We start from the raw sequence: 72089 nt of genomic DNA on the forward strand, positions 1-72089 counted from the left end.
TCCATATCCAGTCAGCGGTCCGTCTCATTATCTCACAGCCGGATTGTTTTACGTACTCGCTTAGACTTCTGTTGTTCCGCGACACACTTGTGTGTTTCCAGACAATGTGCTTTGTGCCGTCTTTTAATAAACTAATTTCACGTTTCATGTGGTTAGTGTAACAACAACCAATATTTTCCTGAAAAATAAATGTTGGTTTTGCTCTCATCCATCACAGATTAAAAGCACATTTATTTTTACTTACAGTATCATCCATTTCATGAAAGCTTTAATATTTCCAAACAGCAGGGGTCGATCACATTGTGTTCCACATGTTTTGTAATTCTATGAGATCGCCGTTACACAGGGCGAGGAAAAGCATGTTACAACGCAAGATTTCAATTATTATCTGATACATTTTCAAGGTTCTCAAACAACACCAAAACAGCCAGTGCAGCAATAGCTATTTAAAGTACACGTCATGAATTCATCACACATGCACCCACATATCATCATCATCATCATCATCATCATCATCATCATCATCAGTGGTGATATCTCAGCCGTCAGTGAGAGAGACTGAGCAGGGAAAAAAAGAGTACTGCAATACTTAAGTGAAAGTATTGTTACTTAAAAGAAATTTTACTAAGTGAAAGTAAAATGGCTTGTGTAACAATGTTTTGACATGAAACTAAAATTAGTTAAAATGAAGTCATTTAAAAAAGTGCACCTTATTGTCTTTCGTTTTTTTAAAAGGTTAAGAGAATAGCCTATACTTTTTTTCTTTAGATGCCACTTTGCAGCCTTTGTACACAACTAATTATAAATTAGGCAACTGCCTTCCTAAGAATTCACCAGAAAAGATACAAAACTCGCAGAATTAGGGAATGAATGACCAACAATAAATAAAATATCCATGGACACCACGGCGGGTGCAGCAAACATTATTAAGCTACATAAAGTTAATAACAGGACACTTGTTATAGAATTTAACAGAAGAATTAAATCACCCAAGCAGACAACACAGAGCCAACACAATTAAGCCAAAGGAGAGATTGCACAGATTTTGCACAACTTGTAGTGAACACATGCACACAATGCTATGTTGTGTTCCAACCATCGCAGCGAGTTTGTTGTACTCACCTGTCTGAACAGGACACATAACACACACTGCAAAGGACTCCTCACTCTGCTCCAGGTTCAACTTCTCTGCTTGTTCATTCTCTGCTGCAGTCAGCCTCTCTGTCCCAGGATTTAGTCCCAGCCTCACTGTCACACTGCGCTCCTCAAAGTTTTCAAACACTTTGAGCTGAATGAGGCTCTGCAGTCGCCGTGACTGAGATGAACTGTCTCACTCACACACACACACACACACACAACGGTACCGTTTCCTCTGTGAACACAGAAGTCACCGCTGGAGGATCCACCATCAGCATTTAGCATGTTAGCCAAACCCAGCATGCACCTGTCAGGTGTGTTTGATTAGTCACTTCACTGTGCACTGCAGTGTGCTGGACACCTTGATAGTGGTATAAAATAGTGATTTATTTTTACTTCCTCCATGCCCTGGTTACTAGCGTTATAAGGTAATCAGCGGTTTGCGCCAGCTTGTTTCAACCTACAGACACATTCCATTTGCCTAAAAACATACCGCAGAGAACGGTCTACTCGCTACATGTGTTATTAACCCCTAGGTTCATTTTGCGCCGGAATCATCCCTTAAGGCTAGCTGATCTTAGCTCAGTGTGTTAGCATGCAGGCCTGCACTGACTTTTGCAAAAAAGCTTTTATTGTTGCAACCCCATGTGCATGAAATCAGCTTCAGAGTGAACTCCAGTTGAAGGAGTTGGTCTCACTTTATTCTTTTAAAGGCTTTTTAAAAGGACCTTGCAGAAAGTCAATCTGCATGTCACTGTTTTTAAATTGATTTTGGACCCAGGTTTTTTATGAGGACGTTGTTTGCATATGGCTGAACGTGTTTTTATGTATTTATATGTAAGTGTCTTTGTGTCTATTTGACACCGTGCTGCTGCCACTTGCCAGGACACTCTTGTAAAAGAGATTTTTAATCTCAAGGAGTTTTTTTTAATCTTGGTTAAATAAAGATTGAATGAATGAATGAATTAATGATTTGCCTCAGCAAATCAGAAGCTGATAAAATCTAATGACCTTTGCAGGCATTTGTATAAACCAACGTCTTGGACAACTTCCAAATCCAAGCCATGATAATGGCGCTAGATGAAAAGCTAAAGCATCTCCAAAGTTATTATGATTCATCCTTAGAGGCACACGGATGTCTGTACAGCATCGGTTGTTGAAACATTTTCCTCAAAGCAACAATTTCCAACCTCAATATGTAGAATATGCTCCCGTTAACGCCGTTAACCAACAACGTATGGCGGATTAGTTCCGAAATACTCCGCACAATGTGGTGTCGATTCCTAAGCCCTGTTGGGATTTGTAAGAAGGAGGAGAACTCGTACTAGAGGTTGGGAGTCTGGAGGAAAGCTCATCCTGCCATCACTCTTCTTCCTGTCCTCTCCTTCTATAACACCCTAACTCTCCTGAACAACATAAAACACAATATTACCATGGATAACAATGAGCAAGAGATGGCAAATATTCCTCAACATTCATGGTAAAACAGTAGCCCATAGTTCAGGCTTTGTGAAGGATAATCATAATCCAGACAGACAGATTTGCATGTGGTTAAAAGATATAAAAAGAAAAACCTCCATTGTCCAGAAAGAAGTAGAAGAATGTATTCAATCTCTGCACTTCCATTAGCACACTACTGTCACTGACAAGGTGTTTTTTACAGTGTGTGTGATGTCAAATAAATAGAAATTTTAAGTTCTTCATTTTTTTTTTTTGTGAAATATTCTGCCTCCTAGAGTTGCCGTTTGTTCGCAGCATCAGACAAGGCAAATAAATAAGCTCCTGTGCAATTATTCTCAGTAGGCTGAGTCTAAAATGCTCTGAGAGGAAACTCGATGTGCGTAGTACTTTACCTCCGAAAACACCCACTGTTTCCAGTCGCCTGTTATGCAATTGCAATGTTTGCGGCAGGTCAAACCACCTGGGGAGTCCGGAAATGTGTTGATTTTCTGATTGCGTTATGAGAAGCAGCTCGGCTCTGAGCAGCTGTTCTCCCAAACTAAAGCGGGCCTGATCACAGACCAAATGAGACGAATGACAACGACACAGTTTTATGTTTTTGCTTCAGGAGATATCACAAGCAGGTGGAATATATACTCAACCAGTACTGTGTACAGTCATATTATATACGTACATAATGCTACTATAGACAGCAGAGACACTGCACTGATTCTCCATCCCTGTAGGAATATCCTAGAATACTTATATGGATTTGTTTCCATTAGTGTGACGTGGTCTAATCTTGCTTTGGCTAAACTAAATTGGCACTCAGTAAGCTAAAGTAAGCCTCCCCAATCTGGTAGTGAGTCAGAACTCAGGGATTCTTTGATGCTTCCATTCTCCAGTCTGTGGAGAGCTCTGGATGCGAGTGTGACTCACATCAACATAACACACCATCTGAGGGTTATTAGATCTGTGCAAGTTGTGCAGTAACATCAAACCTGCAATAACTGATTCTTTGGCCACTTGGGGGCAGTGTAAACAAGCTGTGAACTAAACACTGACATATTATCACCTTTTAAGTTGATATGGCAAATGTGTTTGCAACAGTTTCCTATGTACACATCCAGCAGACACAGGACGTTGATTAGGTCCTCCTGATTGTGGACTCATGCTAAGTCATGCTATGTATGCAAATACAGTGGTACCTCATGTCTTATTCAGGTCAGTGTCCAACATAACCTCATAACTTGTCTTAAGGCTAGTCCAGACCAACAACGTTTATATATTATACTATAGTACACGCGATTGTGCAGGTACTTTTTTATGTTTATCACACACGCAAACACAACCTCCCTCCGCCCACATGTCAACAAAACAAGTTCCTTCTCGAGTGCAGATGCACCGGAGCTTAGCGCCGCCCACGACAATTGTGATTGGTTCAAAGAAATGCCAATAAACCAGAGAAAGATTTTCACCTATCCAGGAATGTTGTGTAGACCTTGCTTCGGAGGTACGGCTGGCTGAAGATACTATTCTCATGCAAAATAGAAGTTAAACTCTTTCTCCATAGAGGACAGGAAACATATCAGCTGTATGATGAGACAGACCTCAAGCGCTCCCATCATGCAAAGATCATGGAGCAGGTTACCACATAGCACCTACTCATATTAATGCACACACACATAAGGATTAGCTCTACTGCAGTATGGTCAGGCCAACAGTGATTTCTGTCTGTGCTGAGGTGTTTGGGTTCATGATTTAGGTAACCACACATGTTTACGGCATCTGCAATATCTTTGTTTGCATTGAAGGTTCAGCTTAATATCTTGATCATGACTTTAAATACACCTGCAGGAAGACAGAAAGTTCAGAAGTTGGGGAAGGTACGACATGATCAGGGTTAAACTGTACTGTCTGCCTACATTTCTCCTCAATTGAGATTCCATTAAATGCTTCTTTTGAGTCATCAGAGTGTCCCACACCTTCTTCATGCATGTGAATATAAGTTGTGTTTCGGTCCACGTGATTAATGAAAGTCCAGTATTACCTCTCCTTTTAGCATATAGAGAGAATCTGGCTATCTAGCTGACCAACACTAGTTGCTAATTTTAGCAAAAACAGCTACCTGCTGCATCTGGAAACGACGATGACGAGAGCTGTGGGGATGGAGCGAAACAGGAAAGCTGTGGGCCCCAAACCAAAAGAGTGAATTTAAAGATGCTACAAAGCTCAGTATGTGCACTCAGAAGAGCTGTGATAGTTATCAAAAGGACAAAAGCCTGAACAAAGGGTAACAATTCTGAAAAAAAACAACACAAAGTACAGACATCCAACAAGAATCTTGGGCAAATCTTTGCTTTTGTGATCCAAACAATATGCCTGTGAAACAAATGAGCACTTTTAAACAAAGAAGCCTTTTATAATAGCTAAAATGGATTGCTCTCATAGGAGACAAAAATGCCACACTAATTACTGTGAAAAATATGATCACTGAAGGGAGCTGCTATGCTTTGGGCCTTTTTACTAAATTAGTATGTTACACAGTGGAAAGTGTGCTTAATCACTTTTCACAGTGCCAGGCTGCTCGCGAAGGTGAGCCAGGCTAATGGAGCACGGTTCATCACTTGACACACACCCCGTGTAGGGGTAAAGCAAGGAAGGAGAAAGAGTAAGACAGTGATGAAGAGTGTAGAATAGACATGATAGATAGATAGATAGATAGATAGATAGATTTTAGGATACGTCTTGCTACTATACATTACTAAGTTGATGTTGAATATTGCATGTTAATTGAATACTTCCTCTTAAAGTAACTCCTGCAGCACAACCATAATTGACAGTCTAGTTCATAGTGTAGAAAAGTGCCTCCTTTTCTTTGTTACTTCCTTTTTATTATTAGGGGATAACTTTACCTCTTAATGACTCAAACAATTATTCAAAGGCAACCAAAAAAAACTTGTTCACATTAGACTCCAGAAAAGCTTTTTGGCGAGTCATTTGGTGTTTTGATGATGGTAGTGCACAGCGTTATTTAGCATGTCATTCTCGTTATCTGATGCCATAGATTTCCTTGGATTGTGGAGGCACCAGGATGGTGGCTGCAGCTGCTGCCATGGTGAATGCCCAACGCCCTGCAATGCCCTGCACTGCTACTACTATTATTTCTAGCCATAGTTGTGTTATCTTTGGTGTTACCATGATAACCACTGTTCATCATACCCACTGCTATAATTATTGTGAATCATTTTCCTGTATATCTGTGTCTCTCAGTCCCAACCAGCAGCTGCACATGGCTGCCCACCGAGTGCCAGAGTCGGCCTGTTTAAAGGAGGTTTCTCCTCGCCTTTGACACACCAAATGCTTGAACTTGGGCAGAAATGTTGGGTCTCTGTAGATCAGAGTCTGGTCTAGATATGCGTTATCTGGAAAGTGATTTGACTATAAATAAAATTGAATTGAAAAGCGTATGACTCACGTCATTGGTACTTATCAAACCTTCAGCGAGCTGTTGCGGACTGTATAGAAACATCAGCATTAATTATAGTTTTCTACACTTGAGGTTTTTCTTTTCATATGTGGCACTTTCCTGCTATACTCGTCTATCTGTATATAATAGTCTTTACGTAGAACTATTCAAAAACATAAAATGTCAATGCAAGAAAAAAAGATCACAGTTGGAGCAGGGCAGGGAGGAGCCTCCATCACATCACTAGAGATATCATATTTTTAGACAATTTATATTTATAGGAGGTAGAAGGAAACATGACAGAGAAGGTGATGACACGCAACAATCGTTTCCGGTTTGCATTATATATTTGCTCAATTTTTCATTGCCATACAATTTCAGCGTTGCTCTTACAGATGACAGCTTTTATTCTTCTGCTCTATGTGATACAAGATCCACACTTAATACTCTCCAGAGAGTGCTCTCGCCGCCTTCACATGACATTCAGTTTTTTTACGATTGCTATGACAATTTTTTCAATACTTAACACACCAACACAACTACAACACACAACTGGCAAAATGGTTCACTTCATGCTCAAAATCAAACATTGTAAACTAAACTCCAACACTAATAATACACAATAATACACTAATACAATACACTATGTCTACCAAAAGACTGCAAACATGTCCCAAAATCACATAATTCCCCCAATGGTAACATTTAGTCAGTCATTGCACAATGTCATAAAAACACTAATATCAGGGGGAATTACAGAAACCGCATGATTTTATATGTGTCAGGTCTGGCCTTATACAATAGATATTAGAATATTGTGTTGACCATAGATTGTGTTTTACACTGCAGTTTATCTTGACGCCTCTCTACATTTTTGTTTACTTGGGTTTAGTAAATGCTGCATTTTGTTTCTCTTGCTGCAGAAATCCAATACAAAAATGATTGAACATTTCAACGTAGCGTTATAGAATGTGTCACTGCCCGATGTGAGTCGAGTGCTGAATGCGTCGCTTTGCGACAAGTAGCATATAAGATGCTAACGAGAGACTTCTGTAATATCAATACAATAAAAAAGGACTTCCTTAACGTTGGTCCACTGCTGGCTGGAAATCATTCCTACCACAGCCAATAAAACTCTTTAACATGTCATCAGTGGGTGCTAGATAGGACCCTGATACTCACAAAGTGCAACCTGCACAACTGGTTTATTTACATTTTAGCTTACTATTTAAGCAGTTGCACATTTTGTTTTCCCATCCTGTATATATTCAAATATCTGTTCTAATATTTTTATTCCTATCATTATTATTTCATGCTTATTTTATGTATGTAATGTACACTCACCGGCCACTTTATTAGGAACACCTGTCCAACTGCTCGTTAACACTTAATTTCTAAGCAGCCAATCAAATGGCGGCAACTCAGTGCATTTAGGCATGTAGACATGGTCAAGAGAATCTCCTGCAGTTCAAACCGAGCATCAGTATGGGGAAGAAAGGTGATTTGAGTGACTTTGAACGTGGCATGATTGTTGGTGCCAGAAGGGCTGGTCTGAGTATTTCAGAAACTGCTAATCTACTGGGATTTTCACGCACAACCATCTCTAGGGTTTACAGAGAATGGTCCGAAAAAGAAAAAACATCCAGTGAGCGGCAGTTCTGTGGGCGGAAATGCCTTGTTGATGCCAGAGGTCAGAGGAGAATGGCCAGACTGGTTCGAGCTGATAGAAGGGCAACAGTGACTCAAATAACCACCCGTTACAACCAAGGTGGGCAGAAGAGCATCTCTGAACGCACAGTACGTCCAACTTTGAGGCAGATGGGCTACAGCAGCAGAAGACCACATCGGGTGCCACTCCTTTCAGCTAAGAACAGGAAACTGAGACTACAATTTGCACAAGCTCATCGAAATTGGACAATAGAAGATTGGAAAAACGTTGCCTGGTCTGATGAGTCTCGATTTCTGCTGCGACAGTCGGATGGTAGGGTCAGAATTTGGCGTCTACAACATGAAAGCATGGATCCATCCTGCCTTGTATCAACGGTTCAGGCTGGTGGTGGTGGTGTCATGGTGTGGGGAATATTTTCTTGGCACTCTTTGGGCCCCTTGGTACCAATTGAGCATTGTTGCAACGCCACAGCCTACCTGAGTATTGTTGCTGACCATGTCCATCCCTTTATGACCATAATGTACCCAACTTCTGATGGCTACTTTCAGCAGGATAATGCGCCATGTCATAAAGCTGGAATCATCACAGACTGGTTTCTTGAACATGACAATGAGTTCGCTGTACTCAAATGGCCTCCACAGTCACCAGATCTCAATCCAATAGAGCATCTTTGGGATGTGGTGGAACGGGAGATTCGCATCATGGATGTGCAGCCGACAAATCTGCGGCAACTGTGTGATGCCATCATGTCAATATGGACCAAACTCCCTGAGGAATGCTTCCAGCACCTTGTTGAATCTATGCCACGAAGAATTGAGGCAGTTCTGAAGGCAAAAGGGGGTCCAACCCCGTTACTAGCATGGGGTACCTCATAAAGTGGCCGGTGAGTGTATATTGTATCCCATTTATATTTATATTCTGTGCTGTGTGACTAATGTATGTTTCCTGCTGTAACACCATCATTTCCCATATTTTTTAGATCAATAAATATCTGTCTGTCTATTTACAAGCTAGCATCCAACACAACAAAGGCTGTCAGCTGAATGTTGTTTTGAGCTAACGTTAGCAACCAAACAGCCATAGATGGCTACAACGTTTTTGAAATGATTTCCATCTTCTGTTATTTTTTGTAATGAGAAAAGTTTATTATTTCGTGGATTTCACAAAATTTCAGTATGACAGTTATGTCGTAACCGGTTTAAATCTGAGCATGCCCAGACTCACATCTGCACTCGACTTACAACAGATAGAGACAGAATGTACGGTTTATGAAAATAGGGAAACAGAGACAGAATTGTCCTGGTACTTTGATTGATTTGATTTGATTGGTCACTTTGGTTACTGTAATCCTTACTGTCAAAGTACAACACTCACTGTAACATGTAAAGAATACTGTAATAACAGATGGTCATGTGATGGAAAGAACCTCAACCCCGGAGTGTGCTTTCTAGATGGGAATCAGCTGGGATTTATCTATCTGCATAACTTCAATCAGCGGTTTCCCTCATCTACTGTAACAATACAATACATGTAAAATGCAGGGGATATATTTGTGTTTCAATTTACAATGTGAACAGCTGTTCTCTTTGACTTTAGCCTAAGTTAGGTTTAGAACATGAGGTTATCTGTTCTGACTTAAAGTGTGAAAGCATTTGCAAATTTGTCAGTAAAAATCCCTTTTTATGGTCTTGGTTGAGCTTGTGTGTAAAAGATGTTACAAGCATTTTACATTTTGTGTTAACTGAAGGCATTTTGTGTCAAAGCAACAAGAAATGTGTTAACTGTATAGCCTACACAGACAGATGTTGTGCGAACTGTGTTAAGAGTCTAGGAAAGTTGTGAAAAGTATTGAAAAGATTGTCATAGCAATCGTACAAAAACTGTAAATAAGGGACATTATAATTCTGAATGTTATATCCATGCAGTGGTAAGGCACAATTTTATCAGCAAGCAGTTGTGGGAGTCTTGTGAAAGTGGTGCTGGGGGTGGGGGGGGGTTATGACTATGGAAAGGATACAGTACACCACAAGAAGTTTGAACTAACTGCTCGAATTTAATGTTTGCATCTCCGTCTCTCAGCCACTGTTTGATGGATTTTTATGTATGTCTATGCATACTATGTGACACAGAACTGTATTTACTGGTTAATAAAATCACAATGTCTTCATAAAAATTGGTTGAAGGAAATAGAAAGTAATCTACAAAGGCCGTGGTGTGTAAAATTGGATTTTCCATAGGAGCCACAGAGAGGAACAGTTGTCGATAGAGGTGGATGCACACTAGTGTGTTTATCATTTTGCCTTTTTAATGCAGCCAAAAACGTTCATGAAGAATAATAGTCCTATATACATTTTCCTTTGCATCCATTGTTTGAGGATCATAGTTATTGGGCAACATACCACCAATACCATATCCCATTTGTCTGACTCAGCATTTCGCTGTAATTTAAATAGGTGCATTGATTCTGAACAAATGTGGCAGAGTTGCGATCCCGAAGTAGACCTGTCGCAAACACTGTGCATTTCACAGTACATTACCAATACAATAACGCAACACCTTGTACACTTTCATCTGTAATCAAACACTGCAACGACGTTTCTTCAAATGAATCCAAGATTACACTAATTGGATTGTCAGAAAAATTGGAAAGACTGTTCAATTGTTCAACTCGTTCAATTGGTAGTTACATTTCGGGGAAAAATGCTTTGGTAGGGATCCAACCACGCTGCACCTCCCTCATAAAGACAGTTTGCTCTTAGAATATCCCGACCTGGCCCCTTCTCCCAGCGGGTCAGGGAACTCATAGAGCACTATGCATGTGGTTATGCTAAATCATCAACAGGACAATGTAAGTAAATTCCTGTAACCTGTAAGAATGTCTATTTTTTATTGGTAAACATTAAATTTAATAATAATAGTGAGATATATGTAAGGGATTGTGTTTGAGTGGGACGTTTAGGGACAGTTTTATTTCACAAACTTTGTGTTTAACTTCCTCCGAAATTATTACTGGAAAGGTACGCATTTTTTCAGTTTAGCTCAGTTTACTTTTGGTGATTTCATTAGCATTGGATGGCAATAGAACTGAAACGGGACCGCAATTTGTGTTTTGAATAAGATGACTTGAAATTTAGCACACACATTTACGTTTTTCTCTTTGGTTTATGACACTACAAAAACGCAAAGTAAATAACTTTCCCTTCAGCTTAATCTCAATAAATACATACACTACCTGTTAAAAGTTTGGGGTCACTTATACATTTCCATACCACTCCATTATAGACTGAATACCAGCTGATCTGAGTGTGGGGGGGGGGGGCTGATCTTTAATGCAATATATACTGTACATCAGCAACAGTTCATCCAATGTTCCAAAAGCTAATGCATTACTCATTTAATATCATTTTAAAAAATAACCGAGAAAACAGTGGAGAACCCTTTTGCAATTATGTAAGAACATAATGTAATCTGAAAACTGCCCTGGTTAAAAAAACAATGCAACTGGTCTCAGCTGGTATTCTGTCTACAATGGAGTGCAATGGGAGTGTCTAAGAAACTCCAAACTTTTGGCTGGTATGTTACAGTAGGTGCAGAAAAATGCAGAATATGTCGGCAACGGGACAAGATGTTGGTATTGGAAGTGTTCTGGTTTCCGTTTGTAGTCTGGGTAGTATTGACCAATCCCATTTGGGGGAGCTTTGGTTGCATGAAGGTACAGTCCCTGTGGAGCGCAGCAAAGGGCGGAACTCACAGGCCGAAAGGCAATCTCTGAACCCATTGGTTATTGGCTTCTTCATTCTTTTTTTAAATGTATCTGCATTCATGTTCATACATATGTTCAAACAGATTAACTGCAATATCATCTGGACCTAAAACACCTGCATGAAGTATTGGCTGTAAACAATTGCAGACGCCAGAAGAGGAAGTATCAGTCGGATATCCCCTGGCTACACCCTAACCCCAGAAATGAGTTCCTGTCCCCCGCATAACCACGTCACAGCCACCTGTTGACAACGTCTGCCCTCCATTAACAATGTGTTCATCCTGTTGCAATATCTTTTCCCAAGGTGTGCTGTCCCAGGATTACACTCGTGCATCTGGTAACCAAAAAATAGTTGGCTACACTCTTTTTAGAAAAAAAGCCACATATAGCTACAAGCAGAAAAAGAGGTAAAGGATAAATGCTTTGTCTCTGGTGTAACTCATCAATCGTTGTGAGAATTTGTTCTGTACTGACCCCCCCCATCACCCCAGTGGCCTCTGCTCTGCTATCACTGATTGCGTCGCTGTGCACCAACACAATTAAGGCAGCTTATGCAAGATGTTGAGGAGCATGTTCAAACAGATGCCCTTTGTAACTTGTACTTGTGACCAAATATCCCCACTGTTTTCCTTTTCCTTCAAACCATCATGTCTCTTTTTTGTTTTCAACAATGGATCCAAATGAGATCTCCGATACAAAGCATTATAATGCAGAGAGTTAATAGGGCACGTGTACCCAGGACCATCTGTCCAGGCGCTCTTTCTCATGCAAACTGAATCATTCTTCAGCCGCTGCCAGTAAAGATACATTTTGTCTATATTTAAATCCAGCCTCCTAATGACTGTATAGGTCTCCCTGCTGGCAGAATCTACAGACCAAAGTTATTTTAACTAAGGTTGATGGGGAGAGATTTGTCAAGCATCGACTCATATAATGTAACACTGCTATTTTAGACCGTTTCACTCACTAAAATGTGTATGTGCGATGGCATTGACTGACTGGGTTTTTTCATGATCACAAAGGCTTATTCCTTCAACTAGTGGCCTAATTCCTCTGTAATCTTGCTTCTTTGTGCCCGGGCAAGAAATCAAACATAAACCATCAAAGCAGACCTCAGTGAGCCACTTTGGACCCACAAACGAACATTCTTCTCGCGTTCAGTAATTACAGTAATATGTCAGCCTGAATCATTATGAAAATGACCACTTAGACCACATACAGTCAAAACTAAGATATTTAGAGGTTAGTGGATTTCTACTGCAAAGCCTTTGAGCCAACATTAGAAAACTGCCTCTTTGGATCTGGGGAACTAAATGCCGAGTTATCATCCAGACGTTGATTTAACGTTGAGATGTGTTAAGAAAGGATGCAGGACGGTTACATTTATTTTTTACTCTCAACAGTTTTACAGCAATCCCGGTTAATATGTTACAAAAAGCAATTGAATGGCATTTTACCACACACAGGGCACACTACCTGTCCATGTTGGTTGGAATAAAGTAAAGTGAATAAGTCAAGACAGATTTGTTATTGTTACGACACATTTATGTTCCCATAAGGCACGTCTTCGCTGTGATGGATGCAACCTGGTTGGCTTAAGATGACAAAGACAACCAAAGAGTTTATGAAGAAACATTGAAAATTTTTTATTTATTTATTTTATTCAGCTGCTCTAACTGCCAAACTTTCTCACCATTAAACATTTTCATTTCTATCAAAATGATGTTCTTCCCTTGACTTTGCTGAGATTACTGTACTAGTGTAATATCATTTTTCAAGTTAATATTTTTTTATGACTTCTGCGCCTATCTTAAATCTTTTTCTTTTTATGTTTGCCTTCTGTTAGCACTGCACAGAAAAAAAAAAACACACTAAAAGATATTGCGTCTGACCATTGGCGAGTCAGAGAAGATGTACGGGAGAGAGAAGCTGAGACAAAGAAGAAGGAACTTTTCATCATTTCTACATGTGCAATCGTATAAGCGGATTTTTTTAAACTAAAGTTTTAAAGTGAAGGTTAACTTATTTAAACCTAGCGAACAATAATATGTTGTAAAAATGAATAAATACACTGTTGTGAAAAGGCTTCACTGTCATAAGACCTTGCAACATGGTATCAACATCGGGCATCAATGTCGATTCCATACTTCCATGCCTTTTGAAAATCAAATTTCCGCTAAGGTCATTTTTATAACATAATGCTGAACCCCTTGGATGATTCGAAGCAGAAAGACAAACTAGCCTTGAGGGCCCTTTTTTCTTTAAGTGGGCTAGTAGTTTTGGAAAGTTTGTCCTTCACTGCTCTCTGTTCATCAGATAGATACCTAAGCTTTACAAACTGATTGTTGAAAGGAAAGGATGGTGGCGTGCTTTACTCCTAGCTTCTAATTTCTCAAGTAGGAATGTAGAGTGTATACAAAGTCCGGAATTAATCCACATAGTAAGCCTTTACAGTAAAACCATTGCTGTGGCAGCATTATACACAGCGTGGCATATCTGAAGATGACATGTTGACAGCCAAGATAGCAGCTATGCTACAGCTTATTGGCATTTTCATGGCAAAACTCCTGCTTCCATAGGTCATTCGTTCAAGCAGCAATTACGACTCATTTTAACATCCATAGCGGTGGTGCCCTCTAGTGGCATCCAGTAACTTTTAATGGGAGCAAAGCAGAAAGTAAGGTGACAATTTCCGTGTTCCGGTACGTATAAAAATAAGTGGCCAGTTATTTATGAAATGTTATGACTTTAAGAAACCAACGGAAAAGCATTTAATGCTTTAGAGCATAACTTTACGTAAATGAACGTCCATTACATTCAAGCCGTTGCCAAATGAGTTGCTACAAAGCCAATTAAGACTTTCAGCGCCGCACAACTCTCTCTGGATTTCTCAGTGTGACTATGTTCAGGAGATTGTGGCGTCAGGCGACATTCCCACGCAGAAACCCGAGTCCATCATGGTTTATTAAACCTGTGTGTCCTCCTTGGCTACTATTACAGTTTTTTACAATTGCTATGACAGATTTTTCAATACTTTTAACAATTTTCCAAATTTCTTAACACAGTTAGCACTACATCCTCATGTGTAAGCTATACTGTTAACACATTTCTTGTTGCTTTAACACATAATGCATACAATTAACACAAATTTAAAATGCTTAAACTCCTTTTGCACACAAGCTCAAACAAGACCAAAACAATAGATTTTTACAGCCATATTAACCAATGCTTTAACACTGTATGTCTGAACAGATAACACTATGTTCTAAACCTACCTTTACAGATTAAAGTCAAAGTGAACAACTATTCATATTGTGGATTGAAAAACAAATATATTCCCTGTCTTTTATTCCATTGCTAATGAGAAACGGCTTATTGAAGCTATGCAATTGTTGAAATCACAGCTGATTCCCATCTAGGAAGCACACTGTGTTGAGGTTCTTTCAATCACATGATCCTATGTTCTAAAAGAGGACTCTTTGGGCTGGTCCTGGCTGGAAAAGGAACAATTTAAAGCAACACAAAGAAAAAAGGAAAGAAATGCCTGCACGGGGGCGAGGAAGACGAATACCAGGACAAGGAAGAGGAGTTAGAATGCGTGCTGGCGCTCAAAGAAGGACAGAGCTAGGGTAACTGATCATAAAAGAGCTACAATCAGTGACCATGTCATAAACCACAGGCTATCATAGAGAGAGGCTGGTGAACGAGGAAAGTCAAAAATCAGCCAGGACACAGTGGCATCTACTGTCCGTATTTTCAGAGAAACCAACATGTAGGATATTGCTTCTCCTACAGCAAAGTGTACATACTGTAAAATTACCATTTACAGTATTAGAGCGACTTTCTGCCTGGACATACAGTCCAGAGTTGTAGAGGACAACCTTGTCTTTGGGAACATTGCAGCAATCAGCATAACATCCATTTCTCGGACTCTAGCTAAACACAGAGTCCGAATGAAACAACTGTACAAAGTTCATTTTGAAAGGAACACTGAACGCATCAAAGAATTCCGTCACCAATACGTCCAGGTATGCAATACAGTCATTACTGTAAACTACTCTATAAACCTGGAGTACATTAGGACATACAGTAGAAATACAGTACAGCACAGTTACATACAATGTCTAATTACTTTCAGAGAGTCATGGAGTTGGAGGCCAATCAAGTCCCACATGAAATTATCTATGTTGATGAGGCTGGCTTCAACTTGGTAAAAAAAAGACGTCACCGTGGGAGAAACATAATTGGAAAAAGGGCCGTGCCGGGCCAGAGAGGAGCCAACATCACCATGTGCAAATAAAGTCTTTACTGCAGCAATTCTGTCTCTGTTTTTTTTTTTCCATAAACTGTACATTCTATGAAGCTACTCTGAGATGGTCATTCATTTTTTGTATTGAATTTTTTCAACAAAAGAAATAAAATGCATGTGCGCAACACAATCTCTGATCAATGCAATACACTGTCTATTGTGTAAGGGCATACCTGACACATCTAAAATAATGAAGTTTTTGTAATGTCAGCTGATGATAGTGTTTTTTTTTGTCATTGTGTTATGATTGACTAAATGTTCCTGTTGGAGGAGAACATGTGTTAGTGTTTGGAATAATTATTTGATTTTGAAACATGTTTGCAGTGTTTTGTTAGACATAGTGTGTTGTGTTAGTGTATTATTGTATTTTGAAAATTAGTTTTGGAGTTTAGTTTACAATGTGTGATTTTGAGCATGAAATTAACTGTTTTGCCAATTGTGTGTTTAGGGTGTGTTGGGGTGTTAAGAGTTTAGGAAACTTGTTAAATGTATTGAAAAATCTGTCATAGCAATTGTAAAAAACTGTAACTGCGTGTAGGAGGGGTGAGGGCGCATCATGTGGACGCGCCGACAGTGTTGTTGATGTCATTACTTGCCCCTCCTGTTTGACCCCTTTAAAAAATGTCTATATCTGAAATATGAGTTTCTTTTTAACCTAATTACCACAAAAAATGGATTGGATTCCGTACAACACTCTCCGCACACACTTTGCAAATACAATTGATCACTTTCATTCATCTGATCTTAAATATCAGTCAAAATAATTCATAATTTCTGCCTTTTTTAACTCAAATATCAGGTGTGACTATATATAAATGTTATCGACCATGAATTCAAAAAAGTAGTGTTAAACTAGTGTTTAAAAAAGTCTGAAAAAGGACAAAAATTTAAAGATTTTGTCTGTTTTTGACCCGGGAGGACAACACAAGGGTTAGAATGGGGGGGGGGGGGGGGGGGGGGACAGAAACTACGCACTAAAACTATAATGTTGAGTTCAATGCCACATGATTTTAACCCAAACCACCATCTTTTTCTAAACTTAAGTAAGTAGTTTTGGTGCCTAAACATAACCATCTAAAGCATGTTTAAAAAGGTGATTGTTCAGAAAAATCATCCTCATCATCATCATCATCATCATCATCATCATCATCCGGTATGGAGGACTTGTTTCATTATTGTGTATGTGGTGCTGAAAGCTCACATTTGTTGAGTAAGTATCTGTTGAGTTTAACAGTGGCTTTACGTATGGCCAGGATAGCTCAGTGGGTGGAGCGGGGGGGGTTTTCCCCTCGACGCAGCGGCCGCAGGTTCGACTCCGACCTGCTGCCCTTTGCTGCTTGGCATTCCACCTCTCTCTCCCCTTTCATGTCTTCATCAGTCCTTTGAAAACAAAGGCCTAAAAATGCCCCAAAAAATAATTTCAACAGTTCTTTTCCTTGAGTATTCTAGCGCCATATTCATTTTTGGTCATCTCCTGGCTTGTTAACAACATTTCCTGATACATTCTTTCGAGATGTACTGTATCTTAATGTTAAACCATCTAATTTTCAACCCTTTCAGTCTGGTGCTAGTGGGATCACCGGAGGTGAGTAACGATTGGTGCATTTCCTCATGGGGAATCTCCACCGTATAGATGCCATACCTCTGCTGACGCCTACAGTGCATGAGCCATATACTTTGACATAGAGAGTTCAGTGGGCTGTGTTGACAGGGCGTTTATGGGCAGTTATAAAACACGAATGTCTTTATCAAGCATTTCTTCTGACAGCCAAATCGGGAGCAATGCTAAAACAACACTGTGCAGCAGCCCTTGTCATGCTTAGTTGTTAGCCAGGAAATAATTCCGCTAACATCGCAAGAAGGTTATTTATCTTGGCCAGCCACTGGCCCGGGGCTGGTAAAGGCAAAGCACTTAATAGCAAACAAGACATCTTTTTTTTCAAATGACTCAACAGTCATCTAAAAACAGAGCTGACCAGTGGCCTGTGGCTATTGTTAGTGTCTGGTGTGACTTATTGCATTATGTCACCGCACCACGCAGAGGGGCAAATACGGGCTTAGCATAAATTAAAGTCTCCCGAAATAACACTGTAGAAGTTCGGGAAAAACAAAGCAGGCGAAGCGAGGCGAGCTCCGTCCACCACGGAGCCGGGATGGAGGATGGAGGGATTCCTTCTCTTCCTCTGTGCTGGAACAGATCGATGTAAACCAACAAAATTAAAGCAGCGCAAATTAGGAAAAAATCATGAGTTGAAATGTACTTATATTCTAATGCCCAATAAGTAGTTCAAATGTTTAACCTAAACATGTTTTATTATGAATGAAAACTGCAGCTAAATTACCATAATTATGCATCAGTTAGATTTTAAATATATTAACATACATTATGAACTTCGTTATATTTTGGTGTATATTCTTTGGTGTATATATATTCTTGTGTGTGTGTGTATATGTGACTGTGCTATATTTTATTAATGACCTCCCTCTTTCCATGCATTTTAATACCGTTCAATATCGCAATATGGTGAAAAATTTAACAGGATCTTCCTGGCCAGTTGGTCCAGAGCCGGCACAATCTGCCATTGGGAAGGGGAGCAGCCCATGACCCACTTCATGTTTTTTTCTAACACACACACTCACACACACACGCACACCCACACACACACACAATCTTTGATCTCCAACTAAAGCAATAACACTGATCCATATTCAGAAAGACATAGGGGGCCACATAGTTATTTAAAGTGGTTCCAGCCCACAGTGCGTCAGATGTTCAGTAGGTTGCTGCTTGTCTCTTTTTGTCTTTCACTGGGTTCATTTTTTATTTCCCGCTCTGCCTTTTTGAGGACTAACTCCACCAATGAGCAGGAGCATTTTTACTACACAAAATTATGTTGATTTTTTTTAGACTCTTCTAAATTCTTCCATTCCGTTGAACAATTTCAACTCTTTAAAATTATTCAAAGAAAACAAGGCAAAGAAAACTTTGGTGGAACGTGTCAAATTGACTTTCGACTGCATGATGTATTATGCAGTCGAAACCCAACACACCTTTGCGTTATGGGGTCACCCGCCTAAAACACTGGGAAACGCTCATTTAAATGACGCCACTTAGTGTGACAACAGCCCCCAGGAGGAAATCATCTTCAAAGGAGCTTCAATTTGCTTGTCGGCCTCGCTAATATTACAATTATCCAATTCCAGCTGTTGCGGTTTCAGTTCTTCAATGTTACTCAATAAGCGGCATTTCATTTAATTGCAATTCTATTAACTAACCTACACAAATACAGATTTAAAATGTGTATTCCTCAATATTTAAAAACAACAATATATGAGCCGCATGCTTTGCACAGGTTTTACATTTGTTATGAGACAACAGCCAGTTGGATGACTCACAGATCCAGAGCTACGGTGGCTGACAGGGGCCAACGCTACAACTTAACTTAACCCGACCGTGGGTCAAAATGTAAAATTACAACTTTTTTTTCAACGTTTTGTTCTTTTTTTTATTGACACTTTTGTTTGCTTTTCAACGTTTGTTACTTTTTTTAAAATGTTTTTTAATTACTTTTTTCCACGTTATGTCACTGTGAGTTTTTCCCCCACATTTAAGCTCTTTTCAACGTTCATTTATGAAAATGAAGAAAAAAAATCAAATGATATGCTATTGAATAAAAACACCCAAATTCAAGGTAATTGCTGGGAACCTCCACGTTATTTCTTTAGACAAAAACAAAAAGAAACCCAAAATAATACATGGAAAACTTTTTGAAAACAGGTCAAAGTTGACGTGAGGACAACAGGAGGGTTAACGAAACACACGCAAATAGACAAAACACAAGCAAATTAAGAAAACGCCTTCAATTTTTGACAATACACGCACAGCATTTAGCAAACGCGCTGCAGATACAGAGACGATGCAGAAAGAACACAATGCGACAAAATCCAGATCACACAACGGAAGTTCTCCAGGCCTCTAGGGGGAGCCCTAAGTGGAACAGCTTTATTGACCCCCTCGGGAGAGAGAGAGAGAGAGAGAGAGAGAGAGAGAGAGAGAGAGAGAGAGAGAGAGAGAGCGCCTGCTCAATCTCAGAGCTGTGTGTACCGTTGAGGAGCGGTGGGCAACTGCTTTGAGATCATTTATACATATTAAGTCTGCTTTATATTTGTTTTCTCTCGTTTGGTGGGTGTGTCTCCAGTTCATTGGCTCAGGTCCCTGGTGACACTCAATCAGCAGAGACGTGTCTGTGTAAGCAAACGGCAGAGGGCTCTCTCTGGGGGGGGGGGGGGGGGTCAACATTCAACATGTCCACATGGAGCTCAACATCCGTTGTGTAATCTGGATGCGGCTTTGCTTTTGTTGCATTTGTTCGGGGATTGCTTTCTTTTGCATCGTTTCTGTATTTGCAGCACACGTGTGGATTTGGTTGCGTGTTGTCAAATTATGAAGATGTTTTCTTAATTTGCATGTGTCTATTTGTGTGTGTTTCATTGAGTTGCTGTGATTTTGGCCCCAGTCGGCCACCATACGCATCGTTCACAGATCATAGGTGCAAAAAGGGTTATAAACAGAAAGCAGAGGCAGGCCGTCACATGGACCCAGTGAAAATGTGCAATGAAGCCACTCTAGCATGCTAGTTCCTTTCATCCCGTGCCAACCCACCACACAGTTGCAGTAAAGGATGCACAGAATTGTTGGCAAAGATTAATAAAGGAAAGTTCTTGTTGAAGCCTGATGAAATCCAAAGGCCTCCACTGGAGATAAGAGACCTCCTGTCACAGCAAGGTGGGCTTTACACGGTCCTACTGAAAGAATAATGCATAGGTGCCTGGAGAGATTGTGTGGGGGGGGGGGGATCTATGCTATGTTTCTGACTTACATCGTAGCAATCTGCAATTCTGTTTCATCGGATTGTCTTGCATACATTTTGACCATGTTTTATTTGTATTCATCCATATTTGTCTCCCTATGGAGTGTATGGATCTTTGGGGGCATGTTCAGAAGGGTTTTAATATCAATTTGACTGTAGTGGTGAGCAGGGAAAGCAAGCGCTGCAGAATGCAGATGGGTGGATACGTTTGTTCTAATTTAGGAAACAAAGGGAGCAGGAGGAAGTGGGTTTTACTGAAACAAAGAGGTATGTCATGCAAATTAAAAGCATATCCATGGTCCCCAGAGAATGGTTTCTTTCCATTTTGGGCAATTTATAAGCTCCCTTAATAATCACCTTTAAGCCCACATATCGACTTTATATTCAAGATACAATGTGCCATAATCTAAAAAGGGCAGATTGCCATGGAACTCAAGCTCATTTACGTATCTTCTGGTGCTTCCCTGAAAATAAACGTTATATTTTTAGCCCACATGTTGGTAAGGCTATACCAATGTCAGAATTCTTAGTATTTCTTTTGATACTGGTGCTTTAGTCTTTACTTATTGCACTTTTACTCTCATAATCGCCCACATTCATTGATTTTTGGGGTCTTTTTTCCCTTTATTTCAGACTGACAGTGGAAAGGCAGGAAAGGTGGGAGAGAGATTGGGGGAGGCCACGCAGCAAGGGGTCGCAGGTCGGATTAAAACCCGGGCCGGTGCAAAGGACTCAGCCTGCATGGGGCGCACGCTCTGACTGGGTGAGATAGAGGTCGCCCCGTGGCCCACAGATTTCCATTTCAAAATGGCCAATAATTGAGAAAATAACTAAAATAAAAAGCGAGTTAGTGTGCGAAAATGAAATCTGAGATCAACATTGCCCTCTGTGACAATTTGATGGATGTTTCTTTCCCATCTCCACTTACCTGTCATTACCTTTTATGTGAAGGTAAGCACCAGAGCCACTGTTGACCTCTGGTGCTGAGGTCTAACGTTCACACACATGCTTTACAGCCCAGTGCTGCCCTGGTAATTTATGTTGGCAATTTACACCTTGATCATACACAGCTTTGTCCTCCCAGTCCCCATTAAACAAAGTATTGAACACCTTACTGCATCATATTAGAGGCTGAATGTTCAGGATTTGCTATAGGGCAACAGAAATATATTCCGTTAGCTCATCAACACTGTACACCAAAAGTAATGAAGAGAAATGAAATGGTTTCATATAAATTGCTTTGGCTCACTTTTCCGTGATCAGAATTAGCGCTGTCAATTGTTACCGTCCGGCTCAAGGCCAGCAACAAAAAGGAGGTCACAAACAGATAGATTAGTCTGAAAGTAGTTTACATAACTAAGTAGACTAATAACACAATTTAACATAAGTGAAATTGTGGGATGTGTACTTACACATAGAAGTGTTTGCAATGTGTAGATGGGTGAATGAATGGTGTGATGTGTGTTGTCTGGTGCAGAAAACCAAAGAAAGAACAAAATGTTAGATGGGTGCAGTAGGACCAGCTGAGAGAGAGTGCAACTCCCAGGGGGGGGGGCAGTCCTTCAGGGCTTCTGTAAGCCACGCCCGGATGGCCAGGTACAGCCGACCCTCCCTGCTCCACCTACCCGCCCACTCCCAGTACCTGAACACTAAGGAGCAGAACATGACAGACAGGCAGATTGGGAGGGGCCGTCACGCAATCGATTACATCTGTTCTAAATGTACTTTAAAAGGCATATTTTCCAAGTGTTTAACGCTCAAGTGGTATTTGAGACTTGTACATACTCCAGAATTACTCTATTCACATTACAGTACATGCAAATATCTTAAGTTGTGTGTAGAGAACCATCTGCAAGGGCTCAGAAACTCAACTTGCCATTCAAAAGAACTTTTTCTTCATCCTTTTCTGCTTGAAGAAGTTTGTTTCTTTTGGGTTTTGAGCTAGTTTATAATGATCTTAGATTTTTTTTTAATGGATTTAATAAAGCCTGTTACTCAGAACAGGAAGTCTCTCTTTAGATGAAGTGTGTGGCTCTTAAACGAGCCTTTTTTATGTGATTCAGGATCATGTTGAACCTCTGAGAGAGGCCAAATCGTCGCAGCTCTGCCATCCTTATGTTAAAGCCCGCCTACCGACTCTATACACGATGTGATTGGCCTGACTAGAATTTGTTGTCACCAGCTTGCAAGCCAAAAAAGAGTTACTAGACGACCCTGGCCGCTAGATATCTAGGCTACTAACGAGGCCCAAATACATAATCACATGTCGAATAATCGGTGGCATCAAAAGGAATTTGCGTTTACTCGTTATCTCTAATCCAAAAGATGTATTTTAGGTAATGAATGGAATGCATTTTGTAATATGTAATGTGACTGGTGTGGTGTTACAAGCCAACGTGTTTGGATCTTTTATCGGTTATTTTGTGCACTCAGTGTGTCACTCCCAGGTCTCAGCCCCCCCCCCCCCCCTTTCTGATGGTCAGGACTCATACTGACACCTAGGCTGATGTTGCCACTGATTCACACTCTTGTTGAGGGATGTGAACAAAGTGCCTTTTACCAACAGTTGTGAATCACAGGGGCTTTTCATGTGCTCCTTTCATCTTCACTGCAGAGCAAAATGTATTCCATTAGATTACCATGATTTCCATTAGATAAGACCATTAGATCCCTGTGCTGTCTACCACAAACACAGTCTATATGGTATGAATAGTGTTTTGTAAGCATTATATACTAGGATACAATGAATCTTTCCTGACGTTTTAACAATACAAAAAGTATTGCAAGACCCAGCACGACAGTCTCTTTATGTGACCTTATAATTTAGACATACATATTCAATATAGAAGAAGGTTAAAAAGTATTGCCAGTCAATATTATCTAAATCATGTACAAAGCTTTTTATTTATAAGGGACTGTATGGAAATTATTCAGCTGGGGAAAGGGGCTGAACATGCAGTACAAAAAAAAAAAATATTATTTGGACCATTCCCCTTTGACTAATATAAGCCTTTTAACACGCTACCCACAATATCTCAAAGAAATATGAACAATGAATGAATATGACATACAATATTAATTTGGTGAAATTAACTTATAGTTAGAATCTAAAATGTTATGACTCAAACAAAACAAAAAAAATCACATAGCCACAATGCACAATAGAAGTGAAATTAGCAAACTAAATAAAGCGTCTTTTATAGAATAATATGTGCCGCAGGGAGCTAAAGTACAAAAGTGACAAAATATATCCTGTCCCAAGAATAACAATAGACTACCCTACCTTTCATCAAAAATATGACATATATAGCCTCACCCCATTTTTTTCAAATCCCCTGTTGCCTGATCATTTTTCCACACTCCCTAAGGCCTCTGGTTTTAATGCATCTGAAAAAAAACTGACGTCTTCTTTATACTTCCGACGTTGCAATTGTGATTTGTAAGTGAGTTGAATGTGACACTTGCATCTATGTATATTTACATTTTTTCTCTTCTCTTTATACATGTAAAGACAAAACGTATTGCCATTCTCTGCAATACCCCCCTCTTATTCCAGCAGCCAGCAGCAACAACACTAATGTGTTCTCACTGCGTTTTAAATTACAAATCACAGGACCTCACTAAATGCATGGGCAGGAACTTTGCCACTAGATGTAGCTGAAGTACTCAGGTACCAGAAACATGCTGTCCTTAAAGCCAGCCTGATGCTCTGCAGATCTTATTTTTTTCATTTCACAGTAACACTGCGATGTGATAAAGCACAGGGACGTAGTCTTTGTTTTTTGTTTGATTTTTTTTCTTTTTCACAGCACCCCTTCATCTTCTGCTTTACTGTTTTCCACTTTAGAAAAAACTGTTACTTTAAATGATTTAATGGCTGGAATTTACTTATGTAATCAAATGTGTCTCTTATACAAGTCAAAGGCAATTGGTGTTGAGCTCTTTTAGATCCATATCCATAATGATGCCAAATGTCACAAGTTGTTTAGCAGTCATTCCTCTGTAAATATAACCAATAGGACGATCCGTCCTGCATGCAACTCAACTTTAGGCGACGTGTTCTTCTTCTAGCGTGATTTCCTTTCTTCCCCTGTGGCTCCGTTTCCATCCTATGTTATGTCTGCATTATTCACTCTCCGGCAGATTGCAAAGCGAGAATGAGGGTGATTACGCCATCTTTTCTTCCTTTCAAATCGCCAGCTTCTGCTCTCCAAATGTAACAATCACCAGAAGGGTGGGATGGAGACGCCGACATTTGACCTGATTTTGCACAGATCTATTACCGCTAGCTCTGTGCCTGGTTTTTTAACGGCCGCGTGTAACTTAAAGTGACACTTGCCTGAAGCTCCGTTGGAAGCGCAAAGCTTGGTTGGTGCTCTGAAAGCACATATGACAAGCCGGGGGAAGGGTGCAAGAGAGGGGGGCTTGCCAGGTTTAGGGCTGTTTGTCAGAATGCTAGCGAGGAAAGGCGAGTGGAACAAAAAAATAACTGAACGAAATAAAAAGTCTCGATTTCTCAAACGCCATTGCTGACGTTTTTATTTTTTTATGTTTTACTTTCTGTCACTTTTGCTCTTGTGCTGGTATCTACACAAGCACAGTCCTTGGATAGTTAACTCTTAGAGAGTAAGTGGTGCTGCCATGAGAGAACACTGAGCAGAAAAAAGGAGGAGACACTGGAAACAGCTTGAAGCTTGGCCACACATTCAGCTGCAAAGATATCGTTGCTTTTCAACCAACGGACCACTTGACATCACAAGCAGCACCGGAATCCATCCCTGACAAATGATAAAGAACCACCTGGTAGGGGTTATTATGGCCTGTGGTGCAGTCTAAGCGTTGCATCATGTTGACTGTCTCAGGCTGCTTGCTGCAATCTTCGTCCCCGAACCTCTTCCAGTGGATTGTAGTAAGATCATTGTTGTTTATGTCAAATTAACTAGAGCATCTCTCGCTACAACTGACTGATCACTATAGCCCTAAAGAACCATGATTGTCAAGTCATAGCATAGCAACCGTATCTAGGCATAGCAGGCCTGTCAAGCTTTGAATTTCTCAAAATCTTGAAGAAGTGTGCATTCCACTCTAGTAAAAGTGATTCTCAGGAATGGATGCTCTAATGTAAGCTGTGATTGGTAGTATGCCCAGCTAAGTAGCTTAGCATTACTTCCTACAGTGCTACCCTGACCTAATGTACCTTCCAAGGACTAGGAGCATATCATACTTTGTGGGGTTACAGGTCTTTTCACAATTACATCTACTACGTAGTACTTCCCCATTGTGTGAAAGCCAATCCCAGATACTACTGGATGTCACTGTTGATACCATGGCCTGGGTGAATATTCAATTCTGAGTGGTATCTACAGTTTGTCCTATTTACTGGAACAGTGAGCGTTTTCATCAAACAACACCCTTGTTATTTGGGAATGATTGTTCCAGGTAAACCCTCAGGTGTTACCAGGGCAAGGTTATTGTAGTTTTGCATTTTTCATTAATTAGGGTTCAAACCGCAAAGGGTTAATGCCCGACGAGGTGTCCATTAATTGGACTAATTCATGGATTCATTTCTGATAATAGACACCACGTCGGGCATTAACCCTTACATAGGCTAACTTCTCGGCTCTGTCCTACTCGTTGTTGGATTTCAAAGAACCCCATCAATTTGTTAAGTTGAAAGTGACACATACTCATTAAAAATAAACCATACAGCATAAATCAAACCTCTGCTTGTCCAAGTTCTGATATACTGTAGCATCCAAACAATAGTAGGATGAAATATGTAAACCCCACACCGGACATCATTTGTTGGAACCGCTGCCCTCTGGCAAACGCTTCATGTCCATCAAATCCCGAACAAATAGACTCATTAACAGTTTCTACCCCACTGCAATATGGACACTGAACACTGTCAGTCACCTTCACACACCGTCTGCAACAAACGGCACCCCCACACCAGGACCTGGGGACTGAGCCCCTCTGAGTGTCGAACTGTACTGTACACACCGGTACATACACATAATATTTGGACTAACTAGCTCTACATTGCTATACACGGACAATGCTGTCTCTGTATTTCTCTTCTACATGGACACTCTTCAATTTTATATTGATGACCCTTAACAAGGGTCTGTATTTAAAATGAGTCAACATGAAAAAAAGCTTACAAAGGCATTTTCACTCAATGTATGGAGCTAAGATTAACTGAATTAGCTAGCTGCTGATACGATCTGCTGGTTTTCAGCTGACATAATCGATTGGCACTGGCTAGAAACAATACATTTAGAGTTTTAAATCTGGACTCTGACTGCAGTAGAAATGAATTACATATGAAGTTCATTGCAGCCATTCAGCTGCACTCATATGAAGTCTTGGTGACTGGCAGGGCCCGAGATTGAAATCTGCAGTTTGAGTTCACTGACTCTCAGAATCTCACACATCAATAATGGATTGTTGCAGAGTAACATGGTGAATAGGATCACAAAAAGTGCTTTCTTTCGTTGCTGCAACAGTTGAATAGGAGCATGGAATTATTGAATAAAATTAATCTTCACACCTTATAGACACTAAACAATACAGTAATTACTGCAGTTTATCTTCATTTGGGAAGTTCAGTAGGTGTTAAGCGCATGAGGGTAGTGAGAAAGGGAGGTCTAACACACACACACACACACACACAGAGAGAGAGTGTGTCTCACTCTCTTTGTGGGGACCAGTCATTGACATATTGCATTCCCTAGCCCCTTACCTCAACCTTAACCATCATAACTAAATGCCTAAACTTAACCCTTGCCCCCACCCTAACCATAACCTGATTCTTACCCTAATCCTAAAACCAAGTCTAAATCCTCAAACAGCCCTTTATAGTTGTGGGGTCCAGCAGTCGGCTCTCCACAAGTATACTGGGCTCCCTGTTTTTGGACCCCACAAATTCAGTTAAACAAGAACTCACACAAACACTCAATTGCACACAGTCCGTCATAACTAAGCAAGACATGTATCACTTTGAAGTGTGTTCTTATGCAGGGTATGGCCCACATGGCTTATTGACCTACAAGGACAACGGGGTGGGTAAATAATGAATGTTACACACACTGTCGGGATCATTTGTATAATTTGTCAGGCTCATATACTAACCCAAGCAGGAAAGCTAGCCTCCGTTCATGTGTGTGTGTGTGAGTGTGTGTGTGTGTGTGTGTGTGTGTGTGTGTGTGTGTGTGTGTGGTTCATTTGCTGCATCTGCCTATTATTCTAGGTAGAAGTTGGTATGATCCCCCCCCCCTCCCCCCTCCTGGCCCCACCTCTACTGTGTAAACTGGAGATTGATGCTGTTTCATGACTTCCTTCTTTCATGTTGGACTTCCTTTTATGTCAGCCTTGGAGATTTTTTTAAGTAAGAGCTCTCTATCTGACTGAGTGACAACACACAAAGCGCTGAAGCAGAGAAGAAGGCTCCTTTAATAGCTGTCCAGAGGCTCCTTTTCTAACAAGGACACTGGCCTCCAGTGCATGTCTACCTTTTCTTTTTTTTTGCCTTTTAAAGCGATTAAAAACTTTTTTTGTATTTCATTCAATATGAACAGGTGCAAAAAAAGTTGATGCACATAGGATTGGTTATCAACAGAACTTTTCAGATTGCCTCTAAAGTTTTGGATCCATTACCTTATAAGAAACTACCAGTTGTGGAAAAAACTATTCAGATCCTTAATAGGTGCTTAATAGGTGCTCTAAGCCATGTCACACGTTTTTTTAGGCTACAAGATTTTTTTGTCACATACAGCAAACATCTCCCCACTGTCTGCTAGCTGCCTGTCCCCAGAACACACTGTAAAAAACATCTCCTCACTATCTGCTAGCTGCCTGTCCCCAGAACACACTGTAAAAAACATATCACTATCTGCTAGCTGCCTGTCCCAGAACACACTGTAAAAAACATCTCCTCACTATCTGCTAGCTGCCTGTCCCCAGAACAAACTGTAAAAAACATCTCCTCACTATCTGCCAGCTGCCTGTCCCCTGAACACACTGTAAAAAACATATCACTATCTGCTAGCTGCCTGTCCCAGAACACACTGTAAAAAATATCTCCTCACTATATGCTAGCTGCCTGTCCCTTGAACACACTGTAAAAAACATCTCCTCACTGTCTGCTAGCTGCCTGTCCCCAGAACACACTGTAAAAAACATCTCCTCACTATCTGCTAGCTGCCTGTCCCCTGAACACACTGTAAAAAACATCTCCTCACTATCTGCTAGCTGCCTGTCCCCTGAACACACTGTAAAAAATGTGGTCTCTGTAGACAGTCCAGGGTCTACAAATGGCTACAAGAGCAAAGAGGCCAACCTGCACCACCAAACAGTCTTCCAGCGTTCCAGCCATTAACCGACAAGAAGGATTTTGGGGTGGGAATTGGGGGGTTATTCAATTTTTTTATTCAATTCCGTGTTATTTATATAGCGCCAAATCACAACAACAGTTAACTCACAGCGCTTTTCATAAAAGAGCAGGTCCAGACCGTACTCTGTGATGTTATTTACAGAAACCCAACAATTAGGGTTAGTACGCGGAAGCACCGAAAGGTGGGGGGGGGGGATGAGGAGGAGGGAGTGCTGAGTTAGCCTCGTCAACAAGAAGTGCCGTCACCCAACATCGCGTAGAAGACCTTCAAGTAAACAATAAATTACAGCAGTGAAAAAAGTCCTGCAATTTAAATCTAACTAATGAGGAATATTCAGTTCTGTTTTATATTATTAATAATTATACGGTTGAATTGTCTGTGTCAGTAGCATTTTACTCCAATGCCGTGGTTTTATTCCAATGCGCCATAGCACACCAGGAGCGTCTCAGAAGCAAAGCGTTGTGCACACCTAACTCACAGACTCCTTTGTTTGTAATTTTTATATGTTATTTGGGCTTCTACCATACAGGTAGGCAGTAGAGTGGTTTCTTCCATTTAATCCAGTTATGAACTACACTGATCAAACATTTGTGGCTGTTATGTCACTGTTAAAATAGTGTTAATGTTGTGTTAGTGTTAATAGTGTAGTGATGTACTGAATGATAAGTAGTCTTCTTCACAGGGTGCTAATTTAAAAAATTGACGATGATTTTTCAACATTTCTACGCCACTTCTACAATGTTTCTGCGGTGCTTCCGCAGCGCTTCTATGACCCTTCTATGGCGGTTCTATGACCCTTCTTTGGTGTTTCTATGACACTTCTTTGGCGCTTCTATGACACTTCTATGGCGCTTCTGCAACACTTCTACGACGCTTTTATTTAATTTATACCAAAAACTGTGTTGCATGACCACATGTTTTGTATGTAAAACTGTGATCCTGTGTAAAAAAAAATCTCAAGTGTATGCTCAAGTAATTAAGTATTACGTAGTGTACATTTGAACTTTCCAACACTGCAAACAAAAGACAAAAATAACTAAATAAAGACATAGATTAAAAATGATCATGCTGAATTAAAATGGTGTTGCACCAGCGGGCACAAACTCAATGAGTTTGTCACAACAGGACCTAATCAAACATAAAATGCCAGAGAATTTCTGAAACCATAATCCAGCTGTGTAATGTCTCCAGAAATGATATGTATGTACATTATGTTTGAATTACCTGCCACTGCAAGTATACTGTAACTGTTGCTCAAGGCAACGCAGTGTCTTTGCAAGCTGTTGGCAGCCAGAGAGACGTTCAGCAGCATTAATGGCCTGTTAATATGTGGATCTGCTCATATGCACAAGGCATTTTCCTGCCAGAATAAGTAGGCATCAAATGCAGAGACTGCTATAACCCCTCAAATGACAACATTCTGACTATAGTTTTAGATATAGCCTTTAAACACTCAAATCAAAATAAATGAGGGTTTAAATGCTGAAAAGCCTAAATGGGATGAAACCATTATGCATAGTGCGGTTAAAACCTCCCTCTGTCTTTCTCTCCTCCTGTCTCCACCTTGCTCCTTGTTTACGCCATGCTATCAGGGAATAAAACGTATCAGAGTGTCAACGAAGCTTGTCATGAACATGTAAATTGGATTCAGGAATTTTAATTTCCATTTTTTCAAATTATCTGATGCCTTTAAATGATACCGAATGCTATTGAGAATTAAAGTCAGAGGAAAAAATAACCAGGCAATTGCTGTAGCCAGTAGCATGTAGTACATGTGCTGTATGTAGGGTACGCAGCCCTGAGTGTACATCTGGCATCAGTAAAAGGGGACCCAACCCACTTTAGCTTCTCTAAATTCAGCGTGTTTGGTGTGCTCTGACACGCCTGGGAACAAAGACAATGAAAATATATCTTAATCTGGAGAATTCTGCCTGGCAGCCTCCCCACTCCCAGCCCTGTGGGGGACAATAATTAATCAAGCTAGCATTAAGTAGGTGGGGTGCAGGGGTAATAGATCAATTGAAAAGCTGATGATAAGAATCGATGGAAGAGATAACCTTGGCTGAGGTGCAGAGTGTGGAAGAGGAGAAGAGAATGTGGAGGAAAAGGAGGGAGGGGAAAGCTGAGGCGTGACGACTTGGTTTATACTTATGATTGTCAAAAACAAAATGTGTTGAAAACATGCATTGAAAGACAAAAACACTGCCACAGAGCCAGAAATCCTGACCTCGCCCACACGCATTCATACATAAACACACTCCCACTTTAACTTGTGGCATTCCTTGAGTTTTGTCTCTGTGGTTTTTGCATTATTATCAAAAGATTGCAGCTAAGGCTGAAAAAGCACCAAGATTTCATAAACTCATGGATGGGATAGCAGCAGACAAGCAGCCTGGATGCCAGCCGAACTTAGCCCCGCCCACAACACTTGAGATTGGGAAGCTGGTTCTGGACTTGATCCGTTGTGGAGCAACTATGCTTGAATAAGAGCTATTTGGACCAATCAAATTGACAGGCCGGGCTTTGTACGATGATGGACAGATGATCAACAATCACGTAATCAACCAAGTCACCGAAGAGCGATTAGGTTGAATTTGTTTACACCAAAGATGGCTGCCGCCGGAGAACTGAGATGATTCCTCCATGGCGTCTGTTAGAGAAGATATCGACAGCGCATTCATTAAGAGGAACAGGGAACAGCGATCAAGATATTTGTCCATCGGAAAGATGTTTTTGTCGTCCTCCCTACGGAACTCGGCAAAAGTTCAACATACTGTGCGTCACGTACTCCGTTGCTCTGATTGGTTGTAGGTTTATCCAATGGATGGATAGTATAAAGAGTGTGTAGTATGAAGGATTGAAAACCTTCAAGGGAGATTGGTTGGGGGGGTGGATGGGTGCCACGTAAAAGGACTTTAACTCAGGAGACCGGGGTTTGTGTCCCGTTCTTGTGTCACATTTTAGCCTAACTTATTTTATATATTGATCTGTAAAAATTCTGTTTATAGTAATAGCCATATGTACATATATTTATAGTACATATTCACCTGTTAACGCTGTTATGGTAACAACCATCAGTATATTATGTTCGTTGTATATATCCAGCTGTAAATCTTGTTCACAATACTTGTTATCTATATATTATATTCATAGGACAAATCTATCTGTAAAATTCTGCTTACAATAGTATTCATTTCCATATTTATTCAGTACATATCCATGTCCTACACTTATGAAACCATTGTATATCCTGTACTTACTGCTATTGCACTTCTGGTTAGACCTAAACTGCATTTCGTTGCCTTGTACCTGTACCTGTGTGATGACTATAAAGTTGAATCTAATCTAATGAGAGCATCAAAAAGGGACGCCAAGAGTCCAGACCCAGAGCGTCAGACTGACACGCTAAAGGAGATGGCCTTAAAGAAGACTTTCTACGTCAGTAACAAACGCCAAAGCCACCTGACCAAGCGTTGATTTTTTTAAGATTATTTTTTGAGGCTTTTTCCCTCATGATAATGACAGAGGACAGACATGAAAGGGGGAGAGAGAAGGGGGAAGCAGCAAAGGGCCACAGGTCCGATTGTAACCCGGGCCGCTGCAGGACTCAGCCAACATGAGGTGAACGCTCTTACTGGGTGAGCTAGAGGCCCCCAAAGGCCACCCAATCCAACATGCAAATGTATACACAGATGCTTGGACGATAGTCTGGAACCGAGAGGGTCGTGCACGACCTAAAACAGCACCTGGGCATAACAGCGTCAGCAAAGAGTATAGAGCGGGAAAGATAGTAATCCTCCAATTCAGACAAGTCTAGTATGTGATCAAAGATATTAGATTGCGGACAAGAGAGATATCTACCGATTTACAGAGGACAATGGCGTCACTGGTTTGAGATTTAGCATTTGGGCCTTTTTTGAAGAAATGTAAATAGTTTGTGCTTTATATGAGTTATAATGTTCATCATGTCTATTTGTTGCATATAGAGCTGTTTTAGACAACACAACACATTGTTTGGGGTGTAATATCAATAAATATGACATTATGTTGATTTTTGGCAAAAATAAACTTTTTTGTAAAAATGTATGTATTTTGTCTACTGTATAAGTTATAATGATTGTTTCTTCACAGTGTGACTCCCATGACATATAAGAAGTGTTTTAGAGGAGATTGGCTTAGCTTGTACTGCTGTTGTAGGTTTTTTGTATTACATTATAATATAGGCCTATTCTCAGTCATCCAGTATAACAGCCATCAGCTGCTGTGCTAATTAACAGATACATATGACCTAAAAGAAACAGTAAATACAATTAAAAACACTATACCATTTTTTTCTTCCGTTCATTCAAAGTGAAGGTGAGCGTATTTAAATTGTACACGGACATAAAAGAAGCATTCTAATGGGACATGTGAGCCTGCTGTAAATGGTGGGAGATAAAGCGAGCTGCAGGTTTGACATCACTGACGGGCGCTTTGTTGTCTTTTTTTCATGTACACCCGGGATGAGAGAGCCACATCAAACATATGTGATTTTGCAAAAGGTCAGCACCACAGTAAAGGTGGACAAGGACGGTTATCTGTCTTCCATAAGCAGCCACAATTCGCCTGTTAAGCCATTCACCAGCTAGTGTTGAGTTTGATTTCTGTTGGTGGGCTCAGAGTCAGTCCTGTCAGACTGGGTGCAGGGCTGAGATGCATCAACACTTTTGTTAAATCTTTCCATTGCTTGCTCCGACGGCCACCATTTTTGGGACCGCTGAGCTTGACAAGCGTGAGTTGTCATGCCATTTGCTACAGCATAAATGCATATCAAATAACTTGTTGTATGGTTGTCGGTATTTGGGTTTTATCCGTCTGTTTTAGTACGATTGATGATGTAACATTGATCACGATTAATAATAGTGTTACCAATGTGTTTTTGTGGTGAATCCCAACAAAAATGACAAAAAATTCAATTAAACGGAGCTGGTTCTAAATAAGTATCCCTTTAGTTTTGATACTCATTTGATAGAGGAATATTTCAACCACTGGCCTTTACAACTCTGTTCAATTTGGGCCTAAAGTTCATAAATGAACACAATGTTTAATCCATTAAAAAATGGAAAATAAAAAGCACAAGTAGAGACTCCATCGGACAGAACCGTTTTCCCGTTTCCAGTCTTTGTGCTACACAGTATCTATTTAGTACATTTCAGCAACAAGGCAACGCAAAGTGCTTTACATAAAACATTGAACAGTTCAATCAACAAACAATCAAAAACATTTGTTAACCAGAAAATAAAAAACGGTCAATTGGAATAAGTCGTCATGTATAAAATACTAGAATATAGGTTACAGCAGTGTAAGGAATGAATTACCTGATCTAACAAAAGGCAGCGTCAAACAGAAAAGTCTTCAGCCTTGATTTAAAAGAACTGAGAGTTCTCTGGGAATTTGTTCCAGATATGTGGAGCAGAAAAACTGAACATTTCTTCTCCAGGTTTAGTTTGGACTCAGGGGACAGACAGCAGAGCGGTCCCAGACCACCTGAGAGGTCCGGATTGTTCATCATGAAGCAAAGATCAGAAATGTATTCTGGGCCTAAACCATTCAGTGCTTTGTGTCTTGCATCTCTCCATTAGTGCATGTATAGGACCTGAGCACGTGTGTGTATTCCAGGCCTGTGTGTAATAACAACATAGTGTAAATTGTAAGTTCCCCATAGGAGATCAATAAAGAGTATAAAATACTCGCTGGATGCAGCGACTTCTGTAAGAACGTGTTGTGCTTTAACATTTGCAACCCCATAAAAGACATAATAATAGGACATATGATATTAAATGAAGGTAACTGTTCACAAAATACTGAAACATGAAGAACTTAAATTAGCTGGATACATAGTTATATGTACTTTGCTCTATCGTTGTGTGTATTTAGTCCACAGCAATCCCACCAACAGGTCCCAACATGTCCCAGTTAGACAGGAAATGCCGTAAACCTTAGTATTTGTATATCTTTTCAACCATTCCCTGTAAGAACCAAGCAGGCCTGCCTCGATGCACGATCCAAACCTTCCTCAAAAGCCACCATCATCCGCGTGTAGCTCGCTAGCGTAAATCTGTTGTTTCCTCGATACGAACAGAGTTTTGCGAGGGACGTCCGCCGGTAGAGAATCTTCTGCCAATTATCCAGTCAATGAACTGTCTCTGATCCAGACTAGCGCTCTATAAACCAACAGCAGTCTTTTGAAATCAAGGATTTGAGAGACAGGAAGCCATCGTAAAGACCTGAGACCTGGAGTGATGTGATCCGCTGTCTTGGTCTTTGGACAGGTCTGGAGCAGCAGCATTCGGATTTACTTTCCAAGACAATATCTTCATTTCCCTTGTATGTTTCCATATTGTACACATACAGTACACAATCAATCATCAGCACCAATCATTCAGAAAATGAAAGAAGGGAGCTAAGGAGGGTCAGAAAGAAAAGCGGGTAATACCCCATGATGTGCACAAGGAGGTAACGGATCGGCTTAATTTGCTGCATGGCTGCATGTTTCCTCCCCTAACTCCTACAGACGTGCATTTTAAAGTACTGATAAATCAACATGAACGAGCCTTCGGGGATGGACATGTAAACATGTGTGCTGAGGGAGCTGACGATACTCACCCACGTGGAACTAACAGCATGTTTTTGTTTTTTATAGTTTTTTTTTTTAAACCGTCGTGGTACTTCAATCAATGCAACTAATTTACACTGTAATTTACTTGCAAAATGGCACCTTATTTACATTCAAAGTACATGCCTTTGCCATTAAATTAAAATAGATATGTGTGGGGCGCACTGCAAGATCACCTAGTTGAGCGTGCGCCCCATGTTCAAAGGCTTAGTCCTAACCGCAGTGGCCGCGGGTTTGATTCCGACCCGTGCTGTCCTGTCGAACTGCCTAAAGGCCTAAAAGGCCCAAAATAAAGAACTTGTAATATTCTAAAAATTGATGCAATACCACTCCAGATGAATTCTCATAAAAAATAAATATTACTATACATAGTAACAAGTTTTAGTCTTGCAGCAATCATTAAACATGTATTCACTAGAGCTTGACAAACAGATAAATCTATCTAAGTAAACAATGGTGGAATACTGCTCTACTGTATACTGTATTGCTGCATCCTGCTATGCCCTGCTGCGTCCTGCTACGCCCTGCTATGTTCTGATATGCCCTGCTACATCCTGCTGCATCCTGCTGTGTCCTGCTGCGTCCTGCTACGCCCTGCTGCGTCCTGCAATGTCCTGCTACGCCCTGCTGCGTCCTGCTACGACCTGCTACGCCCTACTGCGTCCTGCTACACCCTGCTGCGTCCTGCTACACCCTGCTTTGCCCTGCTGCGTCCTGCTGCGTCTTACTACGTCCTGCTGAGTCCTGCTAAACCCTGCTATGCCCTGCTGCGTTCTGCTGCGCACTGCTACACCCTGCTGCGTTCTGCTACACCTTGCTATGCCCTGCTGCATCCTGCTGCGTACTGCTACGTCCTGCTGCGTCCTGCTGCGTCCTGCTACGCCCTGGTGCGTCCTGTTTCATCCTGCTACGCCCTGGTGCATCCAGCTGCGTACTGCTACGTCCTGCTATGTCCGGCTGCACCCTGCTACGTCCTGCTACGCCCTTCAGCGCCCTGATATGTCATGAACTACTACCACTATTTCTGGTCATAGTTCCATTATCTTTATTGTGACTGTTATTGCCACGGTGCATCACACCCCCAACCGTCACCGTCACCTACCTTGTTATGTTAGTGTTGTTGTTTGAACCCAGTTATAGTTTGGGGCTGTTTGGATGGGAGCAGGCTGTCGGTCCAGCCTCGGTTGGCGACCCCCACTAAGTGGTCCCCACCTCTCAGTATGAAAGGTACCTGGTCAATGTCCTTTTCTTTTCGAGATGTACCTGGACCAAGTGATGCTTGCCCAGGTTTCATGTAAGTGTGTAAATAAAACAAGCTTCACCTTAGCTGGTATTAGTGTTTTAAAGGGCTAGTTAAAGGGCTAGTTCACTCCAAAAAAGGTCTCTGTTCTTTTACTTAAATGTTTTATTGCTATTAGCGTTGAGTTCATTTAACAAGTAGCAGTATAAGTCGATCAAATAAACCATTTAACATTTCTTCTTAGCTTCAACTACAAAGCCTCGTCCTCTGGGCCTCCTTTCTGCTTTCCCCCTTATCCTGACAATTATTGTGTAGCTAACACTAAACACTCCAAATTAAAGTTTGCCTGGCAAGGAGCTCACATTCATCAACGGAGCTTGCTCAAACATGCTGGGCTTTCAAGAGTGAATAATGCCAAAGCAATGATGTTATAAGTGGATTTTCTGCCTTCCCCTCTACATGGCACCCACATCAGAGAACCCATTTCAAGTGTTTAGTCTTGAAAACATTAATCCCTGTAATTTCAGGTCTGGTGTGCCTTCTCTGTCAGGTACATTAGGGCTGCATTAAAGAACCAGTAAAACAGCGAGAGAGACCCGGTGTTGTCCGCTGGTAATTACAATGGCGTGTGTTCATTGTTACAAGGTGAAACTGCACTTGTTAAATGAAGACCTGCCACACGTTAATTGTCTCCACTGAGAAAAAAAGAAGGAAGAGTGGCAGAGAGAGAGGGAGAGAGATGGGAAGTAGAGAGAAAAAGAGAGAAACAAGGAGGGATTTGTGTTGTATTGTTACACATGGTGGTTAGTTACAGTAGTGAGCAGAAGGGTGGGTAGGAATCACCGGGATGTCTGAAATGCGTCATCGTATGAGTCCATTTGAAATGGCTCATGGCTCTATTTATTTGTGTAATTACCTCTGCATGGGAGGTTGTTGGTTCAATTTGTTTTTGTCTGTTTGTTAGTTAGTCAAACACTACTTAACAGATTTGCATTGAATTTGGTGGAAAGTTAGGCTGTGGGCCAGTAAAGAAATACATTCTTTGCTCTTCGTGTCAAATCTAGGTGTTATTGTTAGTTTTGCTATGTTCTTTCGGCTATTGAATGAATCAAAAAGATCTAGCAGATGTCCCACAATTGTCCATATGTGTATTTTGATCCAGATGCATACATGTCTGAAAATGTTATCTCTTGGATCTCAGCGACGGCAGCATATGTGCACAAGCAAATGAGAGCAGGCAATCTCTCCCTATGGCCTCTGCTTTCACAGCAGCATGTGGTGGTGGTATGACCCGTAGCGGTTTCAGGGTGGGGCTAACTGAAAATAATTAGGGTGGGTTGTGCCCCTGCCAGCCATTTCTGTTGATACAGAACTATTACAGTACAGAACTTTAGCTGTAAAATGTCAGTTCACCACTGAGATAACTCAGCCTCCAGACATACAATTTACCTGCATCTCCTGACAGAAATCAGTGGGTTCGAACAGAGCGCTGTGATAAAAAGTCAATGGCAAAGACGTGTACCAAGATTTCTACTTCATAAATGATGCAAAAATGGAAAGTTTAGAGCAAAATGACAGACTCAAGCATATTTACTTTGTTTCAGTCACACAAAAGTCTGTTGCTAGTTAGCTTCTAGCTTATGTGTGTACATTGGCTGTTTGGAGCAAGTGGTCAAATTTGCGTGAATGACACAAGTCAAAACTCTGCTCCACTTCCTGTTTGAACCCACTTTGAGGACAAAGGTCATCATCCTGAAAGGGAAATACGTCCACTCCTCCATCTTAATATGTCGATTTAAATGGCTTACCTAAAGGTATAATATGCACGATTTCCTAAATGCAATGCATTGTAAAGATAATAGCTGTGTACTCATCAGCCGGTCCAACTTTTCAACCTTGGGGATGAGGATCTCAAACACAGTTAACGGCCACAAGAGTCTTGGGAGCATGCCAGACTGAAAGCACCCACTTGAGTTTTCCTGGCAACAATAGACGAATACTAAAGTAATCCCTCTCAATAATCACTTATGACCCAGTCGCCATCTAATACCGATGCACAAGTTTAACTGACACAGTACCACAAACAGGATGAAGCCCTGGGTTCACACATGATCCGGCAATGTGGCAATGTGGTTTATTTGTGCTGTATGCTGTGAAACAATCAGTAAATAATGTTGTTTTACTCCGATTCACTGCTTTTTTCAGCGCTCCCTTTCTTCAGTCACTCTTAAGCGCCCAAGACCACCACCATGCTCTCTCTCTCTCTCTCTCTCTCGCTCTCGCTCTCTCTCTCTCTCTCTCCTCTCTCTCTCTCGCTCTCTCTCTCTCTCTCTCTCTCTCTCTCTCTCTCTCTCTCCTCTCTCTCTCTCATTGAGCCGACTAGGGGCCAACTTTAAACGCTGTGTCTACAAACACCCATCTACACAAGTTATATAGCTTACCTTTAACCAATTCAAACTCTGTGTTTATAATAATTAGGGACCAAAACATGAAATGTACTTTTAATAATGACTTAAACATTTCATGAAGGCAGTCAGAAATGTTTCATATATTTACAACAGTGGCCAGCACTGCTGCTTCCCAACAAGTAGGCCCTGCAGATCTGGGCAGAGCTCGATGCTCAGTCTCGGTAGGGGGGGGGTTGCCAGGGAGTTTGCATGTTCTCCCCATGTTTGGGTTTCCTCTGGGTGCTCCACTTCCCTCCCACCAACAAGACATGCGTACTATGTAACTAGGACTACTGGCAGTGGCACATTTACAGAAATGTTAATTAATGTGCATTGTCCTAATAAATCAATCTTAAAATATATGAGTTATGTATAATATAAATGATACATTTCCTCTCTGGTAGCACATTCTGTACACTCTGTCTCACAAAAAAAAGCTGACATTCTTTAAAACACCCTAAAAGTAGATTTTTTTAAATGCATGAGAATTTGTTGGGACAGTAGACTCACGGCTCAAAATTTGTATTTTTTATTTATTATAATCTATTTCTGACCTTTACTTTTGAGGATTTAGATGACGGTGATATTCTCTGCCATCCATCTGTAATTACTTTAATATTTTGTGGTATAGACAGGACATGTTGTCAGCGTTTGGCCAGGGAAATGGACCAATAAACAAAGGGTAGTATGTCATTAATAGCTGGTTTGAATATTGCAAGTCTTTCAGAGTGACTGTGTCCTTGTGTCATATACAATTACACTGTGAAGGACCTGGGTTGACTCCAAGTCTCGTTTCAGCATGGATTGATGAGTCCGCCGCTGACTGTGTGAGCACTCACCATAACAAAGTTTTCCAGCACAGCCTAAAGATCCATGTGCAGGCCACAAATGAGAACCAGAGCGCTAATTAAGAGAGGGTTAAGGTCGGCAGAGTGAGGGATTGTAATGGAGCAGCTTGACAGCGTGAATGTCTTCATTTTCCCCATATGGAAGTTTAAAAAATGGAACCCATCGTCGCCACCTGGGCTGGGCGTACCTTGAGCTGTCTAAAAAAAGAAGTGATTACCTGCTCAGAGTGGGCCGCAGAGCCCTTGGGAGATTTGATCATCAATTATTCCCAAAATCCCAAAAAGGTGCCATTCATCAAAACCTAATAGTTATTTTGCTGATGAATTATTTCACTTAAAAAAAAAGATAAATCAGTTTTAGATCAGTATAGGGAACCAAAAGAGTCTATAATGAGTTGGTTCGCTTGTCAAAGGTGAATGACACAAAAAAAAAAACTGGTCTTCTCCTCACTGCTGTAATGTAGACTGACCGAAGCTTCTTGATTGAGGATTTTTTTGACCAATGTTGTCGGAGTAATTATTTACAATAGTGAAGGCAGCATGATTTATGCTTTGGCATTTGGTAGAATTGGTGAAATCTTGGGTTGTCCTTATTATTTTGCCAATATCGGTTGATCATTTGATTTGGACTACCACGACATTTTGTGAAGACATTCATGGTTCTGTGAGATGGAAAACAAAAAACAAAACAACTCATCAGTCCATGGCTAAGGTTTTATCAAGATTCGGCAAGTTGAGGTTTTGGTCACTGTTAAAGCTATAGTGCGTTTCTGTCTCACTATGACGAATTCTAAGCAATGACCACAGCACTGTCAGTGCACCCACATGATACAAGTCTTCCCACCCCTCCTCCATGCAGTTGCTGGTAACCAAGGAGGACACGGAGGATTTAAAAAACATGATGGACTCTTCAGAAGAGGTAATTAAAGTCGCCAGACGCCACAATCCTGAACATAGTCATACTGAGAAATCCAGAGAGAGTTGTGTGGAGCCGATAGTCATCATTAGCTTTGTAGCAACTCATTTGGCAACAGACATTCATGAATATCAGAAAAGTAATGCAATAAAATTACCAAACGTGTAGCTACTAAGTAAGGTCCATCATTCATCAAGGGCAGGTGCATGTACACACCTTCATGCACATGCTCTGTTGTCCCTGTTGTACTGTTTTTTCTGTGCTAGATGCCTGTATTATTGTATATCTGGATGATTTTTTAGAAAGGCCTGACCTGTGACCGGGGTGACATATTAGCCCATTGGTTAGAATCCTTTTATGCAACATATCTACACATATAGTTATGGCTTTCCCTGTGATAATTATGTATGTAATAATGTGCGCTGCATTGTCCCGGATAAATAAACTAATGAATCAAAAAAGGCTTTAAGGTTGAAAAACAGTCACTTGCTTTAAAGTTACTAATGATCACTGAGGTTGTGATATAGAGGACTGCTTTGGAATTGGGATGCCACGGACCCGCGGGAACCAACACAAATCCCGCAGGCGCCGGCAGTTTTAACAGAGGCTGCGGGTGGGAGCGGGTGGTCCAAAAATATACAGCGGGTCCTTAGATTTCAGAGCGCTGCTCCAGACCAGTGCAGGAACCGACTGTTGGGTTTGCCTATCTAGATTTCATAAGTAATTCAGCAACGCACAAGGTGCATCAAGTTATTATACTATATTATACATATTCACACTCCTCTACTCCCTAGCTGTGTCTCAATCCGCCTTCTTGCACATGCATTTAGTGTAGACAACGCAAAAAGTCAGTGCAAGTACCCGGATGACCCCCTAAAAACGGTCAAAAAGTTCCTTGTGGAGCGATGAACCTACTCACACTGAATGGGCGCCATCTTGACTACAAAGCGGAAGGGAGCCCTTGATCGGCAGCTGATTGGACAAACGCGTCACGTGGGTCTGGCTCCTGGAAAAGTTCAAAGCAACAGTAATGGCGGCTCGAACGGAATATGATCTTGTATTTTACAAAAATAGTTCACCGAAATCTGTTTTTGTACACGTTTCCAGCGTGAAATGGGCCGTGCAGTGGCTGAATCTGTCTTCATTTCACATCAACGACGGTCAGTTTAAAAGATTTTCGACAGATTTTGAGAGTCGGCGAGCTGAGCCGGCTGCTCCTCAGCTGCAGGAAAGCGGGGGGGAATGTCGCGTTCACGTGTGTTGCGTTCGTCACGTTCATCCCGCTCGTCATTTTCGGTAGGTGTTTTGATGTGAGTGTTCATTTTGGGACAATACTAGTAAGTGGTCGGTGCACATTAGCAGGGAATGAGACACATCCCCTCTCTCTCACTTCTTACCTGGGGCCCGCCACTTTCTCCTACGGCAGCCTCAGGAATCCACTGAGTGCATTACGACAGGGAAACAAAACTAAATACAACAACCTGAGCAAAATAAACTACAGCCAAAAACACGTCAAAAAATAAGTGAAATAAATAAATGAATACAATGTCACTTTGCCCTTATTGCACTAAAATAACTAATCATTGCACTTGAATGCAATTATGCACTAGAGTGTAATTTTGGTACTTATCACTGACAGATATTCATATTTATTATTACTACACAGTAAAATAACTAGTTTCCTTATGGGAGGGAAGTAGACACAAAATCAATGGTCAATCTCTTGTGCGGGCGGGACCCAACACACACGCTGCGTGAATGGCGGGGGGGGGGGAGGCTGCCCTGTTTTAGTGAATGGTGTTTCTAATGGAAGTGATTTAACAATACTGACTTTTAAACATCAACAATTCCTTGAAAAGAGATAAAGAATACAGCTAAAGAAAAAGAGAAGGAGAGAGAATGGACGGAGGGTGAGAGGTGAACTTATTTAATTACTCAGTTGGTTTTATCTGTTGCAGGCTGGAGTCTCCACTAACAGCAAAAACCTGAGTGACAGCTGTCTCATTTGAATGGGTTCAAGCTGAGTATTAGGAAGACAATTATTATTTGAAAAGACTAAATACGCTCATGCCTGCGAGAGGTCACACGGAGAGTGTGAAGATTTAGTTTGCTATGTCAACTGAGTTGCAAACACTGGATCAGTTTTCTTTTGATCGAGAGGGATGTCAACACACAACGACAGCCCCTCCATCTGTGACCATCAACACCAGATCGTGATTTCAAACCCATGTGGTCACACAGGCACCAGACCTGGGGTGGGTATTGTTGGAATTAAAAATGTTATATGTGCTTAAACATTGAGTGTGATTTGAAGATGTGTTGGTCATGCATTGAGTTTGTTGTTCATGCATTAAGTTCTTTTCCAATACTCTGTTCTACAACATAAGATGTACATTGCGTAATAATCCAGCCTCTCCTAAATGTGTCGGAAGCAGAATTGATTGTTAGGGACGCTTCCTGAATCTGGTTCCAGTCCCTCTTTTACAGCCCAACTGATCTTTTACTCTGCAAGTCCTGAACTGAGGGTCATAAACTTTCAGTCACATTCCCGAAATAAGCACACAGTCACTGTGACCTGGAGACCCCCCCCACCCCCTTAGTGGATAAGACTAGGGGTCCAAGAGCTGAAGAGCCAGACAAAGGAAGGGGAGAGCTGTGACAGCTTGATCCAGGTAACTTTGTCTCAGGATATCCTATGTAATAAAAAGGATTCACACATCAACATCTGAGATTCTGACTACTAATTGACTGGACCCTGAGACCGGAGCAGGATTTGGCTCCAACAGTATTCACTGAAAGGTTGCAAATGCAGAAATAACAAAAGGTATATTGTTCAGGGTAGAGATACTAAATTCTTCGGTACAGCAGTGACAAATAGTCAAGTGAATTGAGTGCAGCCGTGTGGCCGTCTAGTATGTCTTCAATTAATTATTGTCTTATAAGGCATTGAAGTAAGCATTAACGTATGCATTGAACATCTGGATCACTGACATAAAAAAATCCTCTCCTGCAATTAGTATCATCAATGCATTGCAATTCATTATTTGCTAACTCAACCATCTATCACCTGAGTCACTTCATGGACCACTAGGGTCACGCCGGACTGTTGCTAGGCAGTGCCACACACACACACACACACACACACACACACACACACAATTCCGGTCAATCATTGTCTTGCAGTGCTTTCTTTACATATAATATTTAACAATGTAATATGAACAGGTTATGCTTTAAAATTCCCCTTTAGTATCCTAATAAAAGTATATTGACGTAGTAACCTAGTAACTACATGTTACTTGTATTTTGCTTTAGTAAAGTAAAAAATTGCATTCAGCACTTAGTCATTTTCAATCATAATCAGGTAATATGGTCCGATGATACCACTATAGCAGCCCCTGTGAGTTACTTCTGGTGTTTCCTTGTGAAAATGCTGCACACATGGAAGAAACCACCGCTGTTGGAGATTAGCTAATCAACCTCGTGGCTGAAAGAACCAGGGTGCACAGAAAAAGTCTCTTTTTGATTAGGCGGGCTCCTAACTGAAATAACTCACATGAAGAATCTCAGCGGCATAGGAACTAAAATGCTATAAAAAGGAGATCCATCTCCGATCTCCTTCAGCCCAGCAAATGCAGTACTGGTCCTTTAATTGTCAGGCCTGTGGCAGTCTTTAGCTAACTCTTAGTAAAGTTATCTGTTACCTCCTTACTTTAATATATTCCATCAAGACGCAAACAATGGCTACTATTAAATTAGGTTTTTACACTCTGTTGCTATTACACATTACACACAGGCCCAACATGCACACACACATGCACACACAGGACCTTATACATGCACTAATGGAGAGATGTCAGAGTTAGTACAGGTGCCCCGAGCAGTTTATTAAAGAAAAAGGACATACTTAGTTATTCTGCTCTACTGTATATGGAGGCCTCGGCAGCCTTTGCCCCACCCTCTGTCCTCATTTTTTTTTCTTTGTGTCTTAGCCTATATAATATATAATATAAATATAATATTATAAAATCCCAACCCCCAAAACCCCACCCCCACCCACAACACACCCCACACACCCCCAACCCCAAACTCTTTTTCACCCCACACTGCTCGGGGGTTTGCCCTGCCAAAACAAGCAAAAACCCCAAAGCTTTTTATGAGCAAAAAGGGGGGAGCCCCCAATTTAAAAATAAAACGAAACACAAAACGCAAAAAAGGGGGACTTGAGTAAGAAAACAATTTTTTTTGGGGAAGTCGGAGCCGACTTCAAAAATTTTTAAATAAGGGGGAAGCCTTCTGGGCGGGGGGACAGTTTCGTTTAAACCCTTGTGTTGCCCTTTGGGGCAACGCCCCAAATTTTTAACAAGAAAAGGGCTCTTTGAACCAAAAAAAAGGGAAAAAGGGAGTACACCTTTGGGGTAAAAAAAATTCGGGGGGGGAAAGGGGATTTTGAAAACAGGGGATGGTTTTAAAAAAAAACGGGACAAACCCGGGATCCCCAAACATCCTTCGTCAAACAACGGCTAGGGAATGCTTTTAAATTAGTTTAGGGGCATGACTTTAAAACAAAAACGAAAAAGTGAAAAAAAACTTTTTAAAAAGTGTCAAGGAAAAAAAACAAAGGAAAGCATGGGGGAAAGAGAAGACAACACAAAGGTTAAAAACTGAAAAGAGGGAACAATACTGCAAGCAGGGGGTTGATTTGGAAGGGAAAACCTTAGCCGAACAAAAGCTCTCTGATAAAAGTTTCAAACTGCTTTGGTTGATTTTTTCGTCAAGGGGGCGAGGAAGAAAGGGACATCTTTGTTTATTTTTTGCCAAGACAGTCTATTCGACAGCGAGAAAAAAACGGCTTTTTCCTTTTCCCTTTTCTGTTGTTTTTTAAAAACGCCGTGATTCTAACATTTACCTTCCTCAGACTCCAGGGAAAACCCCACACTAGCTAGACATCTTCCATCGAGACTATGGTTACCGGGTCCCAATCTCGCGGGGAACCCCAACAGCTAGCTAACATCTTCCAATCTAAAAAATTCGCCCCTGATGGGGAAGTGGCGCTGGCCTTTTGCGCCCGCTCCCGCTCCCCGCTGCCGTTCATTATGGGGCTTTCAATTTCCCTTTGGTTTTACCTTCTCGGGCTGCCTTTCAATCTACATCCCGGGGGGCGGGCCTACCCTATTCAGGGGCGATCTCCTCCTGCTCCGGGGGCTTCTGCCCTGTGCCCCCCCGCTGATTTTCAGCTACCCCTGAATCGCGCCCCTTTTCCCCCCGGGAGATACCCCCCGCGATCTCCCGGGAATTTCCCCTTGACGCCCCAAATCCAATACATCTTCTGGTCCCCTTCCGCCGTTCCCCCGCCTGCTCTTCCCCGGCCCTGCCGCGTTCGTTTGCAACCTGGCTAGGGAGCACCCCCCCCGGGTTTTCCAACCCTTGCTTCAACTTTGTCCCTAATGTCCCTCCTCAAAAACAAGGGTCAGCCTCCGGATCTTCTCACGACCGAAGCTGGATTTCCTCTGTCCCCCACAGACCGCAAAAACCCGCACTCTCTCACCACGCCTCCACTCCACCGGGTTTTTTTTTTTTTATCTTTCCCTTCCTCGGGGCTCGGCCGCGGGGGGTCCGCCTGCCCCTCGCGAGAAGTGAAGATTTCCCAGTTTCCACCCTTTTTCCGCCTTGAATGCTTTTTTTTTAAAATTGCCGGCCCACCCCCACAGTTTTTGCCACAGTCAAACCCCCCCCCCAAACCCCAGCATTTTTTTAAACAATTTCCCTTTTAATTTTTTACCCCCCTCCAAACCTCTCCCTAGTCTTTTCTCCTTGGTTTTTTTAAATTTTCACTTTGACAAAAATCCCCCCCTCCCCAAAAGACTTTACCTCCTTCCTTGTTTTTCGGTTTTCCATCAGTTTTTTATTTCCCCCACACAAAAAAGGCCTTCACGGGTTTTTAAATCTCTCTCTGCTTAATCCCCTCCAACGTTCGGCTATTTTCCCTTTTTGGGACCCTTTTTTTTTTGCCCTTTCAATACTTTTCTCCCCTCTGTAACACCCGTCCCCTTTCCCCTTCGTATATAAAAACAAAATACAGACATCCTACCCTCCCACAGGACAATTTTCCCTTTTCCTGTTTTTTTTCCTCCCCCCCCCTTGTCACCCATTAAAATTTCTGCTTGCAATATTCTCAATTTCCCTTTGCCCCCCCTAAAACCCATCTTGTTTTTTCCCCCCCGCTCTGCCCTTGGGTTTTCACCTGACCCCCCTCAAAACCAAAGGGTCCCCAAACTTGAACGCCTCTTTAAAAAAAAGGTCCTCATTCCAAAAAATGTTTTAAAACTCATCTTTCATTTCTCAACTCAATACCTAAATAAAACATCTTTTCGCCTATTTCTCCAACAGGACTCCCGGGGCCTCTTTTCAAAAACCATAAAACCTTTAATTCCCCCTGATTTTCTGCCCTTTTCACATTCCATTGAAAAATTGTAAAATTTACGTTTTCTTTTTTTAAAGAAAAATAACTCCCTTCACCCCAATTAATTTGACCCCCTTTCCCCCCCCCCTTTGCTCCCCCCAATAGCTGTCATTTTGTTGCTTTCTCTACTGGGCCCCCCCCCCTCCGAAATTTCTGATCTCATTCGTAAATCCAAATCCTCCAAACCCTTTCTCTTGACCCCCTCCCCCACTCTGGTCAAAACCCGTCTCACTTTCCCCCACTCCCTTTATAAATACCATTATTCATTCTTCTCTCCCTCCTCTGGGATTTTCCCCTCACTTTTTTAAAAAAGATCCGCTCCCGTTTTTGAAAAAACCTGGCTCAAACCCCAAACCAATAAATAACTCGTCCTCCAATCTTTCCCTTTTTTCAAAAATTTTTGAAAAAATAGTGGCTTTTAAATCCATGCTTTTTCTTACCCTTAACTTCTTATAACCTTCCCCCTCGGTTTTGCCCCCCCATGTAAAACGCCCTTATAAAAAAACCAAAGACCTCACAGCCGTTCCGGGGCTCATCTCCATCCTCATCCCCCTCTCGTGCGCCTTTTATACCCTTTCCACTCCCTTTCCTCTAACTTCTTCCCTCCTCCCACACCCCCTTGCGGTTCCGCTCATTTCCCCCCCACCCACTTTTATTCAAATCAAACTTAATCCCCCCCTTCCCCTTTTATACGGGTCCCTCAGTTCATTTTTGGGGCCCCCCCTTTTTTATCACCTACCTATTCCCCCTTTGGGAATCCCCAAAATTTAAAATTTATTTTTATTGTTACGCAAACACCCGCTCTACTTTCCACAAACCCCCCCTCGCTCCCCCCCTTTTCCCCCCCCCCCACAAAATCTTCTGAAAAAAAACCTGTTCCCCCAAACTTCCTTAACTAAACATGATAAAAACCAAATCCTCCTCGTACCCCCAATCCCCCCTATCCCAAAAACATATTCTCCTACCACGACAACTCCGGGCTCCCCTTTTCCCCCAGGGCAAGGCTGGGCGCACCTCGATTCCCCCCTCTCCTTTTTCACACAAAATTCTCCGTCTGCTCTTCCACCTCGCAACAAAACCCCCCCCGTCCGTCCCTTACCCCACCTGCCCCCCCCTTATCCACAGCCTCGTCAACCCCCCGCCTTACTACTGTAACTCTCCCCTTTTTTGGCCTTCCTCAAAATCCCTCCAAAACTTCAACTTCTTCGAACTCAGCAGCTCGTGTCATCACCAGAACCCCCTCATTTCATCATATAACCCGGTTCTTCAGCAGCTCCATTGGCTCCCGGTTCAATTCAGAATACAATTTAAAATCCTTCTCCATATTTTCAAAGCCATCCATAACCTTGCCCTCCATATCTATCAGAATCCTAACACATCGCCGTCCCCTCCCGCTCCCTCAGATCTTCCTCCTCTATCCACCTCACTGTCCCCCATGCTCGACTCTCATCGTGGGAGCAAGCCTTCAGCCGCTCTGCTCCCCAGCTCTGGAACTCACTCCCCCCCCGACCTCCGCAACATCAACTCTCTCCCTCTGTTCAAACTAGACTAAAACCCATCTGTTCCAGCTCGCTTATCTGTAAATACACTGTTCCTGTTTTGTTCTGTTTTGTTTGTTTGTTTTGTTTTTTGTTTTATTTGTTTTGTTATTACTACTTACACTTTTAGGTTCCCTGATCTGTCTCTTATTCTCTGTAAAGCGTCCTTGAGTGTTAGAAAGGCGCTGTTAAATAAAATGTATTATTATTATTATTATTATTAATCTGAGGACTATGGTTACCTGGTCCTCAGATCTCTGCGGGGTAAACCCAGACAGCTAGCTAGACTATCTGTCCAATCTGAGGACTATGGTTACCTGGTCCTCAGATCTCTGCAGGGTAAATCCAGACAGCTAGCTAGACTATCTGTACTACTTTTGAATGAGCACATGTTCCTCTACACGGCACAGCATAACAATGGCTTAATTTTGAGTCACAAATTCACCAATGAGACAGGACTGCAATAAAACTCACTCACTTGCATTCAAACATGGCATTGACTCTGGATTTGTGCCTCCATTGACCTTGCACTTTGTATTTTTCCAATTAATTCTCATTTGAGCTCATTAACACTGAAGCATTGCTAATTAATAAAAACAAGACTAAGTCTACAACCTTGCTACTGGCTCTGTGAGGATTTACTTTGGCTAAATGCTAATGTTGGTATGCTATCATGCTCATGTTTAGCAGGTATAGTAATACTCAGTGAGGCTGATGGAAATGTCATGTGTTTTGCAGGTATTTGGTCAGGTATTGGACAAATTAAAATTCACCAAATTGTGGTAATGGTGTGGAAACTAGTGGCGCGAGGTGATCAGTTACAGTTCAGGAAGTTATCACAGGTCATCCTGAGGGGGATATGAATATCTTTTTAGAATTCCATGGCAATTCTTTCCAATGGTTGTCGAGAAATGTAATTGAAAATCCCAAATGTCAACCGGCTGGTGGTGCTAGATGAAAGGTCAGAGCATCATCAAAGGCTGTGGGATTCATCCTCTGGGGACCACGAATGGTTGTCCAAACTTTCATTGCGATCCATCCAAAAGGTTGATACATTTTGGCAGTGTTGACCAAAATGGTGGAACCAACCAACTGCTTGTTAACATTAGACCTGAGCTGAATAGCTTGGGTTTCGATGGTGGCATTTTATCTCCAAAACTAGTCTGCATGTGAAAAACAATAGGGATTAATTTAGCATGAACACATTTTTTATTAAACAAATGAAATCAAAAGCCAACAAGTGCCATCAAAAAAGTCAATCAGATAGTCTAACTTGACATGAAAACAACAATGTGTGTGTGTGTGTGTGTTTGCATAGATTTGTGCTTTGAGAGAGTCAAACAACAACAAATTGGTGATCTTGGGGATCACTCTCTGTTTTCAGGGATGTAGTTGCCCTGTTTCTCAACCATGATGACAGTGACAGTTCCCCCCACAGAGAGGAAATGTACTTCACAAAGGCGTGTGACGCAGGGGCGAACACCAGATCCAGTGCCGCATGGGCAATCGCAGGATACACAGCCTCCTTTGGACCATATGGTGCTTTTTGATCTTGATAAACACACAATCAACTCTGCCAGGGGGATAGGACGGTGGCAACTCCATCCGGGATGCAAAGAAGCGGTGTCTCTTAAGGACTGAGTAAGAGTGGCAAGCTGGAGTCTCTGAGCGGCCTCTGCAGTGGTTTAACAGGAGGAGTAATGGCCTGACGTGCTGAGCTGACACACACGGCAGAAAAGACTTTATCTCTGGGGATAGAAGAACCTGGAGAGATTGGTATCTAGTAACCAGGCTCATGCAGATGTTGGATATAATTTCGGGGACAGTAAGAACCCAGGCAGAACGGCCCCACAGGGATTTGAGGACGTGCGCTAGTTGCTTTCCTTCCACTGTGGCCTCAAGGTGGATCTGGGCACACATAAAGATAACAGACAAATAAAGATATAAAAATCAATATATACAGTATATGTAACAAGTTCCTTAACGTGAAACTGCTTTACTCAGGGTTTGTACTGGTTAAAATCAATAGGTCGTGTAACAGATGGGTTCGCGGCCCCTCTGGGATGCCCTTTGTCCGACACTACAGCACTGTAGTACTTAATTCAGGGATTTTACTGATTTGAAGCCAGGTCCATGTTTTGGAGGGGAGGAAACCTGATTAATTTAAATATAATAACAATAATAAAAATTCAGCTTTCCTGTTAAAACCCCCTGAGCAGTGAACCCTGAAGGGATCTCACCCGAGAGAAACCAGGAGACTGCAATAAAAAAAAACTTGGCGGGATCCCACACTACTACACGACATCGCCAAACCCTTTTTCTTTTGTTGTTGCTTTGATGAGGAGATGAGGCAGAAAACTACATATAGTGTGTTTAAATGATATTTTTTTTATTTGAAGTTCACGACAATACCTGTCATGCTTAATTTCGTTTCACTACTATCAGTATAATGCACTGCCACGTGACATTTTATCCAATAACATCAACACATGTGAGGTTCTCTTCCTGATTGTCTGCAGGTCGGCAAGAAAAGGAGATCCTCAGATTCTAAATCTCTTTGTTCTATCCTACCCTTCTCAAACCATTGTGTAATCAGCCAAGAGCTACCTTCTCTAAATCACCATGTTACTATCTGTGCAGACAAGTAATTAAGCCTAGGTGAAGTGAGGTGGAGAGATAACTGTGGTGGAAACTGATGTTCGAGACGAATGGAGATAGAAGTAAAGGGAATGGGAAAACACAAATGACCTGGTGTGTTTGAAAAGTTAGAACACACAAATGATTCATGAGATGTACAATCTCTTGACCACTGATCAATCTGTATAAAAATCTATGCAAGGAATTTTGTAAAAAAGTGTAGAAGCTAATGGCTTCCATAGCCAAGCATGAAGGTATTCACAGCAATGCTCTAAAGGGAAATAAACAACAATAAATGGATTAGTTCCAATAATGAGTTTACAATAAATGTCTAGAGGACATTGCAAGGAAAACATGTAAGTGGTTTTTATTTGCTGCTGCTTTGAGTATATGTGTAAACCTCATTTAAGATAAATATAGTTTCCAGTAATTATTTTACCATGATGCTGCTGTATTTGTGGCAGTTGAAGACATGCAAATGCAAACATTATAAATACATACATTTAAAAGTCACATTATCCATCACTACTGGGAACAATATTCTTAACTGATGTAACTATAGTATAGACACAGATCATTTGCCCTCTTTAAAGCTGTGTGCTTTGCCTAAAGGCGTTTTGAAATGACCAATATAAAAGCATGATTACTCAACCAGTTAGAGCTGAAAAGGGTGCTAGTTGGCATTAAAGCTAACATACATATACCTTCTTTTGTAGCACTTGTGTTGTAGCAAGTAATTCTCTGAGGGGCTCTGAGGTCCTATTTTCTGAGGTGTTAATGCTGTTTCGTCTACCTCTTACCAAATACTGTGTCTGCACCAATAACTTCACAGGTTTTACAACCAGTGGAACTCCTTCACTGAGGGAAATTGGCAGAATTAAGAGGAAGAGTCGCTCGACAAAGCTTACTTAAAACATTAGAAGAATACGGCATTAGAGGGGTTGCAAACTTAAAGGAACATGCCGCCGTTTGTAGAAAATAGGGCTTATCGCGGTCTGTGAGATGAGTACGAAAACATTCAAATTATTTGTATTGTCAAAACAAAATGTATAAAATTGACAGAACAAACTTCTGAACAGCAATGCTGAAAGAATGAATGACGATTTTTGGAGTGAGAATGCATATTAAATTATTCTGGAAACCACACGTAGGGCTTAAATTATGTCAAATGTCAAATGTGTCATAATATATTGATAATTGTACTTATTGTACTCACTCATTAAATCAATGTAAAATACACCAATAATTGGTCGCTTTAAAACAAAGGAAATTAAAATTGAATAAAAAAAAAAAAAAGGATTACCTTAAAATATCATGAGATACTGTGAGGTCAATTTTTTATTGTACGTTTCTTATTTTATTTTTCTATGCTTGTATCCGTCGTATCCTTTTGTGTTTCAATTAAAATCAGCTATTTAGGTGTAATGGACGATGCAAAATTTCTTCTTTTCACAGAAAACTTGAAATGTCTTGTTCCATAGCTAAATCCATTTTCATGAAGTGTGCGCTCTGAATGTGGATTGTGATGCAACAGCAGGCTGGAGACAACAATACGGCCAATTGTCTCCCGACTGCTCGTCCCATGTGCACGTGTTCATTCTTCAGCCCAGACTTATCACAGCTTCCCTTTTCCGGTGGCCCCTGGGCTCAAAGCCACAGGAGCCCGTGGGCCTGTAGCCGTGGTGCACCTGAGTCCTCTTTTCGCCCCTGAAGACTGGAGTCCTCCGTTTGTCATTGGTAAACATGCAGAAGAGCTGGTGTGTGTGCTTCACATGACAAAGTGGGCAGGGTGGGGGGGGATGTGGGGAGAATCAAGAGGACACAAAGCATAATTCCCAGAGACGTGTTCAATAACAGGCACACCTCTGCAAAGCAAAATGTGGGTTTTAATTCCACTTTCTTTAGAGTTTGCTAAAACAGAGAGCGTTATGTTTTTTATTCCAAGTCATAATATATTCACCAATGTTGGGCATTCTGTTTGATTTATTGGATACACATGGCTAAAATAATAATTATCATGTAGTTGGGGGGATGTGGATTGATATTTATGACATTACTTTACACAGAGTCATTTTATATCCAATGACCACCGTTGTGTCCCAAACACCTTGAGGGATCCAAGCCAATGCCTTCTTAAAAAAAAAAAATTAAAATACCCGTGCTCATCGGGAATGTTGATAAATGGCCTGTCTCACGCTTTTGGAAGGTGACAAGGAGAAGGAGGGGCGGTGTGGGGGAGCAGAAGAGAGATCCTGATGAAATTACAGGATGGATTGATTGATCTCCGCGGATGCATGTTGCAATAGGGGATTGCCGTTGAAACTGATGCATCTAGATTAGTGTCAGAGGAGCCGCTGAAGGACAATGAAAGCCATCATCAGGAGACGTGACCTTCTCAGCATATGAAGCCCCCAGCGCACCAGATCCAGCTCCATGGCCGTGAACCAAAAGCTGGAGGAAATGTTTGTCACTGCCAGGAGGAAAAGGACAATATGAGGCAGGAATGAATTTGCAGATGTTTCAATTCATATTCATTAGCATGGCTTTCCATTATGGAGTGGAAATGAATGGTTAGAAGACAACTGGTAACACAGAGATGTGGTTGTTTAGAGGGGTACCGGCTGTGCAGCATCATGCACAAATCCCACATGCACACAGAGAGAGAAGGAGAGTTTGGTTGAGTTCTCATGCTTTCCAGGAGGCATTTACAGTTGTGTTAAAATTTATATTTGCTGGCACAGCGAACTGTCCAGTTTTAGGCCAGCGGGTGGTGAATGCAGTAAAAAAAAAAAAAAATGGTATCATCTCTGGCTACAAGAGTTGACGCCATGGGGAGTGTGCAGAATATAAACTACGCACATGAAGTAATTTGTGTTTGGTAGATTTCTTTGTTGCAACAATGATTCTTGCCAGTAAATCTTATACAATTGGAACGCCTGAATATTTCCCTTTTAAAAGGGTGCCGCATTTGTAAGGAACATGCATTTGTGGGGTGAGCAGCGGAGCCGAGTTTGTGGGTTGTGCCAAATTTGTCAAATCGTCTCTGACAATGCCAAACAGCTTTTCTTTGCTGTTTCTACTGATTCTTGTTTTGAGCTTTGAGATTTCACCTAACTTAACACCCGCGGTGCCGCATAGCTGTGTCACGACTGTGGTTCAATCAACCCAGGGTTTTCCAATCCAGTGACAGGCGCGTTCACATTAAAGAGACGGTCTTTACACAGCGTGACCAATCACAAACATCTACCAGAGATGTATATTTTACACTAGAAGAGCGAACTATAATTCTGCATAAATGTGAAGAACACAGCCATGGTTTTAGAGCAAAACTCAATACAGTCGCTGCACTTTTCAATATCATTTCTTCATCAGTCAGCCACAAGATCTGACCATAATTACACTTGTGCTTTCCATAAACGTTTGCTGCTGTTGTCTATCACCCTGACAGTTGGAATCAAATGTGAGAGCAACTATATAATATAAAAACATAATTCAAACCGATGTGTCACATTGGCATCACATGGCTCAAGAAGCCGACAAATAGCCTATACGTAATTCCCTCTATATCTTTTATAAAAATACCCATCAGGGTATGTTAACGGAGTCATTTCTCTATAAATGAGTTAACATTTATGAGCGCACCCCTCTCCGTGCACCGAGCTCCACCCGATCTTCTAGGAACGGGAACGCCGTTGTCAACTGAGTGTTGATTGGTTGATTTTGAATTGATTTGACAAGAGGCTACCTCCAGAATTTGAGAGTGGAGAGGATGGAATGGCCTGACAGCTGTCCTGACCTTCACCCCATTCAACACTTGTGGGATCAGCTTGGGGGTGCTGTACCACCACCACGCTGACTGAGCATGAGGAGCTGTGTATGGTTCTTCCACACGCTACTTATGCTCCTGTTTATTAGAATAAAACATTGGGATATTGCTAATATGTCTGTAACCTGGGACTTCAATCACCCAATCCACCAAATAACATCAAACAAGACTCAACAAAGAACAGCTGTTTGGCATTGTGAGAGAAGATTTGGCAGAATTTTAAAGGGTGCAACCCACAAACTCCGCTCTGCTGCTCATCTTACAAATGTAGCACCATTTAAAAAGGGAAATGATCAGGCTTTCCACTGGTATGAGATGTATTGCCAAGAATCATTGTTACAACAATTTTGTAGTAGTTTAATTTGTCTCTGCCTGCCATGTGGCCAACTGAAATATGCTAGCTAACTAGCTAGCTGTTTGTCTGCAGCTATCAGGCTGATGTCAAATATAGCAGTAGCAGAGGAATCAAAGAGTGGACACATCTCTATGAAAAATGATAGGGTCACAATTATTTAAGTATGTCTTTGAAAAAGTCAGTTGCCCAGATCAGAATTGCTGCAGGTTTTGTTTGCTACAATCATTCCTCCTGTTCATTAAAGCACTTTCAAAATTCCAGAAGGTTGACATTTACAGTTCTAATTCAGTGAATTATGTTTTAAAATCTTAAACTGAAGCTCAAGAGGCTTCGATTCAAGTGGATATGTTCCAGTGACATTTGTAGGGTAAAATCCAAACCTTTTTACCTTATTCAGCTTTTGAAATAACCAAATGGAAAGCGTTGACAGTTAAACTGTAGCAGTTTAAAGTCTTACAAAATGGTAGGGGAGAACCCAATAGCACAACACAAAAAAACTGTTCAGGTGCAGGTCAAAGTGGAGGTCAAAACAGGTGGTCAATCAACATGGCAAACACATTCAGTCAGACAAAAGGGAGAGAACAAAGTCCCAACAGGCAGGCTCAGAATCCGAATGAAAAACCACTGAAGAGCTCGGTTGACACACCAGACAGTCTGATAAAGAACAGTTGGCATGAACCAGTACATATACTGTGGGGCTGATTAAGTGATGATGGCTAAAGTTGCGACAAGTTCATAGCATAGACTATATAAAATGTGAATGTAGCCTTTGGGAATTCACCCATAGGTTTGTGATGAGCCAACAGGTTACAAGTAGCTGTCTCCTGCTCCCCCGCTAATCCAAAAATGGGCAAAGAGGTGGAATGTGCAAGAGGTGAGGCGTGCTGAATAAAGCATACAGTCTATTCATACCCCCCCCCACAAAATTACAAACTGTGTATGGGCTTATACCATTTTTTCAACAGAGGGTCTATGGAGATTGACTCCCTTTTGGAGACAGCCTCAAATGGCCGTTCAAAGAACTGGCATTTGTGTTTCTGTTTGATGGATACATACAATTTGAGCGTTAAATCTTATACAGTATTATAATTAATTCTCGCAATTTGCTGCTACGAAATAGATGCATTTTATGAATACAGTTTTGAAGAGACCAAGTTGTGAAATGAATGGGATTTCTTTGTCACAAACTAAAACGCATTATGTAACTGTTTGTGGTCTTGAACCACATACTGAAACAATAATTTGTTGAGAACGGTTAGACATGAAAAGCAATTGCACAGGGACACATCTGTAGGAGGGAATAATGCTACTAAGAGGCCATGTGCTGTTCCAGTGCTTTGTAAAGACCCTTGCCTCATGGTGAAAACCAGGGCCACTTCCCTACTCTACACTGCTGCCAGTGGCCTTAGAATATACTGTAGACAGCCATTTAGTTTCAGTGGAAGTGGTTGATGAAAGCCACAAATACAGCATGACTAATTTGTTGTATACTATATTGTGCTCCTTTATGCATCATGTTGAAAATAACGTCTGATAATTTGTGTGTAAGTATCCCTTTTGATAAGTATTAAAAGTTATCCATCCATCTTCATCCGCTTATCGCGGGGGCAGCAGCTCCAGCAAGGAACCCCAAACTTCCCTTCCCCGAGCCACATTAACCAGCTCCGACTGGGGGATCCTGAGGTGTTCCCAGGCCAGGTTGGAGATATAATCCCTCCACCTAGTTCTGGGCCTCCCCCCAGCTGGACGTGCCTGGAACACCTCCCTAGGAAGGCGCCCAGGAGGCATCCTTACCAGATGCCCGAACAACCTCAACTATCAAAAGTTATCCAATTTTATATTCATGTGGCCAAAGGTATATCATACAGAATCTCTCAGAACAGGTTTAAATATCTTCCTCATGCAATCCTCTAATCCACTGTATCTCATCAACTGTAAAAATAATAAATAAAAAAGCATTTGGACAACCCTTAGCTTACAATCAAAGCCGTCCTCCTGAGAGAACCCAGGGCTTACCTATCCACAATGTTTGAAGCACAATATTTGACGTACACCTGATAATCCCTCATTCAGCAACAGCCAGTGTTTTTTAAAAGTGCTCTTACTGCCCCCCTCTCACTTCCCTTGAACATTTCTTTGCTCATTTTCACTGAGATCCCAGAGCTGATGTCTGCCACTGATAAAGCCTGATCCGCAGTAATTACACAGGGTGTGGGAATTGGATCCGTCTCTGGTTCTAAACTGTGATTTCTACTTCGCCTCTTCCCCCCCCCACCCCCATGCTGTGCCTTTCCTGGTGATGAGACTCATTACAATGTCTGATGCAGATCCCCTTTTGTCCCAAGCAGCACTGTAATCACCCAGAACGCTCTTACATTTCAGCTTCCATTCATGTGTCAGGGCTGCACTTCATCAGCGCTAACTAGTTCTCACCTGGAGAAAAGCTTCTGATGGACACCAAGTGAGCCAAGCAATTAAACACAAAGAACAACTAAAGGCTGAAGGGGATCTTACTAGTTTTGCAGGTGTTTGGTCATAAACCAAATTATAGAACAACGGTTTTGACCGGATGGTTACCTTACCCACATGTAAAGTTATTGGTTCACTAAAGGTATTAGGATCATCACGAGGGGAACACGAATGTGTGTCTAAAACTCCGTAACTTCATAAAGAAAAGTCAGGAGATTACCAAAGTCATAAGCTTCTGTTCTATTCTATAGGAATGAAGTTGTTGGTGACTATTGTGCAAGTGTGAATATTGTATGGAAATCAAATGAAATATGTTGTTAGTGATCGTTTTGCAGATACTTTCTGTATGAACATTTTGTAGCATTGCCTAACTTAAAAAAAAGAATTTAAACAAGAAATTAAAATAGAAATTAAAAAAGAAATTTGGATGGAATTACACTAAAGTTATGACCTCATAAGGGGCAAGATTCTAGATCGACCCATCTGAGCTTTCATTATCTGGATACCAGCAGGATACACAGGGCTCGGTTTACACCTATCACCTATCACCATTTCGACAAATTGTGTCTTTGAGTTTTCATGTGGAGATTTCTCCAAACAGTGTATGTGTGGATAGGACTTGGTTTGAGATCAAAGGAAAAACCCTGTTTGTAAAAATAGCCGTGTGTGTGTGGACCAGGCCTAAGATGGATGAATGAAACTGCATAGGAGAAAAGGGTTTATGGTACTGGAAAATCAAAGAGACATATCTTAATCTAATGGTGTAACAGCTTCACACACACACACACACACACACACACACCACACACACACTGCAAAACTTTTTTTTCCACTGACAGTCTAAAATATTGATTCAGGAAACACATTTTAAGGGAAGAAATGTGGTTATTGAAAAACCCAAACATATTTTCAGGCCATTATTGCAACCACAACACCAAATACAGTGAAGGAACGTCCCAAAACAAGCCGTATTTACACCAGCGACGAATCTCCGGAGAGGAGATGAGCCACTGAGATATCATTTGACATCCACTGCAGCGCTGAATCCAAAGTCATTATAATTGGAAAGGCAGGAGAAAGTTTGTTGGAAAGCGCACTCACGAGGGAGGTACTCGTACCCATTGTGTCAATCTTTTACCACGGTGATGCCGGTACATATTTGTCTTTGCATTGAAAGGTTTATTTGTACATGAATTATACATTAATACCCTTTTTCTCTAAGTCACACAGACATTGGCAGTGTGCAGAACTAAGTGACAAGTCATGGCATAATTAGCATCCTGGCCATTGTTTATCCAGTGGGATCCATTTGGTAGAAGTGAAATTGTATGTTAGACTGTATGTATTGTTTGAATAGACATTCCCCTTTTTCTTCTATAATTTCATAGAGCCATGACTACAGCTGGCTTCAGAAAGTCATCAGTCAGTTATTGTCAATCAGAGAATTAAGGGATTTCCCTGCTGCAGATTCCACCTGAGAACATCTCCAGTGCCTCTTTGATTACCAATGCCAAACCCAAATTTAACATTTCCACCGTTTCTGCCTTTATTACAAACCAATACTGCTACTTATGCAGTGTCAGCCTGGAATGTGGGAGCGTGAAAAGAGAAGGGAAAAGAAAGGAAACATTGACTCTAATCTGCTCAATTGCGCTGCTGTGATTTGGATGTTGATTAAACCGCTGCCAGATGACCCGGGGTTTCTGCTGGGTGACCGGCGCAGCGCTGCAGCTGTTGCTTTTATGCTAAACCCCTCCGCCGAGACGCCGTTGATTGTGGGATTAGCAAAGAGGTCTCCTCGACTGTTCATCGCGTTCACCTCAGCCGTGTTTCATGGCAATCTAGACAGCTCGGGACCTCAGATCTATCCTTCAGACATCTTTAGGGAATAGTGAATACAGCAACCTAATCGTGAGGAATGAGATGCAGGGGCGGTGGATTGGTTTACTCAGTTCTGTGGTTGCTGCTCTCTAACTTTTTAAGTCTGATTAAGCCCTGTAGGTCATTACTTATTTATTTAAAAATGTCATTGGCCCCATTCAACCCCCAGTATTTCCTCTTCAAGGCACGCTGCCATTCACATTAAAGACAAGCCAATTTCTAGAGGTGTGTGTACTACTAAGCACCGCATATCTGGAAAAAACTCCCAGAAAAAGTCTGCTGCAACTCTGTTTTTTTTCATATCACGCCTGAAGAGTTCTCTGTTTGACACCGGCTTTTATTAAATCAAGTGTGTGTTCATTTAATACACTGCACAGTAACTTTCTTGTATTCTTGTGTGTATTTTGTTGTTTGTCTTCTATTTTTTTAATTCTCTTTAGTAAATGTTTTTTAGGCACTTTAAATTGCCTTGCTGCTACAATATGCTATATAAATGAGATTGTGTTGTCTCCCAACTACGTTTCACCAACAGATAACCTAGCCTTCCAAGTGAGTGAACAGATAATAAATGACCTTGTGTGATGCAAATTGGTAACTACTTTATTAAACCTAATCTAATTAAGATCCCCCTTCACACATTGTTAAGGGAAGCCAATAAACAAACGCGGGGAATAAGAGATTTTGCATGGGAGCGTAGTCATAAACACGTCTTTAATAAAACTGCAACACCGCAGCGTTGATTGCCGCCATGCCGCTCGCCATATGTCCTTGGAAAATAGACAGTAACTGAATAATTGTGTACTTATTAGTTTTAAATTCCATACATAAAGTGAAATATATTAAGGTATAGTGTTTCACAAGTAGCTTCACCAATGCAATAGGCTCATAAAGAGTAATAGTCCACTGATAAGGCTTTAATATTAGTCATTACTTCACTACATGAAAGTTGAGTGTATCTCATTAAAAATAAAAAAATAAAAACTGCAGACTAGTGTCATAAAAAACGAAGATATACATAGTAGCTCCTTTCTTCTTCTTGTGCCTGTTATTTATATCCCCCCCCCCCCCCCCCCTTCTCCCACCCTAACTTTGGAGGAGGGCCTCCCCCATGATGCCTCCAGATTGCACTTGTTACAATGTGCCGGGGCCCCGATGCAGGGATCCACATTTTCATATCTAAGGCCAGTGATAGATGAGGCAATCTGAACAAGTTGTGCTGAGAGATACATCAGGAGGCAGACAAGCCAAGATAAAGGAAAAAGACGACTAGGCCCCCATTGTCACTCGTCCACCGCTCAACGGATATATAGTGGCTCCCCCAGGACCAATAACTCACATACATATTCAAAAGGCACAACTGCAGCGTGCCACCCGGGGACAGATGCTCCAGCAGCTAAACCGAAAAGCCATCCAGGATTCTGTTGGCTCTGTTTCCCACTACGGTCCTCCCGGCACTGGACTACAGGCTTTATGACCGGCCCTCCTTAGACCTACCGTGGACTGAGTTACAGCCTGTTGGTGGTTATGTGGCTGTTTGTCCACTAATGTTTGCTAAACATGCAGTTTTATGGGGAAGTTGACACTGTCATCAACTTCCACCCCCCGAGTGCAACTTTAACTACTGAATGCAAGTGATGAATATGAATAATTTATAGCCCAAAGAGATTGTCATTTAATGAAGCTTTTGGTGATTTGACCTAACAAATTCATCAATGTCTAATCTAATTTATTAAACACACTGCAGGGTGAAACTCTTTTTTGCCCATTTATCTTTGTCAGAAAGTGGGAATGCTGGAAGAAAAAAAGGGAAACTGTTAAGGCCTTTTATGTTGACTCAGTAGTGTTGAGAAAGCTTTTTTTTTTTTAAATGTAGTCAGCTAAGCTACGACTTCATTAAGGCTCTGCGGGGCTACCAGTGAGAGAACAATATTGACTTACTTTAAAGAAGAATATGCAAGCTCAGTTCAACTGAACCGACTCAGGGCTCCTGCACACGGCCTGTGTGGCGCGAGCGTGTCAGCTGCGTGGCGTGTCCGTTTCTATTTCGGCTCCCATGGTAACAGGTTAGAGGTGCGGCTTGAGCTAAAAACAGGTGCATGCTAGCGACAGGACCGACGCCTATTTTCCACAGAAGCGTTTCCAGGCAAAAGAGAAAACAAAAAGATGTGGACTACATTTAATAAATGACATTTTGATGTTTAAAAGTCTCTAGGTTTTGACATCAATGCAAATATAAATGTAAATACTGCCAACGTAATTGCTGTTATCAAATCAGTGTATATTTAGGTTTAACACAAAGTACACTACTGCTTGAGTGCAGTACACTTTCTCCCCAGATGTCAAACAAGGGGGATCCAAATGACGTGGCTTTTTCAGCAGCAGCGCCACATCAGACACGTTTATTTTATTTTATTTTATCATTTCAGGAAAATGCACATTGATGAACATGCACAACAGTACACATAAATGTGCCGGATTGTAGCCCGAAGGCTAAATTCCATCTGCAGTCCAATAGGCAGGTTGGAGTTACAGTAAAAACGACATAGGATAGTAACACTTAGTGTGTAAATACAAGAAGAAACAAAAAGAAAAGAAGAAAAAAAGAAAAGAAAAAGAAAAAACAGGACAATTCATTAGGAAAAGAAATTAAAACACAAGTTAGCAGTGAATACATGTTTGGTTAGCTCTAAGCCACCGCTTTACCCGGCTCCTAAAGAATGCCAGAGTGGGACGCTCTCTTATAGTTGGAGGAAGTGTGTTCCATAATGCACTGCCTTTAATAGACAGGGCATTATGACTAAATGAGGTTTTTCTAAAAGGAACCTCACAGTCCCCGTTTACAACGGCTCTTGTGATCCGAGCGTGTCTATATTTAAAAGTTTCTGTTGTGCAAAGACAAAGAAAACGCGACACAGCCGCCACGCAACCGACACACATCGGAAACGCCACGCTCACGCAGGCAGTGTGAAGGAGACCTCTCACTCTTTCCTACAGAAAGTCAGTATGAGTCTACAGGGTCTACATTTCCAGAACGCAAAGCATCACTTTGTGCCCTAAAATTTGTGCCCCAGCCATGCTCAACTATACACACACTGGTGCTCATGCATTAACGGCACCTGAGTAGGAAACATGAGACAGAAGCTTAATGTTTGTATCTCGCCATCAGATTGCAAACAATCTTTGGCGCCTGCAGCTTAATTTCTTGTGCCTCTTATTTCTCTCCCTCCACTATTGTAATACCTTTTCTGCACAGTTGGATATAGTGAAAAGTTCTAAAAAACCAAGTCAATAATAGCATATGGTCACAATGATATATTGAGTCATAGTAGGTATACAGTGAATTGTAAGGAAGCCAATTACTTATTTCCAGAGGGACTCACTACAATGTTGGACAGCATATATAAGGATGATTTGTCATGCGCTATTGCTTCCAGTTCACAGTATGCCTTATGTGCATTTCAACAATGGGGTGTAAGTCATTTCAGTATATTCAGTGTTCGTAACCAGCAGGCTTGGCAGTCTAAAAAAACCTCACTAATTACTCTGATGCTACAGTAGTTCATGAACAAACACTAAATCTGCAGCTCGAGGTGTTCAACAATAGTTTTGCAGGAACAACAGTTTCCCGTGGGCAATCCAAAACACACAAATGGCAAAAAAGTAAACTTTTGAACACAAGTCACTTTTTCCTGACTTCAGGTCTAGCTTAAAAATGGAGCCAGGACCTACCCTACATTTCCTGGTAGAAAAAAAAAATTGCGGAACTAATTTTAGCAAGTTCACTGATGAATTCTTTAAACCTGCTCTTAAGTTTGAAATGTACTGCGGGAGACTCCCAAGAGCACCAGCACATGCAATAGCACATCAGGCATTTCAAATCAATACGCACTTTAAACTGCATTACCATGCAATGATAATGTAACTCTGACAAAAATGATGTTGACTGTGATGGATTGCCTTAGCAAGTCTGCAAGTTGATGTCCATACGGTAATGAGAAAGGACATGTTCAGACAGTTTGAGCCCACTTTCCATGAGGCCTCCCCAATCCTTTTCCTGGGACCAGATGTATAAACAACAGCTGTGTGTGCAACAAAAACATTCAAATTCATATTCAAATTTTTAAATACAAATTGGCCCACTTTTGGATGTCTGATGGTAAATCTCCAAAGCAGTCTAATGGTCCTGATCTTGATGTGCAGACCTCTTATAACCCCTGAGCATTCAGAACGGGGTCAAAATTAAAACCCCATTACATCGACTTCCAAATTACATCAACATAAGACTTTTAAGTGTTGATTAATGTTAATGACCTATTGGTCTGGGGAGTGGAAACACCTTGCTGAAGCCCTCCAAAATGTGGTTTTCTATGGCAACAAAATACCCACGTCAAAATTAATAACAATCAAAGTTAAAATAGACTATGTTGTTAATTTTTTATGAAGAGTTTAACACTCTCCATAAACTCTGCTAATCTGCTCGGGTGAATGTGGTTGGGTCATATTTGATTTTTGGGCTGCACGCTGTGAGGAATCTAATTGTGATCATTTTGACTGACATTACAATATGATTCATGATATGGGAGGAAATAGTCGGCTTGGTAGCATTATTTTCATTGAAATTGAAATTGATTAACATCACAGTGTGATTTTTTGTGAAGATCTGTACCAAACAAAGATTTTTTTCATTAGTGTGTTTGATATGATCTGTAGGCCGACCCGGGACGTTTCTGCAGACGATTGAAACCCGGGACGCTGCAGAGGCCTCAGCCTACACGGTGTGCAATATCATATAAACCTGTGTTGCATGGGCACAGGAAAACAAAATTAAATTAAAAAAATGACTTTTTTGCTTTTAACCAAAACTGTCATTTCATAGCCTTCATGCCACCTTTAACCCTTGTTTTATCTTCCTTTCCAGGACCGTCTCGTATCCCTCGGGTCAAACTGACCCGGGACTTATGTGGGGTTTTAAAAAAAATAATGAAATAAAATTTTACTTCTTAATCTATTAACAAATATTGTCTTTATCGCAATGCAATCAGTCTCTACTGGATCACAATTAAAAATGGAAGTGTGATTCATTTTTTGTCATGAGGTTATAATTCATGTTAGAAACCCACTATGGAAAAAAACATGAGTGGTCATGTCCAGAATATTTTTCTGAATTGAGTCAGGAATACAAACTAAGGTAAGGCCATTGATTTTCAGGTAGAAATTTTTTTTTCTTCTTGTAAAAATTTGAAATGGGTCAATTTGACCCAAATACCATACAAAGGTTAAAAGTTGATGTAGTTTCGGGAGCATTATCTTTCATGACCGTGGACTTAAGAACTATAGTTTGTGTCTCAAAATCAAGAGCTGTGTACTGTATGTAGAGACGAGTCCCAAACCAAAGGAAAAAGCTGAATACATGAGTGGAGAAGTTGCTTCTGTAAAGGGCACCAGGGATCACTGAGTGGCTCGATAAGTATCAAAGAGCTCTTTACCCTTCTTTTGCTTTTCAACGAGTCAAACGCCGCTTTCTATGAGAAACATTGGTTACAAAAAAACACTTATATCTTTCAAACTCCTCTTTTGTATATTGAGTAGTGCGATAGATGAACATGCTCTACCTGACCCGACACAGTGTTCTGTTGGAGTGTAGTGAATTGGCACCTTTGGGTGCATTTACTTCCATTAAAATAAGCTGTCTCGGAGCATGGCTGTGGCTAGTAAATGCCTCCAGACTGGCTTCCTTGACAGACAAGGAGTGACGGCAAAGAGAAAGCCATCAACTTTAGGAAATGAAAAAGCCATCTACCTTAAACTCCTCGGTTCTTCCCCAGTACCTTTTATTGTAATTACAAAATATACAATTGAGTTGCAGCCATCAAATGATTTTATGCCAATACCAGCATGGAATGATATTCTAATTTTATGCTCCAGTACACTGAAAGACAGCAACAGCTAAAACGGAAGCTTATAATATCCTCTATATGATTATGATATTGTTTTGAGTGGACACTGGGGGAGAAAATAACAGGAGTAATTGCATAATATTCAAACAGAATCATTCTAAGCATGTTGCATAATGACAGCGTAATTATTATGTCAAAGGAGTTTACTTACAATGAAGCACAGTAAGTGAAACACAATGTACCGTGAAATGCATTGAAAGGAGAGATGTGGTTATCTATTTAGGTTTTGGAGTTTCTGTAGTTGTAATCACAGTTTGAATATAAAACAGAAAATATCAGACAGTGTCTCTGCTCAAGACCTCAGCTTTTTCACTGTGATGTTATCTAGAGCTGTACTTTTACTGGCTTATTCCTTCAGGTCATTCCTGTAGCTTTAGTTTTTTTTTATATCAAAGTTAAAACTTATCTCTTAGTAGGTCCTATTAAAGTTATTAAAATCACACTGATCAACTCTTCAGAGTGTTGGCAAATTCTTTATTACTTTTAAAACCCATGAAGACTTCCTTTCTTCTTTGATTGGATGCCTGTGGTGTAAAATGGGTTTGAGTTTCCTTTCCTGATCTCGTCTGTCTCTTCTTGTGTAACTTGATTCAGCCTAAACTCAGCCAGAAAGCACCACATACCCGTTGGCTCGCTGTGGTGTTGTGTTGAGTGGCCTCTGGATTGGAAGATGCCCCCCACAGCTGGCTCCAACTCAACACAGACTGGTTTACCAAGTGTCCTTTTTCATGTTATACGACCAACTTAAGATGATATATGGCAACTTAGGATTCTTACACTGCATCACAACACTAACATGTCTGTGCAGAGAACATACTGATGTCAATTTGCTACCATCATACAAAGCAATGACCACAAAAACCTACCCCAACCTTATTGCTCGAGAATCGGTAAAGTTAGAGATTTACCTGTTGAAGGAGGGCTCCAGTGAACCTATCCCTATAGTTTTACATTTTGGGGAATATGTATAGCCTATTCACTTTCTTGCCCTGTGTAGTAAAAGTGAAGATACAGCCGGATGGATCGGACAGATGGCCATCTTGCGTTAGCTTTCCACCTAGCTGGAACTCCTTTCCTCTGTTTTTTTTTGCTTTAGAGCACACCACCATCGGTGTCCCCTAAAGGCATCGAGCTACACCACGGGCTGAGCTCTCGTAGTGTGTTTAGTATTCCATCTGTAATAAAGTTTCCCGCATGTTAATATTGATTTGTGCGGTAGTTTGAATGAACATAATTGTTGTGAAAGTTTGCTGCTGAAAAGAGAAAGCCTGTTAGCGTAGCTTCAAGATGGCTGCCGCTCGGCTCGCTTAGGGTAAAGAGTCTGACCTCCTGTGGGGGGGTTGAAAACATGCAGAACTAGCTGGCTTGTAGTCCACAACAAAAATTGGCAAAAATGCCTCTGATGCCAATTTTGACGACATCAGATTTTTTTTTCCAGACACACAATACAGAGATCGCCCGTCTCAGGAGGAGATGAGGGAGGGAAGCATAGTTATTAGAAAATACTACCGGGTTTCCACTGATACAAAGCTTCATGCTAATCGGTGAAGTATCCCTTTAAACAAAAACTGATACCACTGCAAAACCTATTCCATTGTAATGTGTGTAACTTGTGAATAAATGTGATTTGAATCAATTACACTTTTGTTCCAGCAAGGACCAATGACTGATGGGTAATCTTGCTTGTGAACTTCGGGCAAAGTGATGAACCTTTGTTCAGTTCTTCCCTGCACAGGGAACTGAGCTTGTTAGCTCCTTGTAGTTTGGAATATTACTTATTATTGGTGAACACCCTATGCCGACCACTTCGCAGGTAATTACTAGGTGATCGGAACGCACCAAGTAAAAGGAAATCAATGACCCCTATTCACAAGGGCCCTCACATGCTGAGCATTCTGCAACTCCAACGGAGGTTAGAGTGATACATTAGCGGTCACACGCAAAGTGGACAGATTATTATGGATCCTTATTATTGCCATGAAGCACACATATAAGGTCAACCAACTAAAAGCCATTCTACTGATTCCCCTTATTAAATCCATCTCAGTCACAAAGGATGACATGTAGACGGAGAGCGATCAGATATGCAGGGTGAAAAAGGGTCTTTTATACATATGACACAGATGAGTTGCAACTCTCTTTCCAAATCTGCTTGTGCATTGGAATCATTTTATTTTTTAATAAACACGTGTTCCCACAAATATTCAATTCCTATTTAAATAACGATTTAGTTAGACAGTACTGCATTTAAATGTTACTGCCACAATAAGTCATTTTCTGTCTTTTTATTTTACAGTTCAATATTATTATTATTTTTTTTTTTACAATGCTCTCATCAGAATTGTTTCCAGACATCTGTTTTCAGCAAAAACTTGCTGTATACTACCCACCCACCTACAAAAAAAAGACAGGAACTAGCTAACGTAGCGGAGCAATTAGCAACTAAACAGAGCGAGTAGGAGCATTTATATTGGACTAGGTGGCCGGATCTTCTGGATGTGTATAGATAAGGGCTGTCAAATAACACAAAACAAATAAGGCAGATTAATCAAACTCTATGATTATTATGACCATCCTGATGGGGTTCCAGGGGGTCCCAAGCAAAAAAGGGGAATCATTTATTTTATCACTATAATTCCATCCTTGAGTAACGCAATGACATCATGTACGACCATGCTAGTCATGGCTTTAATACACTTTCTATAATAAAACATTACAAGTAAAACTATCAGACGGGGAGACAAAATCTGGGTCAAAATCTCATCAAATGGGGGTCGGTGGTTTAATGTGTGTCAATTTTAGGGATCCTTCACGTGAACGGGTTTGGGAACCATCGCCATACTTCACTGAACACACAACCGTCCACAGTAGCTTGGTAAACATGGAAGCAGATGACGAAACGGTGAACAGTGAAAAAAGTAGCATGACTCAGGAAGGATTCACCGTCCAGAGCACTGAGATCACACCACCCGAAACTGACACCAGGCTGCTACGGTCTAACCATCCAGACCTCTAAACACAACAGATTGCTCCTTTAGATCTCAACTCAGCCAATGGAGGAGATGGACGGCACAGCACTGCAGTGTTTCAGGGTTTACACTGCAATACATACATTAGCATAGCAGCTTGTGGAACTTCTGCTCAAAATGTAATCTCAGGGTAAATTTCACACTGCAGGCACAATTTTTCAGCCTAACATTGTTGAAACGGAGCAGCTCACATTGGTAGTAAGAGCAACAAGATAGGGCGTCTTATAGTTTGTTGGATGTTGGATTTGGTCATGAGATGATGACTTTGTAAACTTGGAGTTGTTTCCCCTTGGTTTGGTTTTGTTTCACACCTGGAAAAATCCTAGCCAACCATAATCATTACATATTACGCTTTATTGGTTGGATGTGGTGGGGGCGGAGCCAGAAAGTAAATACAGGAAGAAGGTCCTGTGTTCTTGCATCTCCATAGTGAAACCACCTCATTTCATTCAAATAATCAGACATTGCGTTGAGACTTCGCTCTGTTCGGCTGGTGTGTCCAACTTTAGCGCTGGCGGACTAGAGGAACACTCCAAGCGGTTGTGGTTGGCATGCTCTGTGTGAGGGAACAAGCAGTTAAGAGAGGACTCACAAGGGGAGTTCACATATAAAGGTTGTTATTTCTCAAAAAATCATTACAACAAAATAAAGATAAAGTTGTTGGGCCTATACAAGAGGTCCAATAAACAGACTCTGAACCTAAGAAACTCCCCCCCCCCCCCGAAAAAAAAAAAAACAACTTCTAAGGAAACAAAGGGGACTTATATAATGGCTGATCAGACCAACTTTGACACACAGGGGGAGACTAACAATAACACTACTACAGAAACTACAAATAGAAGCAAAACCTACCTAAAAACGTATTCCAAAAGAAATGTACTTATAGTTATCTTAACTAAACAAAAATACTCAATATAATATAACTCTAAACCCCAAAATACCTAACGAGAGAACAAAGCTACCCTCCCCGGAATTAACAACCAGTGGTATTGTCCAATTAGGCCACCTCTCCTATAAAGCTGCTCCTGCTCCAAGTGCCCCCCCCGCCCTTTAAGCAGCAGACTGCTGGGATTCCTCCCAGGTGTGGACTCCAACACTGGGAAGCTCAAAACAAAAAGTTATACAATACAATGACAATCCAAAAGTAACTAATGGTGTGCGCTCCCTGAAAGATACTTCTGCATGATCAACTAAATAAAGTAGGATTTATGTGAAATTAACCAGTTGTCCTGTAAGTTATTTGTATTAAACTAAACGTTTGCAACCAATGTATGAAGAAAAAGCGCATAAACTAATGCTAAGGAAAAAAATAAGTGCCTGAGGTTACCGCTCTTAACCTACCTGTCTGTTTATTACCTGATGATGCTGTAGTTTCTGTTCCTGTTTTTCCATCTACACCACACACTTTCTGTTTATCTTTCTTATCGGTATTTATAGTGTTTTACTACAAGTACTTACTTTTCAATATTTATAGTCACAGGGTTACTATAATTTATATCACGCTACCTACTTTTGCTTTATTACTCTAATTACACATTCAATGTAATTTTAACGTCACTTACACTGCAATATTGTTTCTTGTATCATGGCAACCGCACTTTAAAATACCTTTATTTGACGCCACTTTGCTTACTTTCAGTTTACCTTACAATCATTGTCTATTGGTTGCCTGTTTTTCTTGTGTATTTACTTGTTTGTGAGTTTTTGTTTTTTTGCTGTTACTGAAGAAAACGCTGCTGCTGTAATACGGAAATTTCCCCGTTGTGGGATGAATAAAGTATAATCAAATCTAATCTTAATCTGGTTGTGTCGCTGTGGCTGTGGCCATCACATTCTGCATCATTGTGTATTGCTAAGCACACCTGACTACAGGAGCCGTTTAGCTCAGACTTGCGGTGTACACAGTTGGGGTGGTTCGAGGTCGGATTACGTTCTCGCCATAAAAGATCCGCTTCAGCGTTGGATTGAAAACGAACCAACACAGCCTCCTCAAGCGGGTTTGGTCCGCTTTTGGTGCGCACCCAGGTTGCGACTGGGGAAAATTAAACACTAGTGGGAGTCAACCGAACTAGAGGAAGCAGGTGTGAAAGCCCCCTCAGCCGACCGTCTGTCACTGTAGCTTCGTCTCTCCTGTGTGTGTATGTAGAAATGCAGTGAAGACTCTCAAACTGAGATAAAAATAAAACACTGTGCTGCCACATGTGTCTTTCACTTTTATTAAATGCATTTGACTTAACCCTTGTGTTGTCCTCGGGTCAAATTGACCAGTTTTCTTATATCAGTGTTCTTTTTAACTCCCCAAAATAACATGATTGATTCCACCCAACGCTCTTTGCCAAGTACAAATCTCTACTTTCATTAATTTTGGGGCATCTAATTCACTTTTATAGCATTTCAAAAAAAAATTGTTTTTGAAATAGTATTGAGTAAAAGTTGACATATCCATTCTGTGATTATCCATCAACATCCATTCCTTTAATTTTAGTCTAAACAATTCCTAATTTCTGCTTTTCTAACTCAAACATTAGGTGTAATTTCCTATAAATGAGGTTCACTGACCATAAATTCCTTAAATAGCTAAAACTAAAGATAATAAGTTAGTGTTACGTAGTGTTAAACGACAAAAAAAGCATCAAAACTGTCAAAAAAAGGTTGTTGTTTTTTTATCGATAAGCATCAACAAAAGGGTTGATTTGGACTGGAAGACAACACCATGGTAAAAGGATTCTGTCATATGAGCAGTTATATTCATGTCCAGCAACAATACAATTGAT

The 72089-nt window shown here is 41.1% G+C and overlaps 2 long non-coding RNA genes across 4 annotated transcripts in view; one reads left to right on the plus strand and one right to left on the minus strand.

Annotated features, from left to right (window-relative positions):
• The first annotated feature begins 1507 nt into the window (after positions 1 to 1507).
• LOC116689412 (uncharacterized) lies at positions 1508 to 34647 on the plus strand. The gene is made up of 4 exons (XR_004331984.1): positions 1508 to 1518; positions 5244 to 5248; positions 29592 to 29598; positions 34392 to 34647. It is a non-coding gene; the product is annotated as an uncharacterized LOC116689412 (long non-coding RNA).
• Positions 34648 to 56355: 21708 nt separating this feature from the next.
• LOC116689472 (uncharacterized) overlaps positions 56356 to 72089 on the minus strand; it is a 23410-nt gene continuing 7676 nt past the window's right edge. The window contains exons 2-3 of one of the 3 annotated variants that reach the window (XR_004332000.1): positions 62308 to 62405; positions 56356 to 56367 (exon numbers count right to left, since the gene is read on the minus strand). This is a non-coding gene — a long non-coding RNA (uncharacterized LOC116689472). Of the gene's footprint in view, positions 56368 to 60493; positions 60507 to 62305; positions 62406 to 72089 lie in introns of those variants that run through there. The other 2 variants (XR_004331997.1, XR_004332001.1) reach the window with 2 other exon arrangements.

The sequence above is a fragment of the Etheostoma spectabile genome, chromosome 1 (assembly GCF_008692095.1).
Source record: "Etheostoma spectabile isolate EspeVRDwgs_2016 chromosome 1, UIUC_Espe_1.0, whole genome shotgun sequence".
NCBI classification, from domain to species: Eukaryota; Metazoa; Chordata; class Actinopteri; order Perciformes; family Percidae; genus Etheostoma; species Etheostoma spectabile.